This window comes from Peromyscus maniculatus, chromosome 2, assembly GCF_049852395.1.
Source record: "Peromyscus maniculatus bairdii isolate BWxNUB_F1_BW_parent chromosome 2, HU_Pman_BW_mat_3.1, whole genome shotgun sequence".
NCBI lineage: Eukaryota > Metazoa > Chordata > Mammalia > Rodentia > Cricetidae > Peromyscus > Peromyscus maniculatus.
The window spans coordinates 164,748,181-164,808,956 of NC_134853.1; the positions used below are offsets into that span (position 1 = coordinate 164,748,181).

Here is a 60,776-nt window from a genome sequence, read left to right on the forward strand (position 1 = left end):
GCTAGCTCTTATCATAATTCTCTGAAGCAGCACTTCTCGGATGCCCCTCAGCAGGCCAAGAGGAGGAAATTTGAATGACATACTTAACGGGGTCTGTCCCCACACTCCCTCCCCCATGACGTCATTTCTGGTCTTCCGGTCTCCTTCCTCTCTGGCTTCCAACACTTAAACCACTGGGCTGGCCAGCAGGGAAGTCCTGGGTCTCTCCCAGCCCTAGTGGACTGACCAAAGAAGCAGGTGGTGGCCTGGAGACTTGGGGTTTGAGCACCAGCCACAGTTCTGTCAAAACCACATGAGAGAGATCGAAAACAGCCCTTCGCAGTCAGAATGAAAAGTGAGACCAAGAGAAACTGAGTTCGAGGCCTCAGCTACGGAGAAGCCCAACGGTGGCTTCTGTGAAAGACACGCAGCCCCGAGGCTGTTAAATGACTCAGTCCTGGGGCCGTGGTGATGAGGGTGGTGCCTCCTCAGCACGTGTGTGTGCGTGCATGCTTGAGTACGTGTGTCGGGGCATGTGTGGATACAGGAACAGGAGGGAGGTGCGTGTAAGTGCAAAGAAAAAAAAAAACCACAGCTCTTCTCCTAATGGGAATTAGAGATAGTTTATTCTGGAGCCATTCATGGCTTTGGGGACATAGATTTAGGTTACCCTAATTCCATGTTCCAGGGTGGAAGCAGTTTCATGAAGTTTATAGTTTACAGAACAAAGCAAGCCATAAATCGAGGCAAGTTTAAAATACATTGGTGAGTACATCGGAGAGGCAGTTTCAGTGAGACGGGGAAGCTTTTCTATATGATAATAGCTGAGCTTTTGGGTTGGTGGAAGCTGATGGTCTACTAAGTTAATAGATTCTAAAGGGCTTTTATCTATTAGTCACAGGATGTTAGGTGGGCAAGGAATGGTTGTTCCAGAGAGCTAGAACTAGTCCAAGATAAAGTAACTAGCCTTCGGACCTGCCTCATTCCAATCTCTCTGCAGAAGTGTAGTTCTCATCAATGGGTTTCTGCAGACACAGCTTCTTTCCAGTTTTCATTCACACAAGGGAGTGTGAGAAGCTGAGATTATAGGCATATGCCACCATTTGTAGCACCTGTCACTCAAAGGGACATTCATGGTTGGAGATGAGCCCTCCCCAACAGGACCATTTGTCTCAAGACACCTGCAAGGGATCCAGGAAGACTCTCCCTCCGCACAGGGTCACATTCTGAGGTCCCAGGTGGCATACATTTTGGAGGCCACTACTGAGCCTCCTTCATGGACTCAGAATGTGGTGAACTGTCCCTGTATCAATGATCATGGAGCCTTTGAGAGGTAGAGGCCGGGGACAGTCTACACCTGGAGACCCCTCTCTGAGGAGTTCCAGTCCAGCAGGGCAGGAAGATCTGGTGAGCCCACCCAATCTGGGTCGGGAGACAGAAGTGAAAAGACCCATGTGGTGACCCAAAGGCTCTCAGGAGTCCATACGGCCAGGGGGGACCTTCGTCTCCACCAGTTGTAACACTCTATCCTCCAAACATCCCATGCAGGGAATGCTGGGACCCACTGGGCAGGCAAGAAACCAGGCTCAGGTCCAGCGTGTCCTGACTGCCCAAGGGTGAGGGTGGACGCTGAGTCCCAGACAGAGCCCCACCACCCACAGCTAGCATTTGGGCTCAGGTTCAGGGAGAGTCCTGACTTGCCCAAGGGTGAGGGTGATGTTGAGGTCCAGACAGAGCCCCACCACCCACAGCTAGCTCCTGGGCTTAGGTTCAGGGAGAGTCCTGACTTACCCAAGGGTGAGGGTGGACACTGAGTCCCAGACAAAACCCCACCACCCACAGCTAGCACTTGGGCTCAGGTTCAGGGAGAGTCCTGACTTGCCCAAGGGTGGGGGTGGATGCTGAGGTCCAGACAGAACCCCACCACCCACAGCTAGCACTGAGCCCCTGAGAACAGGAGGGTTGGCTCTGCTGCCTCTCCTTGTGTGGACCAAAACCTCCCAGGAGGTGGAGGGGTTAGCAAGTGTTGCTGATAATCCTGATGGTGCAGACATGGATAGACACAAGAAATGACTTATCAAAGGAGAGAGACAGATGAGCCGGGAATTGTGCCAGGGCTAGACTGAAGTCTTGCCCCAGAGGTTGAGACGGGGGTCACTGGATCTTTTCATGGGTCATTTGCATGGTATGTATATGTGCAGGCTCCATTTCCCGACACTTAGCAGGAAGGCTTCGGAACCCGCCGGCCAATAGCCCGTCCTTGGGCTTTTCCTCAGCTAGCCTAGTCCCTACCTCAACAGGGAGGGCTCCACAGACACACCAGATTTTAGACCTGGAAAATTCTTCAGGCCTTTCCTTATCTTCCTCCCCAGGCTGAGACTTGAGGGTATATCCCCAACCCTGCCCAGCAGACACAAGCATCCGTAACATGGGAGCAGGCACCTGTCCCAACAGCAGGGGCTGGCAAAATGGGGGCCAGGGCCTCTGTTTTGGGTAGCTGTTGCCTTGCTTGTTGACCTTGACCAGATGTCCTCCCTATGTTTATTCCCTGCCGGTTTCCACACTCCTGAATGTTTAAGGGAAGTTCCTTGTTTGTGTATCCTGCATATTGGGCATAAACAGCTTAGATGCAAGAATATAGAACATCTGTAGCAAACTTCTGCCCTCCAGGGTTCTCTCATTGTGCTATAAGCCTGTATTTAAGGCCTCCTCCCTCCTTCAATAAATGGCATTCGGCATTCTGCTGCCCGCTGTCTCTGGTCTCTGTTTTTTTGTTTTTTTTGTTTGTTTTTGTTTTGTTTATAGCTGAGGACCGAACTCAGGGCCTTGAGCTTGATAGGCAAGTGCTCTACCACTGAGCTAAATCCCCAACCCCAGTCTCTGTTTTTGATCCACAGCCCCTCGCTCAGACATAGTGAACGGGTGGTGGTAGCGTGGGCGTTACCGCTACATTTTGGTTCTGGGAAGAGGAACCTGTCACTGTCAGTACCAGATCAGAAGGGAATACTCGGTGGTCAGGAAGGACTCAGATCTGTGCCATGATGGGAATGTTTTTATCTGACTGCCAACCAGAAGATCTCAGGTTCAATTCTTGGCTGGCTCACCGACATTTTGACAGGAGTTACTGGGGTCAAAGTCTGGACCTAGCAGCCCTAATAAGTCAGATTCGGCCACCTTTTCTCATTAGTCAATTTTAAAACATAGTGAAAAGCAGAAGAAGGCAATGTATTCAACGTGGCCACATTGGGAAGAAGAACAAAGAAATCCAGTGATTTCCCCCCAAGTCCACCTGGGTCCCGCCATGAGGTTTAGGTTAAAGTAGAAGGCAAGAGCTGTGCAGGGCTAAGCAGCCAAGGTCAAGGTGTGCCCCCCCCCACTATGAACGGCCCGCCCAGGAGTGACCTGTCATTTCTTTTTCTTCTTCTTCCTCTCCTTGTTTGTTTGCTTTTTGTTTTTGCTTTTGCTGTTTTGTTTTGTTGTTCGAGACAGGGTTTCTCTGTGTAGCCCTGGCTGTCCTGGAACTCGCTCTGTGGACCAGGCTGGCCTCAAACTTAGTGGTCTGTCTGCCTCTGCCTCCCAGTGCTGCTAAACTGGCTCATCCTTTCAAATCCAGTCTCTCTTGCAAGGTGGTCTGACAAGCCAGAGCTCTGTGATTACACTTTCCCTTCTCCCAGAGTGAGGCTCCTGGGCCAATCCCAGTTTCTCGGGCTCTTTGCTTCAATGGTTTGAAAGTCAAAGAATAGCCTGTTCCTGCCAGGCTGGCTCCGTTTCAACCCAAACCACCGCAGGAACCTTCCTGCTGCTGTGGACCCAACCTTGGGTCACTCTCACTGCCCACATCAGTCTGGATTCCCCCTTTCGGTTTCCTGTGCACCTCAGCCGTGCTAACAGCCACCTCAGCGCTCAGGTGCTGGTCACAGGGAAAGCCCTGGTCACCCACAGCCTCTTCCTCTCTGTGGACAAAGCTCTGAGTCCAAAAATAGTAATGAATGAAAAAAAAAAAGAAATACCAACGGGTGGTGGCGGTGGCGGTGGTGGCGGCAGCGGCGCATGCCTTTAATCCCAGCACTCGGGAGGCAGAGGTAGGCGAATCTTTGTGAGTTCAAGGCCAGCCTGGTCTACAGAGTGAGTTCCAGGACAGCCAGGGCTACATAGAGAAGCCCTGTCTCAAAACAACAATAACAACAACCAAAAAAAAAGGAAGGAAGGAAGGAAGGAAGGAAGGAAGGAAGGAAGGAAGGAAGGAAGGAAGGGAGGAAAGAAGGAAAGAAGGAAAGAAGGAAAGAAGGAAAGAAGGAAAGAAGGAAAGAAAGAAAGAAAGAAAGAAAGAAAGAAAGAAAGAAAGAAAGAAAGAAAGAAAGAAAGAAAGAAAGAAAGAAAGAAAGAAAGGACATGTGTGGATGGGAAGGTTCAGGGTGGGGGGTGGGGGGGCATGTACAGCCATCAAGAGGCCAAAGGTACAAAAGGGGTGGGTAAAATCTGGTTTATAAAAGGAAGAGCCTCTGGGGAAGGGCAGTCCAGTCCCTGGGCTGGAGAGTGCAGGGTAGAGGGCAGGTGTGCCAGCCATACCCTGTAACAGGTAGGGACTGAGGGATGCTGAGAGAACCTGGCAGCCAGATCTGCTCTGATGTGTTAAATAGGCACCTCAGCCATTTTCCCCAGGTTTGAGACCTAACAGGTAAGAAGATGCATCATCCCCTGTGTATTCCCAGACAGGCAAAGGCAAAAAGCCTGGGAAGGCTGAACAAAGTGAATTCAGCACCTTACCCTTTTTGGGATGATCCTGATGTTAGGACAGGCTAGAGCAGAGGACAGGGAAAACTGAGGAGATTCTTAATGACTCCCCGGGTGCAAACATCTCCTACTTACCGTGGTCCAACTTACAACCTCCAGTGCTTTCACAGGAATCCCATAGAAGCCATCCACACCTTGATCGTATCTTGACTTTTCCATGGGCTGGTACAATATGGCCGAATCCTCATTCTTGATGCTGGAGAGACACCCCAGCTCAGATCCCAGCCACGAGACCATGAGGGTAAACCATCAAGACACTACATGAGATAAAATCTGCAGCACCCTGGGTGGCTGTATTGCCCCCTTTACCTCTTATTGGCATTGTCACAGGTTTGGTTTTTTTTTTTGTTTTTTGTTTTTTTTGTTTTTTTGCCATTTGAATGAAGTTCTATTACAGCAGAGGGACCACCTCCCACTTCCTTCCCTTCATTTCTTAAGAAAATTAATGAACAGTTTGCCAGAAAAGTAACAATTACTAATCCAGAAGGTGCTTTTGAAAACAAATACCTACCAAAGAACAGTTATATAGTGAAAATTCCAACATTGGTTTCACTGACAATCAGGCTGGGATCGTGGGTAATGATGTCCATTATCTCATGCTGTTCCATTATAAAATGGAAATAACAACTTCACATGGTGTTAAATGATTCAGTAAAAGATCCATGCAGCACAGTGTCTGGTCAGCTCCCAGCATCAGATCCATCTTCATCACCACTCCCTACCTGTACCACTTCCAACATCATGGTCACCATGTGTTTATTTTGATGACAGTGTAGTACATCGGACACTAGGGAAAACATCAATCGGCATTCAGTAGGACCTGGAAATTAACTTTATAAAGACAATTGTCTCAAAATGACATTTTTATATCAATACAGTATATATTTTCCTAAAAGAGACTCCATGATTTAAAACATGAGAGGAAAAAGCTAATTAGTGAAGGTCCTGACAGATACTTTTCTGTTCAGCATAGAAGAAAAAAGTCTGTCTTTACCATGATGATTTCAATTACTGTATCTCCTCTCCAGGAGACCCTTTCAACCTTATTTTACTTGGTTCTGCATTCAGCATTCCACTACAGGGCACCACTGTGTATAAGAGTGGGCCTCATATTGCTAGACTCCATCAAATGAGCACTTTTGCCTCTAAAGCACTGATTTCTAGTAAATGAAATTGTTTACCCTAATAGCCATTGATACTCCTTTATGAAAAAAAACCCCAAAGCTTCAGGTTTTCACTTTTTTTTTTTTCTAACCAGCGAGTTTTATTCGGGTTACTTACAGGAGCAGAAAGAACTCAGGTAGCCGTATCACCAAAAGCCCACCCCAGGATGGATGACAGACAGCTCATGGCTCACTGCATGACCTTTAGGCAGCTCAGCAGCTTGGAGAGTGTCCTCCTGGCAGTTCCACTGCTCTCTGCTTCTCCCAGGCAGCCCAGCTGGTCTGAGAGTCTCTCCCATCAGCACTTAGTGCTTATATAACCTTGGTGAGGGAGTGTACCAGCGAGTCTGGTTGGTACCAGGGACTTCCTGAATCGTTTGTGTGGCTTACTTCCTTTAACAAGCAGGATAGAGTATTTTAGAACACTCCCCTTCTTAATGATCTCTGCTCCAAGACTACACACAACCATCTGGTCTCCAGATCCACAGACCCAACTGTCCCACCCATGTCATTTGCCACCCTGGTACAAGATCTAGCCTAGCACCACACTCCCTCGCTCAGTGTTCCTTAGTTTCCTGCCACCTGGAGTGTCTCCCCAGCATTTCCCTGTCTTGCATGCTTGGAAAAGCTTAGAGCACTGGCCTTTCATTCTCCAGGCCAACCTGGCTAGATGCTGGCTGCGTATCCTCAGAATTCACAGAAATGACACTGTGCTCACCCTGGGAGGCAGGTGATGCCAACTCCCCCCTTGATTTTCTCTCTGACATTTAGTCTGATTGGTTTCTGCCACATTTCTTCACTGTAGTCAATAGTTTTTCACCGTGATTAATGTTGTGTTGGGAGCTATTCACCAGCCTTTTCAATCATTGGTGACTTCCTTTTTGATGGTGCCTTCCCTCCAGATGGTGGTTTCCCGTTCCCTCATTCCACCTGCGTTTGTTTATTTGCACTCACTGGGAGGAAGAGTTTCCCCTCTCATCTGTGGACTGACCGGTTTCTTCAGTGCCTCATGGATTTTCACTCTATCCAATGGCTTGTAAACCATTACTATCACTGTTTTGTTTAAAGTTTAACATTTCAAAGTTTAGCTAGTGGTACCCCCTTTCAAGCTGGCTTTTGGGTCCTTTTGATAGCTCTCTTTTAATTTGTGGGCACTTTCATACTTCCACACACAGGATATTCTAGACTTACGGTCATTAATTTGTTCATTTCTATAAGACCTCAGTTTTATATTTTACTCAGCAGTGTAACTCATCACTATCAGCACGTGACATAGAGTAATTGATTCTTTCACATCCAGTTATCTTTTCCCTCGAAATCCATCCCATTCAGTTAAGTTTAGAAGACCTTGGCACAACCACTACCATTATCTTTCCAACAGCTTGGAGGACACAGGAATTATCCCAGTCTTCTGGTCCAGCATCAGGGACCTCTCCATCCTTTTAGGCCATCTACTTGCATGACTCTTGATTTCCTGGAGGATGTTCTGAGCTCTTTGCTTCCTCCCACTCCCCTTCCTTCCATGTTCCTTTCCTTCTGGGCGTTGTCACAGTTTTATAGGTGATGAAAGCCAGCTCAAGAGGTCACACAGTAGACCAAAGGTCACAAAACACAATACTGGGAGGAGTGTTTCTGAAGCCATGCTCTGTTTTCTCCATTTGGGCTGAAATGCTCAGAGCAAGCCAAGAACAAGGCCGAGGAGAACCTGGGGTTGGACCAAAATGTGAATTCCCCGAACATCAGAGCATCATAGAATATTTGTCTTAGAAGAAGTAAATAATCGTGTATTTTGTGTTACATATGCACTCAGGAGGGACAGGAGTAAAAACGGAAGAGATCTGGTGAAGCACACACCTGTATCCTGGCACTGGAGAGGGAGAAGAAGGAGGATCAGGACTTCAAGGCCAATGCTGGGGGCTGAGGAGATGGCATAAAGGTTAAAAGCATCGGGTGCTCTTTCCGAGGACACTGGTTCAATTCCCAGCACCCACATAGCAGCTCACAACTGTCTGTAACTCTAGTTCCAGGGGATCTGATATTCCTCACACAGACATACATGCAGGCAGAACACCAATGCACATAAAAATAAAGAGGAATCAAGGTCAGTGCTGGGTTCATACAAAAATATGAATGGTTAAACAAAATGTGGAATGGACACATAATGGAATATTATTCAGTCTTCAAAAATGAAAATTCTGAAGGAAAAAAGAAAAGCACGCTGTAGTCTTACTATTACCTAGCCTTCCACTCCTGGCAGTATACTTACTAAACTTACTTTCTTCCAAAAAATAAAATTACTAAGGAAATCCTGACACATTACAACATGGATGAAGCTTACATTATATACAGTGAAGTGAGCCAGTCAACAAAGAACAGCTGTGGGTTGATTCCAGTTATATGAAGTTCCCAGACTAGTCAAATACAAAGCTACAGCAAGAACGATGGCTGCCAGCAGCAAGAGGAGACAGACATCACGAGGTCCGATTTAAAGGGGACAGAGTTTCCCGGATGGAGTGAGGGAAGCTGAGCAAGAATTCTTGTGCTGACAAGATGGCGCAAGCAAGCCTGACGACCTGAGCTTGATCCCCAGGACTGACGTCCAGAAGAGACCTGACTCCACAGGGCTGTCTCCTGACTTCCACTCACACACGTTATCATGTGCTACCCCTCACCATCACAGACAGATCCTTTAAGGGACAAACTGTCCTTTCAGATTCCAAACAGACCATCACCTGATGGTTTTACCTGTCCTAAATCATCTGTTCACAAATGTAAGCCATTATTAATTGATTTTTCTACTGTGGAAATTAATAATGAGAAGACATATGGAAAAAAACATTTTAATATTCATTTATCTTTCTTTCATGGGTTTGAGTGTTTTGCCTCCGCGTACGTATGTTCACTGGGCGAATAAGCCAGAAGAGGGCGCTGGATTCCCCAGAACCAGAATTATGAATGGTTAGGAGTCACAGGTCGGTTCTGGGACTGAACTCTGGTCCTCTGTAAGAGCAGCAAGCACTCTTCACCACTCCAGCCTCAAAAGAGGGAAAATTGTTTCTTAAGTAAAAGGTATGATGTTGTATACAAATAAATGAATAAATAAATAAATAAATAAATAGAAAATTTTAAAAAATAAGTGAAATAAACGCTCACATTAAACCACTTTGGGGCATTAACTCCTTATTGCAGCATGACCTGAGTCACCCTGACACATGGGGGATGAAAGAAAAGCATTTTCACAGCTGCATGAACATGAGTCACAGGACAGGACAACCCTCTAAGCTAAGAAACTTTAAATAAAAAACAAAAAGACACATGCTTAGAAGGGCAAGGTGGTAGACACCTGCATCTCAGCAGCCAGAGGCTAAGGCCTGAGGATTGCCATGGCTTTGAAGCCAACCGGGCCATCTTGATCTCAACACACACACACACACACACACACACACGCACGCACGCACGCACGCACGCACGCACGCACGCACGCACGCACGCACAGTAAGTGCCTCTGAATGGTTCAAGTTCCCATTTGCTCTTTTTTGTTCTATGAATCTGGCATTTTTTATATGTATGGGCATTTGGCCTACATGTATGTCTGTGTACCATATGCATGCCTGGTGCCTGCAAAGGCCAGAAGAGGCCGTCGGAGTTCCTAGAACTGAAGTTACAGAAAGTTATAAAACACCATGTGGGTGCTGGGAATTGAACCTGGGACCTCAGGAAGAACAGCCTGTACCAACTGCTGAGCCATTTCTTCAGCCTGAAAGAAGAACTTAAAAAAATAAAAAAGGTTCCGTGTATGTCCTTATATGTGCAAAAGTGTCTCCAGAGGCTAGAGACAGCTGTCGGATCCCCTGCAGCTGGAGTCACGGGCATCGGTGTGCCACCCGATAGGAGTGCTCCAATGCCAGTCCTCTGATGGAGCAGTGTCTTCGTTACTGTTCCACAGCTATGGTAAAACACCACGACCAAGGCAACTTCGAGAGGGAAGGGTTTGTTTGGGGCTCATGGTTCCAGGTTGGCGTCCATAATGATGGGGACAGCCTGGCGGCAGGGCGGCTGGAGCTGGAAGCTGAAGACTCACTTCTAAAACCACCAACAGGACAGACGGAACACACTCCCCCAGCCCACCTCCAGTGACATACTTCCTCCAACGAGGCCACACCTCCTAAGCCTATCCAAACGCCACGGACACTAGAGTAAACCTTCACGTGCCCGAGAATATTCCCACTCAAACACAGGTACTACGTACTCTTAGCCGGGAGCCATCTCTCGAATTTTTTTTTGAAAAAGCTGAAAAAAATTTTTTTAGAGATTATTTATTTATTATGTATACAGTGCTCTGCCTGCACATATGCCTGTGTGCCAGAAGAGGGCACCAGATTTCACTATAAATGGTTGTGAGCCACCATGTGGTTGCTGTGAATTGAACTCAGGACTTCTGGGAGAGCAGCCAGTGCTCTTGATCTCTGAGCCATCTCTCCACCTTGCAAAGCTGAAATTTAATATTATTATTATTATTATTATATTATTAATAATAATATACCTAAAGCATACAAGGGATAGGAGAAACAAGACCCTACTCCCAAATCCCAAATCTGTTTCTGACATCAGAAACAGATTTCTCGAATGTCAGTTTACCAATTTACCCTACCTAGGGCCATGGTCACCTAGTCTCTAGAACCGAGCCCAGAAATGGGCATGTAGATGCCAGGGACCTCAAGAGAACCCTTCCAATGATATCAAAGAGAGTGATCGCTCACTCAATATGAGACATATTTTTCAATGAATGGTGTGTGTGTGTGTGTGTGTGTGTGTGTGTGTGTGTGTGTGTGTGTGTGTGAATGCAGGTGCACACATACCATGGTGTGCATAAAAATGTCAGAAGGCCACATTGAGTGTTGACTCAGACCTTCCACCGTGAAGTAGGGGGGTTCTTTGTTGTTTTCCCAATGTGCACACCAGGCTAACTAGCCCATGAGCCAGAGACATTCCTCTCCCCATCTCTCATCTCCCCACAGGAATACAGACACTCAGTATTTGGCTTTTACATGGATCCTGGGGATTTGAACTCAGGTCCTCAAACTTATATAGCAAGGATTCTTATCCATTGAGCCATCTCCCCCTGCCTGAGATACTGTAACATTGACCTTGGCTCTAGCCTGCCTTGGAGAACCACTCCATTTGTCTGGTAGACAGCCATCTATCTAGACCTGAAAGTTACAGAAAAATCTAGAAGCCAGAGCAGGGCCCAGAGGCACACGCCTGTAATCCTAATGCTCAGGAGGATCAGAGAAGTTCAAGGTCATCCTTGGATACATTGTGAGTTGCAGGCCAACCTGGGCCATGTGAGACCCTACCACAAAAAATACACAAAAAAGAAGCCACACTCCAAGTGATGGGTGCTGGTGTCTCCCTTAGGCAAAGTGAAACCAGTTGAGGACAGGACACCTAGACATCAAGGGGACCAGCAGGAAAGACAAGTTACTAGGGACAAAAGCTTTATTTACATACCACTCATCTCCTCCCCCTCCACCCTGGAGTTCCTACCCCAGGAGGCAGAAGGGCCAGGGCCACGCCTGGCATCTGCCCAGCCCATGAAACACAGCACAGCCACTTCCATCTTGTCAGGATCCAGCCTCATCTTGAGGGCTTCCATATTGTCCCTTCTGAGTGGTCAGTCCACAGTGCTTCTGGTGGGGGGGGCGGAGCTGGGCAACCTGAGGCTCTGACCAGATGGGTGGTGGGACCCGTGCTGGCAAGGCCTGGAAGGTGAATAGGGAGGTGTTGGGGAGCTACTAGGGGATAGATGAATGGAAAAATGTTAGGGGGTCACTCGGGGATAGGTGGGGTCCAGTATTAGCCTCAATTCCTCCTGCACCTTGGAGTGAGGGCCACCTTCCTGAGTAGACTGGAGCAGGTGGCAAGGAGTGCCGAAGTTGGAGGGACACCTTGTCAGGGCCTGAGTTCCCATCTCGAAAGGATCTGTCTCACCCGGACACCTCCCACCCCAGGTTGGGACAGACCCTGGACCCTACCCCATGGGATGAGCTGGTGGCTGACAGATGTCGGCGCTGTGCTCCACAGGAAACAGAGGACCACAGGTCAAGACTCTTGGGGACAGAGCTTTTCTCAGGCTTTGGAGGGAGGATGTCCCAGCCTAGCAGACAGTGCTGTGGAGAGCAAAGGTTAAAGGTACCTGCCATCCCCAACTATGGAAAAGTCCCTTCTCTGGGGCAGCAGGTGTATCTAACCACTGGTTACCCTAGGTCACCCCAATCCCAGTTCCTATTGACCCTCCCCAAGATGGATGAGATGATGTGGATATTAATGGAGCCCTTTCCACAATGGACTTGACCTGGAACACCTAAGTTGCATGACCTCACTAAACCATCCTCGTGACCCCAATACTGAGGATGTTCCCTTTCTACCCACTTTATAGGGGAGCCAAAGGGTCTTTTCCCTCTTCTCCTCCCCCAATTGCAGCTACTCTGTCCTTCACCAGGTATGCGCAGGATACCCTTTGACTTCCATTCTGACTAGGAAATGGGATGCATGATGGAAACATAAAGGTCTGGGTTCAAATCCATCTCTCCTAGCAGCTCTCCTCAGCCTCTGTGGCCTGTGTGGGGTGGGGTACGGCAGTGGCTCTGGGAAACAGTGCTCCTAAGAGCCACACACGTGGCACCCAAGAGCTCAGTGAATAGGGCCCATGTAGACACCCAACTTAGACACCACGTGGGGGACGGGTTCCACACCAGCCCGGTGAAACCAGAGGCCTGCTAGCAAAGAGCCTCGGAGCAAGTTCTCTTCAAGGCTAGCTCAGGATCCCGCCCACATATGCCTGCCTCAAGCCCCTTTGGGCAGGCAGCTTACCCGAGGCAGAGCCAGAGTGTCAGACGCATCAAAGCTTTTCCGTCTGTGAATTCGATACCGGTGTGGGGGGTCCAGGATGGATAGGGGGATGCTGACCCTGTGTGAGAGGCACAGCATCAAAATCAGCAGGGGCCACATTCTGCACCCTACCCTCGTTGTAACTGTCCACTGGGACCTGCTAGGAATTCCAATGCTCTTGACACTCACCTGACTTGTGCAGGCTCCATCAGAGTCTCAGGACCCTGTTGGTCTCGGGGTACCCCACACAGGCGGCAGGGGGCACCTGGGTCCACTGGCACAGGAAACAGGCGCCGGTTGATACGGTAACAGTACACACCTGTGAGGCCCATGAGACACCACATTTCCCCCGAAGCCAGGGAATTTGTTGCCAGGGGCTCTGGCTGTTCCTAGTCACATAAGCCATACCACCCATTGAGGAGTCACTCTGTGCCACTTTTTTTCCAGCCCCTCTCCTCCCAAAGTCTTGGGTCCACACCTAAGTTCCGGGAGAAATGTCCTCTCTGGGGCACTGAGAGCTACACCCCGCTATCTCTGAAAGCCGCTGGAGGGAGATGGTTACAAAGGGCAGGCCCTAAGCCAGCCAAAGCCCCAGGCCAGAATGGATCCCACACTGCTCAGACAGCAGGCTGCCCTCCCTGGCTGGCCAGCTCAGAGTGACCTGGTGGAAGTGAACACTCACACTCGTGGTCCTCTTCTACACCACTGCTCTCTTGCAGGTCTGGGAACACAGCTCTGGGGGCGGGAGGGGGGTGATAAGCAGGATGAGTGACAGGGTCCCCTCCCCACCCTGGACACTCCTCATGTGCCCTTGTTTACTCAGGGGAGTTGCAAACACAGTCCTCTTCGTTGGTTTCTCGAAACTTCTGAAGCGTGGAGAAGAAGGCCTCGGGTTCGCTGGTGACTGTAGAGCTACTGTCCAGGGTCCCTGGGGAGCAAAGCACCACTGGGTGAGTTAAGGCTGGATGGGCTGGGGCCCACCTCGCCTCTAGGACTCGTCACCCACCGTGAATACCAGCTCTGAGCACCAGCCTGCCCTGATATAGTCGATCACCCACGACAACTCCCTCACAGAGCCCTTACAGGGGCCACACACTCATTTTATTAGAGAGACAGTAACTATGTAGCCCTGGCTGGCCTGGAACTCCATATATAGATCAGGCTGGCCTTGAACTAACAGAGACTGGACTGCCTCTGCCTCTTGAGTACTGGGATTAAAGGCATACGCCTCTATATGTCTTACCTACTTTTTTTTCCGGGGGGGGGGGGGGGGGAAGGTCTCATGTAGCCCAGGCTGGCCTCCAATTCAACCCTTCTGCCTCCACCTCCCAGTGCAGAGATTATAGGCAGACACCTGGCTTACATTCTTACTAGCTGAGGAAGACTGGGAAGCTAGACAAGGTTCCCACTCTGAGGAGGCTATATTCTAAAGGGTCAAAAGACTAACTAGTCACCAAAGAACTCTGTGACGGGATACTGAATGCTGACACCTGCCGGGAAGCTGGAGGCCAGAGCCAGGTGGCTGAGTGCCACAGGGCAGAAGTTCCGAGGGAGGCCTGAGAAGGCGACCAGAGCAGAGACCAGGGAAGTCAGGTGGATAGATCAAAAGGATACCCCAGCAGGTGAAGAAAGCGGGTGTCTGGCATGTGTGAGGAACTCAGGAAGGAAAGGCGACCAGAGGACAATAGAGGGCGGGGGTGGAGGGATGGAGTCCGAGAGGATTCAGGGACAGGAGTGTCAAAATCTGGTCGGCCATGTTTTTAGAGGACACATCCTTGAGGCTGAGAGGTGAGGGAAAGCGGGGCAGTTAAAGGGAGATCGTGGATTCTAGAAATGCACTAAGGAAGGTCTAGAGAATGTATTCATGGTCAGGACATGAGACACGTAGAAGGGAGGCAGAGTCGAGCTGGGCCCAAGGTCATTGCCTGACTTCCTAAGTTCACAGAGATAGGAGGAAGAGGGAGGGGGGATGCACACAGGAGGAGGTGGAAACCAGGATCCCGGTTACGGGTGTGGGATTAGATATTTTTAAATTACACTTTATTTTTATTTATGTGTGTCTAAAAAATTTTTAGTGGGGTGTGGTGGCATACACCTTTAATCTTAGCACTTGGAAGGCAGAGACTGAGGGATCTCTGTGAGTTCAAGGACAGCTAGGGCTACGTAGAGAGACCCTGTCTCAATACACACACACACACACACGCACACACACACACACACACACACACACACACACACACACACACACACAAGGTAGGGCTGGAGAGACGGTTCAGCAGTTAAGAGCACTGTGTCAGGTGGCGGTGGCGCACGCCTTTAATCCCAGCACTCGGGAGGCAGAGGCAGGTGGATCTCAGAGTTCTAGGACAGCCTGGTCTACACAGAGAAACCCTGTCTTGGAAAACAAACAAAACAAAATAAACAGAAGAGCACTGGTTGCTCTTGCAGAGATTCAGTTCCCACCTCCCACATGGTGGTTCACAACCTTCTATAACCCCAATTCCAGGCTCTGACGCCCGCTTCGGGCCTCCACAGGTACCAGGCATGCACATGATGCACAGACATACATACAGGCAAACACACACACAAATTAATAGCTAAAATGAAAAACCAAAAGCTAAAATGGCACAATTTCTGCTGCATGGTTTTAACACAGTAATGAGGCTGTCGGGAGGACAGGAGCCCTCAGGTACCAGGAGAAGAGCAGCAGAGTGGAGATGTGCCTGCTAGGGTTGGGCAGGGGCCTGACCTCTATAAATGCTCAAATATAGAGCGGCCCTGATTCATTCACTCATTCAGCTTCATGTGTGTCCAACCCCGCCACTCACCTGCAATCCAATCATAGCCCAGGTATGGCCGGAAGTGCCAGTCACTCTCAGGCACTGTAGACTCTTGGGAGAAGGTCACTTTGGGCTGAGGAAGTAGACGAGGAGGGCATGGGCTAGATCAGCAGGCCTGGCCCAGAGGAGGCCCCATTCCAGGAGAACAACGCACTGTGTCTTGACTTAAGACTCCAGGGTGGCGCTAACCTCAGCTGGGGAGCTCAGAAACCGGAAGGTGAGTCTGGCACCACTTTGGATGTGGCTTTGAACAAGCCTGGGCTCCAACCTCAGTCCTTCCATCTGTACAATAGGCTTTGCCTCCTTCTTCCCAAAGTGCTAAGAACTAATAGCAATAACTGGACACACCTCACTGGACCTTCTGGAAGTCTCACCCCCTCCAAGGGAGGCTTGTCCAGGAACACTTTGTCAGAGAGGGAAACCAAGGCTCAAAAGGCTCTCCCTGATTTCCGGGCACTCCTGAGTTACCTTAGATGGCTTGCTCGGTTGTGACAGGATGGATTTGGGGACCTGTGTCTTGTGAGGTCCCAGACCTTTTGGTCCTACCAAAGGCACTGGCCCCTTCAGGCCTTCAGTGGCTAGCCAGGGTGCTGAGGGAGGCCACAGTCCATCCTGGAGCTCCGGGTGTTGGCATGGGGCAGGTGGGGGAGAGTCCACTCTGCAGCTGTCCTTGCCACACCGGGTCACGTCAAACGTGTCTCCTCGATGACAGTCTAGTGGTGGGTCCTGTGAGCTTGGGGCCACTGAGGCGGCGGAAGAACTCTCTTGGGACAGTGGCATTTCTAAGTTGCTGCTGCTGCTATAGTCCAGGTTTGACTGCAAGAAACAGGTCCGGTTACCCAAGCAGCAGCCTGACCAGTGCCAGCCACTCTGGCTCGCTCTGGACACATAGGTCTTCATCCTGCTGTGGCCTCTGCGTGTCCCAGCCCAGTCTCTTCCTCCCAAGGCCCCAGTTTTGCAACATAAGGCTGACCCTGGAAGCTTGGACATAGTCTCAGGGGGTAGGCAGTCTTTTCCTCGCCACCTGGGCATTCCCAAGGGGACCACCTACCTTTGACACTACTCTGGCCACTGACCGACACATGGCATCATGCCCAGCCCACAGCTGCTTCATCAGCTCCAGGCTGAGCAGCCGAAGCCGCACGGGGTCTTTCGTCTCTGCCATCTGGGGCATGGGTCACAGCTTTTCACAGCAATGTCACTGGCTCTGGGCTGCAGGATACTCACAGGAGGTGCTCAGGCTAGGTTCTACCTGAAGTCAGAGGATCAATGACAAAGCATGAGGGAGGGAGGGAACCTGTCACACGGGCCTGAATTAAAACCATCACCAGGATTCTCCTTTACTGTGCAGTCTCACCCTGGTTAGTTGACCTCTCTGTGCCTCTTGTCCTAACCTGATTACCTACCATGCTGTCACGAGGGTAACACAGGACAGTGCATGTTCAACTCCTAGTCCGGCACTCGATAAATGTCCATTACTACTAAGCCAGCCCGGAGGATGTCTGGAAAGTCTCCAGCATTCTTAATCCCAACTGCTTTACGTGCCAATTGTGCTGTTTCTTTCCCCAAAAGAGCACACCTCAGAAGGCTGGGCAGGGCTGTTTTTGAATGAATATGGACAACAGGAAATGCTTGCCTGCTGAGAGACTAAGGCTTCCACTGGGCCTTCTCATGTGATTCCTGGGGCCGGTGAGATGGCTCAGTGGGTAGAGGTGCTTGTGGCCAAGCCTGACGATCTGAGTCCAATTTACATGGTGGAAGGGGAGAGCTGACCCCCACAAACTGCCTTCTCACCTCCACACGTGTCATGGCGTGTGCTTGCCCATACCCACACACAAATAAAAAATTGTTTTTAAAATTATCATATAGGAAGAGACTAGTACAGAGTGCTAATTCAAAGATTAATAACGTGCTATCTGGTGCTGGCATTGAACCCCAGACCTGCAGCATTAAGCTTGTTCTCTGACACAAAGATACCCCCGGCCAATCTTTCCTTCTTTTTTTTTTTTTTTGCACCTGTACCCCAAGGTCACATAACTACTAAGTGTCAAAATAAGGGTCTGAACTAAAATGTGGGTTCCTGGTTGTTGTGCAGAGGCTACATTCAAGCATCTCCCTCCTGGTGAGAGGAGGGAGTCTCCTCAGAAAGTCGCAAGAGTTTTAAGGTTGCTTTAAACAACTTTGGACCAGGGCTGCCTGCAAGCTATTCAGGGGTGAATCCGAACCCATGCTAGGTGGGTTTGTCAGTGACGCAGCTGCCTGCCTTTGGGTCATATAAGTGCTCGAAGTGACCCCAATGCACTCATGGGTGAACCAGCTACACTTGTGTGCAATCTTTGCTCTGCTCTGTTGGCTGTTCTCTGGGCAAACAGACCTTTGTTGACATATGACTCCCGACAAAGGGTCTGCACTTAGGAAAGCCTGGCCCTGACAGGGTTGTTAGGTTCCTGGGAAACCTCCCCCTACTCCTGCCAGCTTTGCTCCTTCAGAGGTCCAGCTCAGAGACACCTCCTTTCTGCAGGGGATGTCTGCAGTGGAGGGAAGCGCTTCCCACTTCCTTTACAACCACAGTTCCGGACTCCTCCACCAGCACCAGAGCTTTAACTCCGGGTTGGGTCAGAACCCCTGCCTGTTCGGTCCCAGTCCTGCCACCCCACACGCCCCTGGGACTCGGGTCTCCATGCAGTCTGCAGGGGGCGAGCAGAGAAGCAGTCTGCAGGGGGCGAGCAGAGAAGCAGTCTGCAGGGGGCGAGCAGAGAAGCAGACCGCAGACTCTCACTCACGAGCACCCACGCAGGGTGCACATCGGGCCTGGGCGCTAGCCCTTTCTCTACCTGGTCTAGCTGGACGTAGGCACACCTCTCTGGTCCCAAGATCAGGGGCCGCTTTGGATAGAAGGACTTGGACGCTCTCCACCCGGAAGCCCAGGTCCCCAGCAGCCCCGGGCTCCGCCCCCTCTGGGTGGGGCCTCCGACAGTTGTCCTAATTGGGTAATGCTGGGGCGGGATCTCCACCAGCTGTCCTGATTGGCCAATTGGCCGGGCCGGACCCTAGACAAACGTTATTTCGCATCCGGAAGCGGCAGTTTCAATTTGGGGGTGGGGCTAATGGCCCCTCGTTGCTGATTTGCTGATAATGTCAAGTCTACCAACTCGAATTTTACTGAATGGAAAGTACCAGAACTACAGGTTCCGATTGGTCAGTATGGCCCAGCTACGTAAATTCCGGATGTTTGTGAAGCCTTGAGTGACTGCGGATGGGCGGGACAAGCGACGAAGGCAATGCATTCCATCTTTCGAGCTTTTTTTTTTTTTTTAAGAGAAAATCATATGAAGCCTACACTTGCTTCAGACTAAGGGCTCCTCTCAGTTAGTGGGGGAGTGTTGATTTACAGGCGTTCCATATTGCCTGCTTTCTTTAACACTTCAAGTCTTCGTGAAGTGCCTACTTTGTGCCAGAGACATTGGAAGGCAAAGTTGTTTTTTTTTTCTGAGATGTTTGTGCATTTATTTATTTATTATTTTTTTAATGCCGAATGCTGTTTATTGAAGGAGGGAAGAGGTCTTAAATACAGGCTTACAGCACAATGGGAGAACCCCGGAGGATGGTTTACAATCTTGCATCTAAGCTGTTAATGCCTATTATGCAGGCAGGATACACAGACAAGGAACTTCCCTTAAGCATTCAGGAGGGTGGAACCTGGCAGGGAATTAATAGGGAGGATATCAAGGTCAAGGTCAGCAAACAAGACAACAGTTACCCAAAACAGGGGCCAGGGACCCCTTTTGCTAAAAAATGAGCTTCTGACTTAGGTTGTGTGGGACATCAGCAGGTCACCTTACCCGTCATGGAGACGCCTACCCAGGCCACACAGGCTCTCTGTCTTAGGTTGGTGAGCACCCCCCAGGCATTACCCATCTCTGAATACTCATTATCATACAGGCTTAATCGTGTGTGAGTTGCAGAATTAACTGCTGCCAAAGATCTCAAAGTGGCACTGGGCTTGCAATCTGTGTGTACAACACAGAAAAGACCAATAGAGGTCCTAACCCATCCATAGCCAGTAGGCTAAAGGCAGCTGAGCCATTCGGAAGGCAAAGATTTAAGAGTGGAGACAGAGAAAAGTCGCTGGCAAAATTACAATATAGACAACAAAAACCTGGTCCTGTAAAATATAAACCGAAATTAGCTGGACATGGTGGCACACTCCTTTAATCACAGCTTTTGGGAGGCAGAGGTAGGGGGATCTCTGTGAGTTTAATGCAAGTTCCAAGACAGCCAGGGCTACACAGAGAAACCCTATCTAAAATTAAAAAAAAAAAAAATTAAGCCAAAATGTACTGTAGCTCAGACTGGCCTCAAACCACTATGTCATGAGGATGATCTTAGATTGACTCCTTCCTAATCCTGCAGCCTTTACCTCCCCTAATACTGGGATTATAGGTGTATTCCAGCATACAGTTTGTGCGGTACTGGGGAATGAACCCAGAGCTCTATGCATGGAAGTGTGTTACCATAGTGTTTTGAAGGGCACCGTGTTTTTAATACTCCTAGCTGTTAGCCGGTCTCCTTTCTTCCTGTCAGAGTCAGAAGGACAGCCTGCCCCAGGAAAAGGCCGTGGAAGACACTTGAACTAAGCTTCCTGGAATTTGGTGTAAGGCGCCTGTTCTGCTCCCACTGTCTGCATTCAACAAGCACAATTTACTGATATTGCAAGCGCCTATTCTGTGCCAGGTATCGGGGTGGGGGCGGGGGAGCAGCAGAAATGAGGTGCCCTGTGAGAGCATCACAATCAATACAATGCCATGATGTGCTCATGCACACCTTCTACCCCAACACCCAGTAGGCAAGGGGCAGGCAAGAGTTCAAGGCTCGCAGCATGGTCTACACAATGAGCTCCAGGACAGCCAGGACTGTTACACAGAGAAACCCTGTCTCAAAAAACCAAAAAATAAATAAATAACTTTAAAAAAAATAGCACTAGGAAAAAATGTTCTGAGTGCCTCAATTGTCACTGCTGCTGCCACTTGTCACTGTGATCGATACTCTGCTGATATCATCCTCCAGCTTTGTTGGCCTTTCAACATGGATCTAATACCAGCCACTCTACAAGGAGCTCCTGGGCTATCAGGACTGGTTTGGACTGCTGAGCTTCCTTCCTTGATTAGACAGCTACCAGATTCTCAGCCTCTCCAGCGTACAGATGGCCACTTTGGACCATCCAGCTCCATTGTGGAAGCCAGGCTAATAAATCCTCTTTTATAACACATGCATACCTTGTTGGTTCTGCTCCTCTAGAGAACCCTGCTAATACAAATGCTCAATATAACACTACCACTGAGGCTGGACCTTCCATACGGCACCCTTGTTTACCACAGGCACCTCTAGCGCAAGCTCCCATCCTGTGGCTTCTTCCAGAGTTTTTTCTTGCCCTAAAATTCACTCACTAGACACATATAGACTAAAGCCACAAAGCCACACACACACACACACACACACACACACACACACACACACACACACACACACACAGCTGGGCAGTGGTGGTGCATGCCTTTAACCCTAGTACTTGGGAGGCAGAGGCAGGTGGCTCTCTGTGAGTTCGAGGTCAGCCTGGTCTACAGAGCTAGTTCCAGGACAGCCAGGACTATACAGAGAAACCCTGTCTACAAAAACAAAAAGTATATATATTTATAATGTCTTGAATTATCTGTTGGGTCAAGGCTGTAGCTCAGATGTAGAAAGCATGCTTAGCATGTGCAAAGCCCATGGTTCCACTCCTATTGTAACAAGAAAAAATCAAAGGGCATACAAAGTGATTCACTGTACCAACTGTTGCTGATGATGGGAAAAACTGGAACTCATCCACTGCTGGCAGGGATATAAAATGCTGTAGCTACTTCAGAAAAAGGTTGGTAGTCCTTAATAGTATGTAGCCCAGAAATTCCAGTCTGTGGTATCTACCAAGGAGAATTTATGTCCATACAAAGACCTGCACTGAATATTCCTATCAGCCTTGCACACTGGTACCACAAAAAAAGCCAAACCATCTGACTGTGTATCAGTTGCACTCACTAGTGTCACAGAAAACAAAGGCCACATATTGTATAATTCCACTTACATGGAATGTTCAAAAAGGGCAAACTATAGAGACAGATCAGTGGATCCAATGTCCAAGTCTGGGGTGGGAATGGGGTGGGGGTGTCACCACAGATGGAAATTCAAATTTGGGTTGTGTTTGGTTGCTGCACACTTTTTAACATACTGAATTTTTTTTTTCAAGTATTTCCCTGTGTAGCCCTGGCTGTCCTGGAACTTGCTCTGTAGCTCAGGCTGGCCTATAACTCAGAGATCCACCTGCCTCTACTTCTCAAGCTCTGAGATTAAAAGTGTGCACCACCATGCTCTGCTGATTGAATACACTCTTAAACATGGACTTGCCGGACTGCAGCTTGAGCTGATAGTCCTAGCCAAGGGTAGCTGAGGCAGAATTTTAAGGTTGAGGACAGCTAGGGCTACACAGAGAGACCTTGTCTCAAAACTATGGTGGGGCCCAGGAGATGGCTCAGCAGGTAAATCTCTTTAGCTGTGAAACATGAGGACTCTTGGGTCCAATCAATAGAAGACATACAAAAGCCAGATGCGGCACACCTCGGAAACCCTAGCACCCTTATGCTAAGATTGAGGAGAGGTAGGTGGAGACAGAATGGCCTGTAAGCTCTCCGGCCAGTCTGGAGCATGTTTGGAAGCAAACAAGAGACACCCTGCCTCAACAAGATGGGGAGTGGTGCAGTAAGCACAGACTCCAAAGTTGTCCTGTGGCCTCCATGTGCATGAGATGGCACATCAATGCGTGGGCATGCACAAAGTTTCAAAGAGAGGTGTGTGTGCTGGGGACATAGCTCAGATGGCAGAGTGCTGGTCTAGAGTGCACAGAGCCCTGGGTTTGATCCCCAGCATGCACAAATTGAGCATGGCAATGCACACCTTTTAATCCCAGCACTCAGAAGGCAGGTGGATCTCTGTGAGTTCTAGGGTAGCCTGGTCTACAGAGTGAGCTCCAGGCTAACAAGGCTCCATAGTAAGGGTAGAGAGAGGGCTCAGTGTTGACAGCCTTTGCTGCATAATCATGACAACTGGTTTTTTGGATCCCAGAAACTGCATAGCAACACCCTCCCCCATACACACACACACACACACACACACACACACACACACACACACACACACACACACCAGTTTTGAAAGAAAAATTTTAAAAATGCATGTACACATTGTGGTGTTTCAAATGGTGTACAGAATCTGACCCTTTTTGCCGCTCCTGTTGCAGGCAGCCCAGGCCAGGGCACCTTCACGGCCCTCCTGGAGTGTTACTGTCCTGGCCTGGCTGGTCTCTTTGCTTCCATCGTGTCTGCCTCCAGCGGCATCGCAGGCCCCTACTAAGATGTGGTTAGCTCTCACGAGCCCTCTCTCCTCAGGCACACCTCAGGAACACAAAACACCCCATTCTGCCCCGGGTCCTATCTGCTTTCTCCCTCACACAACTTTGGCCACATTCCTTCTGTTCTTGGAAGGCAATGAGCACACTCTCACCTCAGGGCCTTTGCACATAACACCCATCTTCTGACCTTGTCTTTTACCTAAGTGATCTTGGTTCTTATCCAGACAAGCTCCATAAAGGCAGGAGCACTGGGAATCAAACCTAGAGCCTCCTGCATGCTGGGCAAGACAATGGCAGGGACTCCCACCACCACCACCACCACCACCACCACCACCACACACACACACACACACACACACACACACACACACACACACACACACACACACACACACACACGATTTCTCTGTGTAGCCCTGGCTGGTCTCTGCCTCCCGAGTGCTGGGATTAAAGATGTGTGCCACCACGCTCCGCTTTTTTTTTTTTTTTAAGACCATCTCTGTGCAGGGTTGCTAGCCTGAAACTTGCTGCCTTGGAGAGGGGTTAGTCTCCCCAGCACCCTGTCACTGGAGGGTTAAAACCTGCATGCCCTTGGTTCCCCTCACTTTCCAGTGGGCAGATGAAGCAGGGATGAGTCTGGCTTTCCCTGAGAATAATTAACTCAGTGTGTGGTATGAGGCAAGGTCTAGAACACCTTTCCCTGTGAGCCACCACCCATTGGGGCAGCAGCAGCAACAGCAGTTTGCTAATGACAGAAGCCACCCCTACCTCCTGCATGTGCGCACTTGGTAAACTTTGTTTCACATACACGTGTACTGGATCGTGGTGCATTTTTGGTAGAGGGTAAAGAGCACATCTGAAAGCTGACAGGCTTGAGGAAAATAAGTGTTGGGCTCAAAAGGAGGCTTCCCCCTCTCTTCCTTCCCCTCCCCAATCAGCCCAAGACACTAGGACATCATCAGCACATCTTATTTCTCTGAACTTCAGTTTCCACAAAGGGGCTGAACAAGCTGAATTCTTAACACACATTAGAACGTCCTAGAAGTGTGTCCGCCCACAGGCTTCCAGGAGCATCTGAGCCCCCCCCAAGTCCTGGACTGCTAACGTGTGAAGAGCACCGCTCTCCTCAAACACTGGAGCAGCCCTTACAGAGCCCGCTCTAGCAGGGGAGCCAAACACAGCACCTCCTGAGATGACTATTCTGGAACACATGCATATCCTGTGTGCTGCCCTGGGTAAGCTGTCAGTTCAGGGTGACGGCGGCGGCGGCGGCACTTGAACACAAGCAGAGGGGGCAGGGAGGGAGGGCTTGATCTGAAGAAGCAGGGAAGAACTTGGGCCTCCATCCTGGAGGGGCTCTAGATGCCTGGAGTGTGGCACAGGTTAACTCCAAGTGAAAGGCCATAAAGGTAAGGGTGGGAGAGGGAATAGTAGGAGGCAATCATCTGTCTCAGCCCAGAGTACTTTGATGGAGAAGAGGTTAGGGTCTCGGAGATTCATACAGAAAGTGACAGATCAGGTACAGTATGTGTGACGGTCGACTTCATGACCCCTCAGGTTTGTGGCCTGGAAATCTGGAACGATGTAGTTACCATCAGCTGAGCTCAAGAGTTTCTGAGACAGATAAGTGGGTGGGGAGACAAGAAGTAGCCACCAATGGCCTTTTCCCCTCTAAAGGGCCCTTCAAACCAGAAAGGTCATAGCTAAGTTCTCAGAAGGACAAGTAGGGTGGCCCGCTGAGTCACTGATGGTTTACATGAAAACTGAGTGTGTGGAATTACAGAGAACTCTGTACCAGAGTCACCCTGGACCTCCCGGCCCTCAGAGGCTGCCTGTGTCTTTTCTTCTCAGACCAGCCCACAGATTTTGCAGGGCCACTGCCAGGCAGAGAGCTCACACAGGATCACAACTGGGGCTTTATTTTAGTTTCCAATACAACAGCAGAGATACAGGTAACTCAGACAGCTGCATCACCTTAAATATACCAGAAGCAAAGTCACTGTGTCAGGAGCCTTTCGCGCCCCAGCCAAGATCACACAACAGTTAGCAGCAAGAAACTAAAGTGCTCCGCTAAACGTCTCAGGTACAGGCTCTCCCTGGTGGTACAAATGGAATTTTTACTTATACAAGCTCAAAATTTCATTCATTACTCAGGGGCTATACTGAAAAAGAGTTTATTCTATTTTTTCCCCAAAGAGAATACAACATTCGTTGGGATGTGACACTGATTTGTCCTGACCCACTGTGAGGTGATTCCCATCTGTCCAGGCTGGCAATACACTCACAACTTCTTCCCGTTCCATGCTGACCTTGACCAACACCATACCGTCCCAGCAGACAGGGTAGACTGAGGGGCAAGTGAGCACACAGACATGGGCAGGAGAGGAAGGACATGGCCACGGGCACCCAACCAGCAGGACCTTGTCCCCAGGGGAGCTCCTGGCTATGGGTTTCTGGGATGGGCTGGGGCCCCGTGGTTTGTCTCTAAGACTCTCTATCTGGTCTACAAAGGCTTCATCACCCCGAAACTGCTTTTCTAAGACAGCCAACCTTGGCAACTGGACTCTCCCCCACTGTGACCAGTAACAATGTCAACATTCAGCAGTGGGAAGTTCAGAGCCGACAGGAGGCTAAGCAAGCAGCAGCAGGTTTCAGGAGCAGAAGAGGAGGTTTGGGGGTCGGGGCAGTAGGAAAATGGCGGCCAGGCTTCTCATGCTGTCGTGTGGTCAGCTGCAATCATTGGCACAGGGTACAGTCTAGAGGACGGCGGCCAGGGAGCTTGCAGCAAGGCGGGATGAGCTGAAGTTAGGGAGCTGAGCTCCCAGGCTTGCGTGGCCCTCAGCGCTAGGTCAGACAGAGGGCTCTCTTCTGTGCCTACCTCCTCCAGACACCCCAGGCAGCCCCATCGTCCACCATTCCTCCTGCTACGTCCTTTAACCACCTGACCAACTAGCTCCCACCAGTAAACCAGGACTAACAGGCCCCACCTGGACCAACTAGCTCCCACCAGTAAACCAGGACTAACAGGCCCCACCTGACCAACTAGCTCCCACCAGTAAACCAGGACTAACAGGCCCCACCTGACCAACTAGCTCCCACCAGTAAACCAGGACTAACAAACAGGCCCTACCTGACCAACTAGCTCCCACCAGTAAACCAGGACTAACAGGCCAAGAGCTGAGATAGGAGCAAGGGCCGCAATGGCAAGAAGGGAGGCAAGTCCCACCTCATCGTGATGGCTGACACCAACAGCACTAGCACACCTGATACCCTAATCCACACTCCTCCTCCTGAGCTCTCCCTCGGCTCTGGCTGGCAGAGGTCCCAGCTTCCCAGACGAGCTGCCTGAGTCTAAAGCCCAGGGCGTGTTGAGCCTGGCCGCCAAGCAAGTGGGGAGAAGCGCTGAAGCTGGGGGCCACACAAGATACAAGTCCTGGGACAAACCCGGCCCTTCCAGAACTACCCTGAAATCTTCCGGGGAGTCCAGTCATCCCAACATTGTCTTTCTCTGTAGGTGTGCTCGGGCTGGAGAAGGTGGGAGTGTCTGCCTGATGCCTGTGAGGGTTCCCCTCAGTCATTCTGCAGGGTGCTACCCTTAGGAAGACCTTATCAAATGAGCAGTGAATTTCAACCAAGTGAACATGATGAGCAGACACGGACATGCATGACTCCTTGGTGCCGAGCCGTCCAATCCTTGTCAGTCTCCTCTAGGGTAGGAGTCAGGGTCTTCCTGCAGGGTCGGGAGTAACTGGTGCTGAGGGCTCAAAACAGTACAGGACGGTGGGTGCTTTCCTTCTCTCTGCAGTGGCCAAGGACTGGAGCTGACGGGAGGCGCGGCCCTGCCTCTTCTCAGTGCAGGCCTGCCCCAGCTGCCCACTATCTGCTGGGCTGCAGGTACTGGTGTGTGAACATGTTGAGTTCACTGTCCAACCAGCCAGCTTTATTCCTGTGAAGACAAGACTGCTGTACAAACGGCTGACAGGGACAGGTCACACTAGCCTGTCTGAACCTTCATTTAATCCTTCCATAGCATTTTCCCACTTTGCAGATGAGGAGAAGGAGGTCACAAGCTGATGGGACAGAGCCAGGCTTTTTTAAAAAGAGGTGGGCTAAGACAGAATCTCAGTAGCCCAGGCTGGCCTAGAACTCACAGCCATCCTCCTGCCTCAGCCTCCCATGTACTCTGATTATAGGAGTGAACCACCATGGCTGGTTTCAGGTTTTTCTAGTTGCAGGTTTTGCTGCAGCCCCAGATCCCCAGATCTCTGGAGAACAGCTTTCCTGACTGACAAGTGAAGGTCTGGGTGCTGGCTCAGCCTGTCTGCGGCCACCAGCAGCAGGCACTGTCCCGAGAGCCCCAGCAGGTGACAGTGTGTCCCGGTGGTGGGCAGGCGGGGCATCAAGCTGAAACCCTGAGTGCCTCTTCTCTAGCTCTGTCCTCTTTGGAACTCTGACATTCAGAGGTGGGGGCAGGCTATGCAGGTCCCCATGTGCTGATGTCACCACGGCCTGAGCAGGCTGAGGACTTCGAATACTTCTACCTCCACCTGTGGCTGTCATGAAATTATAGCCTCATCTCACAGATGAGAGCCACAGGACACAAGAAAGCTGAGGGGATGCAGGGCCAGCACCCAGAACCTGGCTCCTCCAACTGATCCTCCTCCCAGCAAACTTCCCAGCTCTATGAGACCACCAGTCCTGTTCCTGGGGAGACCTGGTGCTAGGCACTCCTGCCCCTGGGCTCAGAGAGGAACTGAATATGACTCACATGGGTGCAGATCTCACACAGGGCAAGGAGAAGCAAAGTGCAGCCCACCTGCAACCCAAGTTCAATCTGGCTATTTCCTGTGGAGCTCTAGACAAGGGACTCAGCTTCCACAGCCACCAATTTTCCTACTAGAAAACAGAGCTGAGGTGGTCATAGTGACACACACCTTTAATCCCAGCACTAGGGAGGTGGATCTTGGTGAATTTGAGACCAGCCTCATTCACATGGCAAGTTCCAGGCCAGCCCAGGCTACAAAAAAGATTCTGTCTCAAACAAAACAAGAAAAGGAGACCCGAGGACCCACTCCTCCAGGGGTGACAAGCTGGGGGGACAGCCTGTGCCAAGCGCCGAGACCCTGCAGTCAGAGGAGGGCAGGCCACGAGCTGCACCATCACAGCATCGTCTCGCTTGTTTCCTGGGTCACTCTGCCCCACCTGCAAACACCTCGAGGACAGTGACACTGTGTGGAGCCTCCAGCACTAGTGCCATCCTGCACTGGAGCCTGGCAAACATCTCACAAGACAGAGAGCGCCTGGTGCCTACACTGGAGACACCAGAGGGCAGACAAGCCCCAACTCCCCCACCCTGGCTACTAAGCCACTCACCTGAGCAATTTGGCTTTGCTCTGAAGTGATTCCAGAGCCTCAACTTTCTTGTTCATGGCAGCAATTTCCTGCTCCAGATTTTCTCGGGTGATGTCAACTTGCTGGCACAGATGAGCAAATGTCCCAGACAGTTCCCTGAGGGGACAGAGATGGGATCAACTGGGCAGATGGTGGTTTAGGCAGGATTCTGCTGCTGGCCAAGTCTACCCAGAACAGAGCAGCAGCTGAGTCCATCCACATCTGCTCTGGCCTGAAGGCCTGATTTTGGTATCCTTCCCACCTCTGCTAAAATCATGAACAGCTTCTAATGCCCACACCAAAGACACTGGGCATCACCGCAGGCGACTCATCAGTCCAGTTGTGAACCTAACCTGGACACAAGAGGCCAGATTCTCACTCTGATGCTCATCAGCTAAGTGGGAGGAAAGGGTCTCATCTCTGAGTCCAAGTCTCAGTATCCTCTCAAGTGTGTGTGTGTGTGTGTGTGTGTGTGTGTGTGTGTGTGTGTGTAGAGGGAGAGAGAGAGAGAGAGAGAGAGTGTGTGTGTGTGTGTGTGTGTGTGTGTGTAATGCTAGGGGTTAAACCCAGGCCTCTGTGTGTGCACGGCAGGTTCTCTACACAGAGCTACAGCCCTGGCAGTGCCCCCACTCGAAAGCACACAGCAGTAAAGCCTCTAGCTCACAGCTACAAGAGTAAGGAAAGCTAGTGTAAACGGGTCTGCCATAGCACAGTTAGGACAGCCAACGAAACTAAGCATGTGGCTCACGTCTGCACTCCCAGGACTCAGGCGGCTGGAGCGGTCTGAGTTTGAGATTAGGCAAGCAGGGCAGGAAAACTGCTTTCTCGATGTTCCAGGATGGAGCAACCATAGGGACCCCTGACCTACTGAGGCACTGTAACCAGGCTTTGGTTTAGGATCCCACAGCTCACGCCCTTCAAGGGCAACCTTTAATATTTATTTACTTACTTAGAGACAGGGTCTTATGTAGCCCAAGATAGCCCCAAACTCCCCACATAGCCAAGGATGATCCTCCTGCCTCCACCTCCTGAGTGCTGGGACTATAGGTGTAAGACATGCCTGGTCTACATCATATTGGGGATCAAGCCCAGGGCTTCATGCATGCTAGGCAAGCACCCTGCCAACTGAGCTACATTTCCAGTCCCAAACCAACCTTTAAAATCTATGAAGCATGTCCCGGTTCCCTCATTTTCTCCTTCCTTCCCCTCTTGGGGCACTGGAGGCCTATCCGACCTCAGCCCTAGACCCCGTCATCATCCCTGGATGCAAAACTGGCACTACACAAAGCACATACATCCCATGATGCGGAGACCCACAGGCTCTCGGGTCAGGTTCAAAGGGAGGTGGGGAGAGCCCACCTATTAGGGTGTCCTTCCTCAGGTCCCCAGGCTACTCACTGCTGGACTTGGTGGCTGCAGTTAGAGCCAGTATAACTGATAATGAGCTGCAACTTCTCGCTGGCATATTCCACAAACTGGCGCTTGAAGGCCCTCTCCTTAGCTTTGGTGGTCCAGGTCAGCCGCTCATAGACGTAGAGGAGGCCATACAGTCCAAAGGAGAGGGCGATGAGTCTCCAGCCCACTGCCTTCCACACCTGTAGAGATGCATGGTCAGTCAATTTGGAGCAAGGTCTCTGTGACCCTGCTCAGGCTAAGAGGGCAGGGTCTCTCTCCAGCTGGAAGAGAGGGAAACTGAGTGTTGGCCACACGAGATAACTTAATGTTAGGACCACTATCCTGATCTAGGTGAGAAGTTGGTTTTGTTTTGAAGTGCTGGGGATGGAATTCAGGGCCTGGCAGGTGTTAGGCAAGCTCTGTAGTGCTGAGCTTTAGTCCCAAACCTGAGAAACAGGCTTCTTAACATCATCCTGGCTGGATGAACTTGGGCTCTTCATTCACAAAGGAGGTATGTGGTGTCAATTTAATCCACAGGTTGTATGGCTAGGTAAACAAGATGCTATAAGATGCTATAAAAGGGTCTGTCAAGGTCAGAGTTGCAGTTCATGACCCTCTTGTAGGCCACTATCTATGGAAAGAGCCGGAGGATGCAACTCTCTGTCTGGGGGGAGGAGCCTCGTGATCCACCTTGTACTACATGTTGGAAAAACAATCCCTGACAGTGTTTGTGACAGTCACCTGCCTGTGGGGTCTGCCTCTCCACATTCTAGAACGGCATGAGAGCTTGCCAACACCACCAGGGGCTCTCAGATGTAAGGGACCGTGGCTGCACAGTGTCTTGAGTCGAGACAGAAGCCAGAGAGGGAGCTCAAGAGCCAGGCGGGCCTCCTTCCTAGCCTTTGGTTGTTCCCCACTCTCTGCTTGTTATGGAGGGAGAGGCCTCAGCGCCAGATGGGGAGGGTTCAAACTAGTGGTGGGTTTTTGCGAGCCATATCCAGGGAATGGGAACATCCTGTTAGCTGTATGTGAAAGGGCTCCAGCCACACAGCCCCCCAGGGTAGAAAACACTCAGAGTCCCCAGATCCCCCCCATCCCCAAGCAGGTGCCACTGACCACTCCTCCGACCACGAGAATGCCCATGGAGGTCCTGGATGTCAGAGAGGCCAGGCCGGTAACCATGGAGACCATAAGCTCCTCCTGCGTGAGGGAGCCCTGTGGCAAGGGGGGCATACTGGGGTTGGCAGGTGTCAGAGGGATAGGACGCTGAACCTGTGAGAGATGACAAAGGGAGAAGAATGTTACAAGCCTGTCATTCAGGCACACCCTCAACGACCCTCAGACTAGGACTGAGCAACTCTTCGATTCCCAAGAGGCAGAAGAGGGAAAAGCTTTGTATGTACCACAGTGGGTTATCTGCTTGCTAAGAGACCCACTAGCCCAAGGTGAGCGCTGTGGCAGGCCACAGGATGTAAGCCCTGGTCACTGGGCTTATGCCAGCACAGGACCTGCCCTAAGAGCAGTCCTACAAGCATTTATGTGAGTGTGTGTGTGTGTGTGTGTGTGTGTGTGTGTGTGTGTGAGTGTGTGTGAGTATAAACCAGGGCAGAATGTCGAATGTCCTCCTCTACCACTTTCTACCTTAAGACTGGTCTCCCAATGACTGGAAGCTTCCTGTTCCAGCCAGGCCGACAAGCCAACTTGGAAGAAGAGTAAAGTAAGTGCTTGCGTCCACTGAGCTGTCTCCTCCTCAGTCCCTAACGCACTTTTTATTCCAAAATTTAAAGTGGTGATATGTATTTATCATATTTATTTAATTTTATATTTATGATTGTTCTGATTACATGTGTTTGTGCATCACACGTGTGCCTGGTGTATGTGGAGATCAAGAGAGCACTGGATGCCTTGGAACTAGAGTTAAAGATGGTTATACACCATCATGTAGGTGCTGGGAAGAGAACCTGTGTCCTCTCCAAGAACAAACCCTCTAAACTGCTGAGCCATCTCTTTTGTAGATAAGAATTTGAAATCCACCCCCCCCCACTCCTCCCCCGACTCCCGCGTAGTGTTAAGGATCAAATCCAAAGGCTCCTGTATACAAGGCAACTTTTCCTTGCTGAGCTCCGACTCCAGCCTCCAAGTGGTCTGTTCTGAAGAGTACACACTCAGACAAGCACTAGAAAATCCTTCTGTATTTGTAATCAGGACAAGACCAGGTTGGCAACGGCAACAGTGCTGACCAGTGACCAAGCGGCACGCCCCACTAGCAGGCTGATCTCCCATGATGCCCTGGGGAAAGGAGCTTCTTGCCTGATCACTGTAGCCCATCAAGGCCCGGCGGCTGTTCTTGGGGCCCAGGAACCTGTTCACCAGCATGGTCCATCCAAGGGAGAAGTGGAACTCGATGTCCTCCTGAAAGTCAGCGCACAGCTTGTCACAGTTCAGGTCGTAGCTGAGGGAGAAGCACTGGCGAGGGACCAGCATGTCTATCTGACTCCGCACAGACACCGGAAGCAGGGGCTTCAAGCCATCTGTCAGGGGCACAAGCAGGGAGAGAGAGTGCATCGGCTCAGGCCTGTGCCACACCAGGGCCCAGCCTCGGGCACAGAGTCCATACCAGCTGCTAGGGATGCTGCAGCTCTGTGCAGAAACCACACCCAGATGGTCACCTCCCCGAACCTGACAGGAGTCATGCCCAAGTCTCAGCTTATATACTGCCCCACATGGCAACCCAAGTTCCTACAGAATGAATTCAGGACACCAGAACCTGAAGGTAGTGAGTCAAATCACTACCAAAGATAACAGATAAGGAAAGGTCATCCTAGTTGACATTATTTTGATTATGTGTATGTGCGTGTATGTGCGTGGCTATGTGCTCATGAGTTCAGGTGCACATGAAGGTCAGGGGCATAGGATCTCCCGGATGGATCTGAGGTTCAGAAAGTTGTGATCCTCCTGACATGAGTTCTGGGAACCCAACTCAGGTCCTCTGCAAGAGCTGTACACACTCTTAACACCCTGAGCTATCTTTCCAGCCCTGTCTTACTTTAGCCTCATCCTGGATATGGCAGCTCCACAGATGCCAAGGTCCCTGTGGTACAAACCTATCATGTCCTGCTGCATGGTCTGCAGGGAACTGGTGATGGCTGTGGAGCAACGGTCAGACATGTTCCGGCCCAGGCCTTCCTCTACATGGCGATGCAGTTCCTGCCTCCAGAAAAGAGAGGGTAAGAAAAGAGGCACCACCATCACAAGTCTCTGGGGGTTCAACCAGACCGCCAGCTGACCAAGGAGGCCTCATGTCTCTGTCACTTCCACTCAGGGACCCTCACACAGACCAGCTACGGCTGTGCTGCTGTGTACAAGGTGATTCTGCCAGCGGTCCCTGCCAAGAACACATGCTGCTTCACTCACGTTCTTATAAACCTTGAGGACGACTGGGGATGGGTGGAAGTCCATCTGGTACTCATCAACCAGCACAGAGAGGCGTCTGATCTCTTCGGCCATGGCTGTGGACACCTGCAGCCAAGGGAGGACACTGTTGGCATCAAGAGGACTGTGCTTTGCTTCGGCGGGAGAGGCTGCAGCGAACCACACACCTGTCCCCACACCCAGCAGCCTCCTCAGCTCCTCTTGATTAGAAGATGCAGAGGTGGAAGAAAATGGGCAACCAAAATGGCCCTGAAGGAGACCCAAGGGAAACTGTATTCTTGCAGCAGGGCCACCGAAAGCTTCCCAGAACGCTGAAGAAGCCCTGGGGCGAGATGTCCTGCTCTCAGCACTTGCTGCCACTGAACCTGACTCTGACTGGGAGTCCAAACCTCCCCACAGAACTTTCTCTCCACTTCTCACCTGCCTTTCCACTTCCTCTGTAATCTGCTTAATTCTCAGCTTATAGTCTTGAGCCAGGAGCTCCAGCTGCTTGTCAATAAATCTCAGCCGGTCTTGCCGCTCTTCCCGCATCTCCAGACAGTAAACCCTGAAAGAAAAAGCACTGCTCAGAAACCCACGTCCCCACAGGACTAAGCACAGGAGCTAAGAAGCAGGGAAGCTCCCCTAGGCCGCAGCTCTCCTGCCTGGACAGGGCGTCTGAGGCGGGCAGAAGAGAGGGGGCCAAGGAGGGGAGGGTTAGAAACAGTTCTGCTAACTACTATGGGGGGAGATGCTTGACAAGCCAGCAAGATGGCTCAGCGTGTCAAACGCTTGCTGTGCAGGCCTGACGACTTGAATCCAGTCCCCAGAGCCCAGATAGAGGCGGAAGGAGAGACCTGATTCCACAAAGTTGTCCTCAGACCTCTACATGTGAGCTGTGCCATGGACACACAATCTATAACAACAGTGTGAAAAAAAGACTTTTTATTTTTATTTATTTTTTTTTTTATTGAGACAGGGTTTCTTTGTGTAGCCCCGGCTGTTCTGGAACTGACTCTGTAAACCAGGCTGGCCTCAAACTCACAGAGATCCACCTGCCTCTGCCTCTCAAGTGCTGGGATTAAAGGCGTGTGCCACCACCGCCCAGCTCAGGGTAAAATTAAAAAAACAAAAAAACCAAGATAACAATAGCATAAGAATGTTCCACTTGTCCAGTAATTGGGAAATAAAATTAAGGAGAGAAACTAGCAGACACCTGGAGGAAGTGGCTGTGTCTCACGATGTGGTGAGAGCTAAGGAAATGGGAAGTGCTCCAGACAGGCACGGCAGATGCTCTGGAGTGCTCCCACGACAGGCTGAGCGACAGTGGGTCAGTTCCCTGCACCCATGCCAAGGTCCCAACAAGAACCAAGGGGGAAACCAGGCGGAGAGGCAAAAAGAGCAGGTGCAGTGCCAACGCAGGAACACTATGCCTGAACACGTGTGGCAAGTGCCCAGCAGCCTGCAGTCTCCACATTCTCCTCAAAGCACTTTCGCTGTTGGGTGGTAGGACCAAACTCACCATCACCCCCTAGGAGCAGGTGGGACCACAGAATCAAGGTTACTTAACTTCTTTTCTGTTCTGTTTTAACTTGGCCAACACTGTCTTCTCCAGCAGAAGTAGAATATTTGTACATGATTTCCTGTGCTTTTCTCTATTTTAAATTCTCAAACTTTTTTTTCTTTTTTCTTTCTTTCTTTCTTTCTTCTTCTTCTTTTTTTTTTTTTTTTTGAGACAGGATTTCATGTATCCTAAATTGGCCTCAAACTTAACTATATACCCAAGAATGACACTAACTTCTGATCCTCCAGCCTCCACCTCTTGAGTGCTGGGATTATAGGTTGTCACGCCCATACCCAGTGTATGTGCATGTGTGTTCCTGCATGCTTGGCAAACACTGCCAACTGAGCACATCTCCTGTGCCCCACCATGTTTTGAAAAGTGGCACACACCTTTAGTCCCTGCATTCATGAGGCAGAGACAGGCAGATCTGAGTTCAAAGCCAGCTGGTCTACATAAGAGAGTTCTGGACTAGCTAAAGATGCATAGTTAAACCCCATCTCAACAACAACAACAAAAAGGTAGGTTCAGGCTGGATGTGGTATGTTGGGGTGGGGACCTGAAGTTCAAGACTAACCTGGATTACATAGCAAGAATCTGTTAAAGCAAGCAAACAAGCAACAACAACAAAACCCCAAAACAAATCAGTAGTCAAAAGTGCTTTTTCTGGCTGGTGCAAGGCCTCAGCTCTGTACCACTGAAAATTAAAAACAAACAAATACCACAGCCAAGAGCCCTGACAAAGAGCCCTCCCTCACTGTCCAGGCCAAGTGGGAGGTCAGACGCCAAGCAGCCCTCCAGGCTAGGTTGTCTACGCAGCTCTTATATGCCCTGGGTGTGACCCACGGACTCAGGCCAGCATCACGGATCTGATCATAGATGTATCTTAGCACCGTAATTCCCAGCACTCCCTCTACTTAGCCCTGGGCTCTCACCGCTGCTCCTGAGCCGCAATGTGCAGGGAATCCATGATGAGACGAACGGCCTCTGCGATCTGCTTGGCCCGGACTGTGTGCTGCTCAAATTTGGTCTTCACTGCAGACTGGGAAATGCACTCCTGGAACAGACAGAGGTACCGAGGGAGGTGGGGGCCAACACCTCTAAGAGCCAGGCTGTGGCTTTCACAGCCAGGGACAGGGCTAGAGAGAGTCACCACATACCAGAATCAAAGACTTACCTCAAATCGCCTCTCAAAATTCTGAAACTCAAACATCCTCACTTGAAATCCTTCTGCAAGGGCGCCCCCTAGGAGAATGGCAGTGTTAGTGAGGAAACAGCTGTACAGAGAGGAAAATGGGGAAATCCCCTCTCTAGGTTACTTTTCTTTTTTTCTTTTCTTTTCTTTATTTTTATTTAACTTTATTTTACATGCATTGGTATGAAGGTGTCAGATCTCCTGGAACTGGAGTTACAGACAGGTGTGAGCTGCGATGTGGGTGCTGGGAATTGAACCTGAGTCCTCTGGAAGAGCAGCCAGTGCACTTGACCATTGAGCCACCTCTCCATCCCCTCTAGGTTACTTTTCTAACCATAACCACCTGACAAGGAACAACTTAAGAGAGGAAAGCAGACTCACTCTGGCCCGGTCTGAGGGCACAGTAGGTCACAGCAGGGAAGGAAGGGCAGCAAGAACTTGAAACCGCTTGCCTGGACCTCCCCGGGCAAAGAAACAGAAGGAAAGCTGATGGTCCAAGCTTTCTCCTCTCAGCCCATGGGATGCTGCAGCTCACACTCAAGGAGCATCATCCCCCCTTAGGATTCCTCTCTGGAAATGCCCTCAAAGACGCACGCGCCCAGAGGCATCTCCTAGGTGATTCTAAGGAGCAGGGCCCTCCCTCCAGGCTCTGCTCACTACCTCACTGCCAGACCAAGTCCACCAACAGACCCAGACTCAACATTTCAAAAACCCATAGAAAGGAGGCTGTCAGCTGTCGTGGTTACCTCCTTCTGGCATGCCCTGGGCTTTCTGGACCCTGGCACTGAGCACTTCCTTGGCAGACACGAAGAAGATCCTGTCCCCGGCCTGAGCTCGATCCACCACGCCCAGCTCGTCCACCAGGAAGCTGGTACAGCGCTCCATGTGCTGCCGCCGCACCTGGGCCAGACAGACGGGCGTGCGTGAGCAGGGCAGGGCTGGGGAAACCCATCCACACGGCTCAACCAGCAAGAGGGATGAAGTGTTTCCATAACGAAAGGTCACCCACCACCTCTGCTCTAGAACCGCCAGCCTCCCTAGTTCCACTCTGGGGGCTCGTGCGGCACAGAACAGGCCCCAGACTGCCTAGAACTGTTCTTTCCCAGAAGGAAAGGAGCCGAAACCTGGCTCTACTACACTGACAAGCCAAGTCTCCCAGGACCTTGATTTATAAGACAAGTAGGCACCCTGGAGTCTCAGCTCCCAGGTAGAACTTAAAAGGGTTAAGAGCCTCCACAGAGCCCCGCCGTGTGTCAGGCATTGTGAGCAGATCCCACTCCCTCAGGTGTGGAGACAGGGTCACAACCATAGCTCCACTGCCGAGCCTCAGCAGCATCCGGACTCACAAATCCCTTTTCTTTTATTTCACACAAATCAGTGTTGGGAGCTGTCCTAAGAAACACCTATCCTTCATTCTCTTTGAGCTTCTTTCCCAAGTGTCTTCCTAAAGTCTGTTTCTGATTGTATTGAGCTTTTGTGAATCAAAGAGTTACTGGCCCAAGGGAAAAGAAAACCAAGGAGAAAAATAGACATGGCAGGGATGCTCTTATGACCTAAGAGAAATCAAGGAAGAGAAAGAACGTGATCGGGAGGGGAAGGGAGTGACTAATGCCACCTCCTACATGGGTAATGGTAATCTTTGGCAGTGACTTTAACTCAGGAAATCCACTAGATCTGAGGCTGCTTGGGGACACAGAGGAGATCTGAGTGGTTAGTGTTCATGGCTCATGGCAGTCTTCAAACTGCCAGAGAGACAGACACCCACCTCCTCCATGTACTCAGGCTCCGAGGCAGACGCGTCCCAGCGGTTGTTCAGGATGAAGATGTTGGGCCGGGAGAGACGCTCGCTCACTTTGTGGAAGAACTGCTTCTCCTAAACAAGGGCAGGACCGTGGTAGAGGAAGGTCCGCCAGTCAAGGCCCCTAGCTGCCCTGCCCAGCAGGCCCGGGGACAAGGCGGAGGAAGAGTTACCGTTTGCATCAGTGTGGACTCTGAGTTGGCCACCAGCACGAAGACATCGGCATCCAGGCAAAACTTATCAATCCAGCTGTCCAGCTCAGTGGTGACATCGATCCCAGGGCTGGTGGTGACAGGTGTAATCAGTATGGTCAGGCACAGGGCATGGGCCCAGTGTGAACAGCCCTGGGACTTGCAAGGTGGCCAGGCAAAGGAGGGGAAGGAAAGAGGCAAGCCTGCCCTCCCTGGGGATCTTTCCTTCCCTTTCCCTGTCCTTCCAGATCACGGAGCAATTCGGAGTTTGTTTTGAGCACCTATCACTTTTGTTTTGTTTTGTTTTTGGAGACAGGGTTTCTCTGTGTAGCTCTGGTTATCCTGGAACTCGATCTGTAGAGTGCTGGGATTAAAAGCATGTGCCACCACCGCCCGGCAGCACCTATCACTTTTATAAAAACCGAATTGTAGTTTTCAGTTAGAGACAGACAACTGAAGTCAAGTTTTGAATTTCTTTTTTTTTTTCAGTTGAGGTAAGGTCTCATATAGCAGAGACTGACCTTGAACTCCTGATCCTCCTGCCTCCATCTCTCTAGAGATGTAATTAAAGGCATGCACCACCATGCCCAACTTTCAAGTTTATATTTGAGTCCAGGTCAAGGCCATAATATTGTAGTTTCGTGTAGGTGGAATGTGTCCAAAAGGCAGGGCAAAGCATTCCTTCAAGAGGAACAAAATGACCATATATGCTATCCAACACACACACACACACACACATAAACACTCTCTCTCTCTCTCTCTCTCTCTCTCTCTCTCTCTCTCTCTCTCTCTCTCTCTCTCTCCCTCTCCCTCTCCCTCTCCCTCTCCCTCTCCCTCTCTCTCTCTCTCTCTCTCTCTCAGTTCTGGAGCCACCAGCCTTCCCAGAGCAAATGTCCTGGGATTGCTAAAGGTCCACTCTGCCAAGGGTGTCCAGACAAAGGCAGACAGAAGGATTAAAGAGGCCCTAAGCTGTCCCAGGCTAGTCTATACACTGTTGTGTTTTGGTGTCCAGAAGAAAGAACTGAGGGAGCAAGGAGCCTAACCGTGCTTGCACAAGTCTTCCAAGGACTGTCTTATAGGACAAGTGCCTCTGAAGCCCCGGACTGGCTTGGACTGGCAGAACCCAAACACAGTGACTGGCCTGGAGAGCCTCCCCCACTTCTCAGTGCCCGTATCTCTCAAACAGCCCACTCCTGGGACATCTGCAGGGCACTGATGCTAATGGGCATGATAACCAACCAGCCTCTGGAAGAAATCCAAGAGGCAGAAGGATTTGGTTGAGCTGTCTGAAAGGCGCCAGTACTTAAACAGAGCAGAGAGAGGACACAGGGACCTTCGACCTGAGTCACCCAGAAATGGAGAGCTGGTACCCTCTAGTCTCTCCCCTCTCACCTGTCCATCAGCACGAGGTCGTCCTTCAGAAGTGGACACTTGGAGTTGGGCCACATCACACTCACCAGGCTGCCTGCATGCAGCTGCTCGTCCTGATGGAGAGCATGGGCCAGCTGGTTCACTGTCTGATGGTGGGGACAGGAAATAAACATCAGGTCAACAAGTGACATGGGAGATCTCCTGTGCCACCTGCTACAACACAGCAGCCTGGGATGGCTGGCCAACTGGCTGCCCCTTTTCCTTTAAAAAAAAAAAAAAAAAAAAAGGATTCAAGGGCTGGAGAGATGGCTCAGAGGTTGTGAGCACTGGCTGTTCTTCCAGAGAACCGGGGTTCATTTCCCAGTACCTACATGGCAGCTCACAACTGTAACTCCAGTTTCAAGGGATCTGACACCCTCCTGGATAGACTCTGTGTGCACCAGGCACCTATGTGGTACATAGACATACAAGTAGGCAGACACTTACACACATAAAGTAAGAAAAGTTTTAAAAGGTTCCTTAATTTTTTATGTATGAGTATTTTGCCTGCATATATATACATGTACCACCTCTGTGTCTGGTACCTCTTTAGGTCAGAAGCTGGCATTGGATCCCCAGGAACTGGAGTTACAGATAGTTGTGAGCCTCCAGGTGGATGCTGGGAATTGGAAGAACAGCCAATGCTCTAAACCACTGTGCCATCTCTCCAGCCCATGTTTTGAATGCTATAATCTTGAACATTTACTTTAAATAAATGAAAGAAAAGTTTAATAAGTTAAAAAAAGACTGATTAATTTTTATCTATGTGCATGTGTGTATGCAGGTGTCCTCAAAGGCTGGAGCTGGAGTTACAGAAGGATGTGAGGCACCTGACAGTGCCGGGAACTGAACTCGTGTCCTCCGGAGAGCAGCCGGCACTCTCAGCAGAGGAGCCTCCCTCCAGCACCCTTCCTTCCACTGACTGCACTCCCCACTTGGAGCCTCTCTCAAGCATCACCCTGAAGTTCAGCTGATTCTGTGTTAATTCTCTAGGAGTCAAAATGCACACCTAGCTGCAAGGAGGGCACAACCGCCTCAGGAGACCAGAGCAGCGGCTGCTGGCTGTACGAGAGACTGCCAGGGCGGGCTCAGGAGACCAGAGCAGCGGCTGCTGGCTGTACGAGAGACTGCCAGGGCGCACTCAGGAGACCAGAGCAGCGGCTGCTGGCTGTACCAGAGACTGCCAGGGCGGGCTCAGGAGACCAGAGCAGCGGCTGCTGGCTGTACGAGAGACTGCCAGGGCGGGCTCAGGAGACCAGAGCAGCGGCCGCTGGCTGTACCAGAGACTGCCAGGGCGGGCTCAGGAGACCAGAGCAGCGGCCGCTGGCTGTACCAGAGACTGCCAGGGCGGGCTCAGGAGACCAGAGCAGTGGCCGCTGGCTGTACCAGAGACTGCCAGGGCGGGCTCAGGAGACCAGAGCAGTGGCCGCTGGCTGTACCAGAGACTGCCAGGGCGCACTCAGGAGCCGCTCCCTGCTGGCTGTACCAGAGACTGCCCGCTGGCAAGCCCAGGAGAACATATGTGCTCTCCTCCCCACTCCCTGCACAGGCCAGCCAGCTCGGCCTCTCACCCTCAACAAGCTGGGCCTTGTTCTTGGTGCCCCACTTTTCTGAACCCCCCCAACACTCTACCATCCTCCACAAAGTTCATGAGCATGGAGGTTGGGTGAGTCCTGTGACACTCATGTGTTAGCAGTCCCAAGTCCAGACTGCACCCACTGGCACCCAGCACCCACCTTGACGCTCTTCTTCTCTTCCGAGCCCTCAGTGAGGAGGAAGGCCTCATGGCCATCTGTGCCCTCCACCCGCAGGAAGCAATTGGTGGTGTGGCCAATTCCAGATGGCAGAACTTTGTCCCAGAGCATGGCGTTGATGACGGTGCTCTTCCCATTGCTCGTCCTAGGAGAAAACAGCACAGTCTGGGCTGTCACACTTGTAGTGCCCAGCCTAGGCTCCGGAGTCTCACCCTCTGCCATGTCAGTGGCATCCAGGCAGCACTGGAAGGAGGACTCCGTTTATTAAAATGGTCAGGCAAGCATCACTCAGCCTGAAGCTGTTATGTGCCCATCACTTCAGCCCAGCAGGGGCTGGTACATGTGCTCTCTTTCATCAGCATCACTCATTAAGCATTGATGGAAACTGCCTGTCTTCAAAGTAAATCGTGCTCTTCCCTAAACCATGGGCCCTGCCCCCAGGGTTGTCTTCCTGGCCAAATGATCTCATGTCCCTGCTTCCCAACACTGGGCCTGCTATGTGCCTATTTTCCCATCATGCTTCTCCTCATACATGAAGCCCTACTTCTCAGGCCCACCAGTGCCAGCCAGGCAAAAGGAAGATTCCGTTAGTGTTCTATTTAGCACACCCCTTTCTACGTCCCACTTCTTGCACACAGCTCTTCTTGCAGACTTGCCCACTCCAGGCTTTAGTGCTGAACACTCACTCATTCTGCACGGCAAGCCCCAGAGGCACACAGCTTCAGAGCCACTGATTTCCATGTGCCCAGTGACATGGGCAGACACTAGCACCCAGGTGAGGCCCAGGCCCCACCTTCCAGGAAAGGATGAAGAAACAACAGGCCAGAGAAGCTGAGGGCACACTTGAGACCACGAGTCATCAGGGACAGGACTTGAGACACAGTGCTCATTCTACACTACCATTGTGTGCCAAGCAACAGTTTATCTAGGAACCTTTAACCTATGTAGAATTTTAATTTTGTTTTTAATATAGGCTGGCTTCAAACCCAATATGGAGGATGACCTTGAACTACACACACACACACACACACACACACACACACACACACACACACACGCTGCCACCTCCAGAATGCTGCTATAGGTGTGAGTGCCATCATACTGGGCCCCAGGGCTTCATGCATACCAGACAAGCACTTACCAACTGAGACACACCCCAACCTCGGGTGTTAATTGTTTTTAGTGCCTGATTCTCCTTATTATACTTGAAACTCTAAAAACAAAGGGGCAAGCTTCACCACACAGCAGTTACCGCTTAGATACGACACCACACAGACAGGGAAAAAGTCCAAGTAGTTGATTAGACTACATCAAATAAAGGACTGGACACCAAAGGCTATGACTGACAGAGGGAAAAGGAACCTACAGAATGGCTGAGATTTACAAGTATACAGAATGTATTAAGAGGGCTGGAGCAGAGGCTCAGTGCAGTGGTTCTCAATCTTCCTAATGCTGATTCTTTTTTGTTGTTGTTGTTTGTTTGTTTTGTTTTGTTTTTTCGAGACAGGGTTTCTCTGTGTAGCCCTGGCTGTCCTGGAACTCGCTCTGTAGATCAGGCTGGCCTCGAACTCACAGAGATCTGCCTGTCTCTGCCTCCCAAGTGCTGGGATTAAAGGCGTGTGCCACCACCGCCACCGCCGCCACCACCACCCAGCATGCTGCAACTCTTTAATACAGTTCCTCATGTTGTGGTGACCCCCAACCATAAAAGTATTTTTGTTGCTACTCTGTAACTGTAATTTTGCTACTGTTATTAACTGTAATATAAATATCTGTGTTTTCTGATGGTTTTAGGCGACCTCTGGGAAAGGGTGACCTAAGGGGGTCACAACCCACAGGTTAAGAACCAGCGGCTCAGTGGTTAAGAGTGTGCACTGCTCTTGCAGAGGAGCCAGGGTCAGTTCTCAACACCCACGTGGGCAACTCACAAGTGCCTGTCACTCCAGCTCTAGTGGGATCTAATGCCCTGGCCTGCACTGAGACCTGCACTCAAGTACACACACCCATAAGCATAACAAAAAATAAATGAACCTTTAAAGAAAACCCACCAATATATTTAACAGCTTCTACAACGAAACAACCCAAAGAATAACCTAATGAAAGAATAGCCATTTCTCCTAGATATATAAAAGCCCAATCAACACATGAAAAGCAGCCCAGCATCACTAACTAACATTAAGGAAATGGCAATCAAACCACACTGGGAGCCCGACATGGGGGTGCCAGCACTGAGGCTGTGGCAGGACCACTTGAGCCCAGGAGTCGAAGAGCAGCTTGAGCATCACAGTAAGGCCCCATCTCCAAACACCAAACAAAAACAAAAATAAACAAAAACAAAGAACCCCACATTGGGCTGTTACTTCTCACCACAGAAGACTGTTGAAAGGATGTGCAGATAGGAACCCATGTGCACTGCTGGGAACTACACAACAGTGCAGCTGCGAAGAAACCAGTCGTGAGCACTAGAAGCTTCACAACAGAAGGGCAGTGTTCTTCAGCAATCCCACTTCTGCATACAAACCCCAAGAACCAGAAGCAGGGACCAGGAAGGACATCTACACACTTGTGCACACAGTGACATTATCTGTTAGTCAAAAAGCCAAAGAACAATGCAAATGTTCATGGAGATGAACAAATAAAAAGTCATATGCGCATGCAAAGGAATATTCAGCCTTCCACAGGAAGGAGCTGGGCTGGGGAGAGCTCCGGAACCCACAGAAGAGCCAGGGAGGGTGTGGCAGCCACCTGCAATCCCAGCTCTCCCTCCCATCCCTGGGGCAACCTGGCTACCTAACCAAGCTTAGAACTGCTCAGTTCTAAACCGTGAGAACCTGCCTCACTAAAGTAGAGAATGACTGAGGAAGACACACAACCACCAGACCACACACACACACACACACACACACACACACACACACACACACACACACACACACAGCAAGCTCTGACACGTCCAACATAGACAACTGTTGAGACAAGCCAGTAACTGACTGAGAAACACTGTTGCACATGGTGGTGGATGTGGCGGATGCCTTTAATTCTAGCACTCCGGAGGCAAAGGCAAGAGTATTTCTGTGAGTTTGAGACCAGCATAGTTTACATAGCAGGGCTACATGGACAGACCCTGTCTCAAACAAACAAACAAACAACCTCTGAAAAATTCTGTATGGTTCCATGTATGTGGTGTCTAGAACAGTAACTTCTTAATTCTAGGCTTCCTGGTAATGATTAAGTATAATCAGATCCCAGCACTGGGAGGCTGAGGCAGGATGACCACAGCAGCAGGTCTGAGACCAGAATAATGGTTGCCAAGGGCTGGGGAGAGTGGGGACCAGGAAGTCATCATTTACTAGAAACAACTTGTGTTCCACAAGATGAAAACCTCTGGGGACTAGCTGCACAGCATTATCAACATCTCACCAGGGACACATACTTTCTAATGGCTCATCCAGGAGATGGGGCACAGCTCGTTGACAGACATAGAGCACATGTGAAGCCCTGGTTCTATTTCCATCCATAAAGATTTATTTTTTTATGTTTTGAGACAGGTTTCTCTGTGTAGTTTTGGTGCCTGTCCTGGAACTCGCTCTGTAGACCAGGCTGGCCTCAAACTCACAGAGATCTGCCTGGCTCTGCCTCCCAAGTGCTGGGACTAAAGGCATGCGCTGCCGCCGCCACCACCACCACCGAATGGCGTAAGATTTTTATGTTAAGTATCACAATTTAAACATTAAAAAGGGCTGCTGAGATGGCTCAGAGGGTAAAGATGCTCACTGCCAATCCAGACAGCTTGAGTTTGCTCCCCAGGATGAAGGAGAGAATTGACTCCCACAAGCTATCTGGACCTTCTTCACACATGCACATCCCCCAACAAATAAATAAAAATGTAATTTAAAAAAGCAGTGTTCCCTTTTTAAAAAATCAATCAAAAGAAGCACGCCACTGCTCCCAGTGGTGAGGACCTCCCTCCTCACCTGCATCCAGCCCCACGCCCTGGCTAGGAAAAGAGAAGCAGGAGGGCTTTGAAGTACTCACCGGCCAAAAAAAGCCACCTTCATGTGCCGCCTGGCCAGTACCTCGCTGATACCCCTGACTTTGGACAGGTACCCTTTGACGTCCAGGACCTGCTCTTCTGTAGTGACTGGGTCCAGTTCCGCATTCCTGTGGGTGTCTGGAGGGGGGATGACAGGGCGTCAGTGTGCGGTTAGAGGAGCTCCAGGGTGACGACCTCCCTCGCTGTTCGTTCGGAGGCCTCCTTCTCCAACACAAGAGCACCTGCTGACTCCCTGCTCTGCCACCAGGTTCAATCCCAGACTCCCTACTGTGGTCCTACTGTGTGACAGCAGCATAAACAGACTGGGAAGCAAGAGTGACAGGATTCCCCCATGCTGCATCTTCTTTCATAAGAACAGCAGTATCCACTTCCCAAAGTGTCTAAAAATGAAATGAATTCAAATGCAAAGTACTGGTGAGGACCTGAACACTGTCTCTTTACTTCAGTATTTTTTCTTTAAAAAAGAAAAATGTGTGTGTGTGTGTGTGTGTGTGTGTGTGTGTGTGTGTGTGTGTGTGTGTGTGTTTTATGTACCTGTGAAGTCAGAGGACAACTTTTTGCAGTCAGTCCTCCCCTCCCACCCCGCCTGGGATCGAGGGTCTGATTCAGGTCACAAGGCTCGCTCAGCAAGTGCCTTAACCTGCTGAGCCATCTGGACAGCTCTCTTTTCTTTCTTTTCAGATTTTATCTATTTTCATGTTTACCAGTGTTTTGCCTTCATGTATCTATGTGCACTATGCCTGTGCCTGATGCCCTGGAGGTTAGACAGACCATCAGATTCCCTAGACCAGTTGCAGATGGCTGGGAACCACCATTCGGTGCTGGGAACAGAACTTGAGTCCAGTGCAAGAACAGCTGGTGCTCTTAACTGCTGAGCCATCTCTCCAGCCCCATTGCTCCCATTATGTATTGACAAATGCTTACAAAGTTCTCGAATGCCAGGCACCGCTATAGTCATTTTGTTTGGTTTTTTCTTTTTTTTTGTTTTTCGAGACAGGTTTTCTCTGTGTAGTGTTGGTGCCTGTCCTGGATCTCACTCTGTAGACCAGACTGGCCTCGAACTCAGAGATCCTCCAGCCTCTGCCTCCGGAGTGCTGGGATTAAAAGTGTGTGCCACCACTGTCTGGCTATAGTCACTTTTTTAAAAATTAATTTGTATTTATTTTTTCAGTGTGTGCAGCATGCATGTGCCACAATGTGCATGTGGAGTCAGAGGCCAACTGAAGGAACCAGTTCTCTTCTACCACGTAGGTCCCAGGGATTGATTTCATATGGTCAGGCATGGAGGAGGCAAGTGCCTTTACCCACTGAGCCATCCTGCCAGCCCTCTAGTCAGTTTTCAAACACGGTCTCATTTCATCTTTGTTACGTACACAATATACAATTTGAACCAGCAGCATGGTTCTAGAGTATAGGCCTCCTCCACTCCATGTCACACTGAGAGGTCCTTCATGACCTGGCCTGGGCCTGGTTGGCCACATAGCTTCCTGTGACAGCCCCCACATTTTTTTTTTTTTTTTTTTTTAGTTTTTCGAGACACGGTTTCTCTGTGTAATAGTCCTGGCATTTCTAGCCCAGGCTGGCCTCGAACTCACAGAGATCTGCCTGCCTCTGCCTCCTGAGTGCTGGGATTAAAGGTGTGAGCCACCATTGCCAGCCCCCACTCTTAACTCTACCATACCCTCTCCCCAAACTCACCAGCCTCCTCGCCCTCTAGGCCCAATTCACTTGATGCTCTAAAGACCGGACACACTGCTGTGAAGTAATGTGGCTCATTCCCACTTGGTCTCAGGTCTAGCATGGCCAGCACAGGCCCAGGAAGGCCTCCCTGGCTGGCCCACGGCCGCCTGAGCAGACCCCTGTCTGTACGCTCACACATGCTGTGCTTCTCCCCGATGTAACTGGTTAGCACGCCTGTCTGCATTATCTACCATGTTACCATGTGATGGTTGGACTGGCAGGTGCCACATCACTGGTTGAGTGGATGGATGGATGCTTAGAGGACTGTGTTGCTTTTCCCCAGTGCCCTTGACAGGCAGATGAGGGGGGGAAATCACTACAGAGGAAGGACTGAGCAAGATCCGTCCTCAGCCTTCCACCACCAAGTGCTTCAGCTATCTGGCAAGCAGATGGGTGTTTGGGCCTGCAGCAAACTTGCAAATTACCAGGCTGGCAGTCCCCGTCCCAAGAACACTCCCAAAGTATCTGGAGTATGACAAGTGGCATGTCAGAGACTACCTAGTGAGTTTTCCCTCTAACTAGTGCCATGAAAGGAAGTGACCCAGCCAACATGCCCCCATCCAGCAGTCACCCCGCCCCAGACGCATCAACATTCCTCCCTTATATGGACACATGGGCATGACCTCTGCAATGCCTCACAGGAGGAAGCTGGCTCTCAGGCACATGGCTCCACCGAACAACAAGCGCCTGCAGGCTGACTAGCTCTCATTATTTGCCTGGGTAGAAAGTCTCCTCTCCTCTGACCGAAGCAATCTCGAACACAGCTCCAACACTCAGCCTCTTTCCTTCCATGTGGTCAATAAACAAGGGCCTCATATTTTTCACAAAAAGACACATCAAAGAACTGTGACAGGACACCTTCCCGGAAACACCTGCCTGTCCACAATATCATGTGAGTGAATGACTCAGGGCACAGAGGTCAGTCGGGCTCTGGGAAGGCAGCAGCCTGCTCACCATCTCTGCATACCTAGGCCCAGCTCAGGGAAGACAGAGCAGAGCTACTGCTAAATAAGCAGGTCGTGATCTGCACTCATTTCAGCCTCAATCAAACTTTCAATTACCCAGGGAGCATCATTCCTTCCTTAAGCCCATGCCCAGGGCAGGGCACAGGTAGGTTAACAATCTGGACATGATCCTTTTCTTTAAGGGGGCCCTTGTGAGACCATGAGCAGGCCGGAGAGATGGTCCACCCAAGCTAGGGCTGGACCCTTGCATCACTGGGCCTGCCAGGTTCTGCAGGTAAACCTCAAGATCCTGAGTCTCACATGAACCCCCTTTCATACAAAGGAAACCAGAGACAGAGAAGACTCAGCACCTGAGTCTCCACAGACAAGCTCCAGACCTATAGCCAGACACCCTTTAGGGGAGCCTGATAGCTAGTGGGTGGAACTGCCCGCAGACAGTTTGGGGTGCTGGGAAGTAGTCCTCCTCCGCCGACAGAGGCTGTGCTCAAATTAGCAACTGGAGAAAAGCCACAGTGACATGAGTTTCCTACGTGCACTTCTATTGCCAATCTAAAAATACCAGCCAGAGCACCCTGTCCGGAATAATCAACACCCAACAAACAGGGTTTGGTGCTATGGCAGCCAGAACTAGGCCAAATAAAACATGTGGCATGAGAGACACCTGGATAAAGCTAGTCACTCTGATACTAAGGCGTCACTAACTCTCAAACTTTAGTCTCCTTGCCTTTTGGTTTTGTTTGGTTAGTTTTAGGAGACAAGGTTTCACAAAGCTCAAGCTGATCTCAAACTCATCAGCAACCACGGCCTTCGACTCTTGTTACTCCACTGCACCTCCAGGGCTGGGGTTGTGGGCACGAAACACACACCTCTGCGTGGGAGGGGACGGCACACTGGCTTCACCAACACAGCAGTCACCACTCCTCCTCCTGCCTGCTTGCCTTTGTGACGGGGACAAGATTCACCTACCCCTGAGAGGGCGTGGTGGCGCACACCTTTAACCCCAGCTCTCGGGAGGCAGAGGCAGGCGGATCTCTGAGTTTGAGGCCAGCCTGGTCTATAGATCAAGTTCCAAAACAGAGGGCTACACAGAAACCCTGTCTTGAAAAAAACAAAAACCAATCTCCTTCACACGTTTCTGTGGAATCCTAACTTAGCAGGTTCACACCTGATCTTCCTGGCTCCTGGTACTCAGGATCCACAGGGATCCAAGCAGAGCACAGGTGAATGAAGGCAATGAGACACTCGGGCTTGAGTTTCCCTAAAGCAGGCCCACTTGGGACCCCCGTATCCTGCTATTCGAATTTCTCACAGGGCTTGGCTGAGAAGGGGCCCAACTCACCTTCAAGGAAGCTGGCACTCTCTTGGATGTAGGCCCCCAGCTGCTCAAAAATGCCATTGATCTTTTTCTTGGCAGTAACGAAGTGCTTGAGTGGGGAAGCATTCACCTCAGCCATGTGTCGCTTATCCTTCTTGACGGTGACGATGGAGTTGCATCGAGAGAAGAGCAGGGACATCTCGCTGCGAGAGAAACAAGACTGTATGAACACAGGCATCCTCGTGTTTGGCCATGCTGCTGGGATACAGAGGTGGGAAGAGAGCTGGGACCACCAAGAACATGGGGTGCTCCGGACTCTCTCAAGGGAAGCAAGGTCCCAACATCGTTAGCAGGAAGGGCGTTCTCGGTTCACTTGGGCCCATCTCTGTGTCACACTGTGTGGGTTCACAATGCCTGGTTGCAGAGCCCCGAGTTCAGGCCTGGTGCCGGCAACCCCTGCCTTGCCTGTTCAACGCTGACTCAGAGAGAGGAGGAATCTTGGGATGACACAATCACACACACAGGAATCCCCAGGTGGAAAAGTGGTAGAAACTGGACCTATCTCCTCAACACCATCACCCTAAAAGATCACAGACAGTGAAAGCAAAGTGCATTCAAGGTCAGGGTTACCCACACCCTTCCAGGGCTACTTTACGGTCCAGGAACACAGTGGTCCTCATTCCTAAAGGGGCTTGATAGTGTGCTTACTTACAGAGTAGAGACAAGGACAAGTAATCTTCAAGTGACAGAGATCTACTTCTAAAACTTGGGAGCAGGAGACAAGATCAGGAGTTCAAGGCCGGCTATGACTGCACGGTGAGTTTAAGGTCAGTCTGGGCTACAGAAACCTTGTCTCAAATAAACAAATAAATGACAACAGCAGACTGTCAGTTTCTCCTATGACAGCATATGACAGAAGCCTACTTGGAAATGAAAGGTAAAACCCTGGGCATTTTGCTCTCCGCTAGTCTATCTTGCTCGTCTTTTTTTCAGTTTCATACATCTCCACAGAAGCCACGACACTTAACTCCAGAGTCCTAAAGATCCTTGGTCAAAGGTCAAGTGTCTCCCAGGTGTTGTTGGCCCCCAAGTGGAGCCCTGGAAGGTCCTACTTAGAGTTCCAACCATGGAGAGAGCTATTTCACCAGCAAAGCCCGCAGATCCTGGGACATGGAAGGAAAAGGCCCTCCCAGGATGAGGGAAACATGCAGCTGTGTGCAGCTGTGTGGATCTGGTCCTGTCATTCTGATGGCCACCCTCCCGATGGTGTCTGCCATCAAGCCTCTACCCCAACAGCCCTTGTTCATGAGTGTGCACACAAGATAACCCAACAGTGTGTCAACAGCTGCAACACAAGGTCCTGAGCAGGAAGAACAGCAGAAAAAGGCACAAGAAGCCTGAGTGCTAAAACCGAGTCTTTGAGAAAGGCCACCTTCACGGTGGGCAAAAAGACAGGTCCAGAGACGGGGACGAACCTGTGTAGCTCAAATCAACAAACCTGTTTGCATGTGACAAATGTAGGGCCCAGGGGAAGGAAGGGAGCACACTGCCATTTCCAACCTCCCCCTTCTTTCTTCAGGGTGTGTGGTGGTGTGTGATGATGGTAGTGGTGGTGATGGTAGTGACGGTGGTGGTACTGGTGGTGGTGAGATAGGTTCTCATGGAGGTCTTGAACTTCTCATTGCTCTCTCTCTCAAGTGCTACAATTATGGGAGTGCACCACCACACCCAGCTTCTGAGACAGACAGGCTTTCTCAACTAGGAAAGACAACAGAGCTCGGAGAATGGGCACTAGAAATAAAACAACTCACACAGCAAAGGAAGAGTGCCTTGAAGTCATGGGGTGGGCGGAACACAAGAACAAGAAAGGGAAAGAGGAGGAAAAGAGTGTAGGATGGGGTAAGGTTGCACAAGACAGAGATTCTGAAATCAACAGCAGAGTCCCTGGGTTCTTCCTGCATAAATCCATGCCAGTCATTTCACGTTGGAACCCTGGTTTCTCATATTCAACAAATAAGATACGGTGTGAATTGTAAGATGACTACAGATAATGACATGGGCAGCATGCTCAACACAGTCAGGGCTCAAAGGTAGACACACACCTCATGGTCTCCGCCAGTAATAAACTACAGCCAGATCACAAGACTCTCCCATGGCCACCCAGCAATCCAGCCTAGGATGCCGGGAGCAATGTTGGTGAGTAACCCTACCAACACATCTGTACTCCCCGACCCGCTGCCATGGAAATGGAGTAAACAGGTCAGCTGGAAAAGATAAGCAGTGCCCAGCCCACAACTGACTTGCTTATAGGAAGAAAGTTCCTTGATAGCCACTGGGCTTTTAGAAGTGGGTGCTTCCAAGGTGCAGGCCATTGTCTTCAAGCCCAAACTATATAAACCAAGAGCTGTTAGTGTTCAGTAAATGCAAGACTCAAGGGCATGCACACTAGTAAAGCCAAGTGGCTGGAGGTTAAGGGCCTGCTGGGTGTTCAGCTGGTCAGGAGCTGCCCTGATCTCACACCTGCAGCTATGCGCGCTAGCCCTGCAGAAACCTACCACAGCTGGCTCCAAGCTTGAATTTCTCTGGCTCTGCTAATTCCCAGGCAGTGTCTGCATTTGACCTTGTTTTCTGTCTAGAAACCATTGTCCTTTTCCATTCATTTTGCATACTCTTACTTTCCTCCTAGAAAGTCACCCACACGCACAGGACACAACCTTACCAGATTTTTCATTTGAACTGCTTTTAAAATCACTTTCTCTACCTAGGTACTGAGCCTCTAGAAAGCCGGGCTTTGACAGCATAGCATAGTCCCCATCCCACCTTCCTCATCCACAACTGTGAGCGGCACAGGCTGTGTCAGTGAATACCACTGAGGGAAACAGCCTAAAACCTTCCACCCCTAAATACCCAAATCCACTTTTTCCTGAAAAGCAGTTTCTAGCTAAGTATTTGGCGCTCAGCCAGTCAAGAGAGATGAACAAAATTTTCACATTCTGAAATCTAATCCAAAGAGCAAACTGCACATATCCCTGTGCACAAAAGGACTAAATTTGTAAATATATACACTAAAGGCCCCAAAGAACCCCTGCTATCTGGGGCTTTTCCTGTCAGTGAGGTAGTGGGACGATGCTGAGTTCCTGTCCCTCTTCTGGAAAGCCCTGATAGGCCTCACCTTACCACAGGGCTCACTGCAGGCATGTGGGGCCTGTCCCCTAAGTACAGCTGGGCCAGAGGTCTGGTTCAACATCAGTTACACTAACTTAGTTACGCTAAATGGCACACCCTGAGTTTCTGTGACATCCTCAAAGTGCTTCGGATTTTGGGGCACTTCACAGCAGTATTTCCCAAAGAGTGATCTCCAGAACTCTAGCACCCAATGGTCCATGCAAAAAAAGTTCCACATGGACATCAATGTGTAAAACACTAGTACAACCAAATCACTTCTGTGCACATGAATGTGGCAGAGGCCTGGGAGGGAAGGCAGACTTAAACACAGTGTCACTGCAACTGATCGGCACTGAGCAATTTAATCAATGATGACACTTTTTTTATGGAGTTTTTTTCAAGATTTATTCATTTATATATTCTATGTATAGAGATGCTTTGTCTTCGTGTACATCTGCACACGAGAAAGGGGGCATTAGATCTCTTGAGACTACAGTTATAGATGGTTGTGAGCCACCATGTGGGTGCTGGGACTCGAACTCAGGACCTCTGGAAGAACAGCCTGTGCTCTTAACCCCTGAGCTATCTCTCCAGCCCTAGTTTTTTGTTTTTCAAGACAGGGCTTCTCTGTGTAGCCCTGGCTGTCCTAGAACTCTCGCTGTAGACCAGGCTGGTCTTGAACTCAGAGATTCACCTGCCTCTGCCTCCAGAGTGCTGGAATTAAAGGCGTGCGCCACCACCTGCCAGCAGGAAGACACTTCTTAACAGCCTGGTGGTGCACAAGTGCATTCCTAGCACTTGGGAGGTGGAGGCAGGAGAATCACCAGTTTGAGGCTGGGAAGGAGAGATGGCTCAGCCATCAATAAAAGTTCTTGCTGCCACACCTAACAACCTAAATCCAATCCTTTGAACCCACACGGTAGAGGAAACAAATTCCCACAAGCTGTCCTCTGACCTCCACGCGTGCACTGGGACCCACATGCACACAAAATAAATAAATCTGGAAGAAAGAACAAGAAAAGAGCTTAAGGGCCTCAGTTAATCACGGCCAGCCTGCTCATGTGACCCTGCCTTTCTCAAAAGAAAGGAGGGGTAAGGTGAGAAGAAACTTCTAACAGGCTTTAAAATTCCTTAGAATTTTAAAATTCCTTAGATCACACTTTAGGGAAAGGTTCATTCATCTGACAGTCTTCTCCCACCCCCAGAAGTTGCAAGAGCACAATAACAGCATATTAACTTAAGATCAGAAACAAGCCCAGTTCGGAACAGAAACCAGTATTAGCACTTGAAGGCCCTCAGAAGCTTTGCCTCGACCCAGGCTGTTAGTGGAGGAGCATTAGGTGTTTGCACAGCAGCACGAAATTCGGTGCAAGGTATTTGGATCCAGGTGTGGCCCTGGATCCACATCACCTCCTTACCCAGTTTTATGTACAGCAACTCCTAGCAGAGAAAATAAAATGGGTCCAGAGATGGTCTGCTGGCACAACTGGAACAGAGGAGAAGCTGAGAAATTGAAACAAAAGAGTATACAGGGTAACAGACAGAGCAGACTCTTAGAGCCATGATAAGGAGCCAACCTCTGCCAAGCAGAGGCGGAGAAGAGCCAGCACAGGGAGGAACAACAAGGGAAAGAGACTAATTCTTCAGGGACCTCAGGAGATAGATCCTGGCCATGTTTTGAACTGTCAATTAGTGAAATCCCATGGAAGCAGAAAGGAGAAACAGCTTCTTCCAACAGAAGCTGGAAGCCACCAGCTCTGTGTTCCAGGATCCCATCCAAGAGAATTGCCACCCCACAGCCCCCGGACAGTCTTTTGCTCTCAATGCAGATCCATGGGGCCCCAAACCACAGCTTCCACTTACTTTTTAGCTGGTAAGAGACCTTCACAGGGTGGGCATTGTGGACATGGTTGGAGTCAAAAAGATGAAAAGAACTTGAGGTCTCTTCTGTGCTGACTCAGGTCCAGGTTGGCTACTGATGGTGTTGACTCCACCTGTCCCAACTTTTGGAAAGCAAGAGAGCAGTCAATAGGCAACTAGGAAGAAGAACCTAAACATGTGCAAAGCATGTCTAATTAGGTGTTAAAGCCAAACTAACTCATCCCTGAGGGAAGTTACTCACTGAGGTACTTCAGGAGCAGGTGAGGAAGTGTGGAGGGGGAGGGGAAGACGATGACAAGGGACACAAACACAGGCATGCACAAACACATTCTTAGCCACGTGCTAGTGCAAGTGTCAATGAGGTTCCCGAAAAGGAGGGAGCTGAACCAGGACAAGGCCTGGCCGTGATGACAGGGAAACTGTCAACTAGCAGGGATGTGGAAAGAAAGAGAAGGAGACCTGACTGAAAGCCAGTATCTCAGCTGCTATAAAGGAACCCCTTCCATTTCAGGTCTATGGAATAAACTTGGGCTTAGAGTACTTAGATGTATGCAGTCACGTGGCCAAGCTAAAACCAAGATACGCTAGCTATGACTCCAAAGCTCTCTTGTGTTTTCCAACATAAGAGACAAAAAGGGACAATTCTGAAAGGAGGGAGAGATGATTGGAAAAGTAAACCAACAGGGTGGGGAGTGTTACAAGAGGCACTTTTGCCTTTCTGCATCCAAACAGCTATCTTTTTCAGTCTTTTGAGGCCTTCAGTGTGCTAGGTGCTAGGGTCAGTGACGGATCAGAATAGCTCCAACCCTCGAGGGTCTTAACGGTGCAATGAGAAGTCATACAGGGAAAAGGACCTCCGCCATAAATGGGGTGGGCAGGGAACTGGGTCCTGAAAACATGCTGGCAAAAAGAAAATAGAAAACTATTGGATGAAAACTGGGAAAGGGTCAGGGGTCAGGAATGTGACCACAGGGCCGGGAAGACCAGGGTGCGGGAGCTTCGAGGAGCCCACCTCCCAGCCCTGGCTCCTGCGGCCCGCCCCCTGCTCAGAGTCGAGGAGGGCACGGCGGCGAGGCCGGAGCAGGGGAACGTCCGTGTGACCCGAGCCTGAGCCCGAGCCCCAGGGGCCCCGGCGTCCCAGCGTCTTAAGCTGGACGGCTCAGGACTCTCCCGGCGGGGGCCTGCCGGTTCCACCACCCCGGCGCGCTCGCCCTCTCACCTTCACCGTCCCGGCCTCGAGGCGGCCATCACACCCACGACGTCACTAGCTGGCGCCACACCGAGAGAAGAGGGAGGGGAGGGGGCTGCGCTCGTCACTCGCCCCGCCGCACCCCAGATGAGCTGATGGCTTAGGAGCGCAGTTACTTCAACCCTACCACTCCTGTGCGACGGCGTCCAGAGGCTCCGCGCTCTAAAGGAAGTCTCCGCGTGCCTGGTAACCGTCCCGCGTCCTATGCAGATGACGTGTCGTTTGGGTGGGGTTCCCAATGCATCATGGGAGTTGTAGTTTAGATCGGTGCCAGGCAGGGCGGGGTAGGGCGGAGCCTCGAGCTGTCAAGATGGGGGCTGGGAGGGGGGGAAGCGGGGACGACGACAAGGGTGCGGATTACAGGTCGGCGTGCGTTTTCATTTGTTGCTCCAGAACTTGACCCTGTAACACCTGCCAAGTTTGAAATCCAGACTTGAATTTCATAATCTGAGAGAAACGTCTTCAAAGGGAACAGACCGTTAGAGTGAAGTAATTGTCTTTCAGCTGCCTTTGAGGCAGTCAAAACAGCAGCCGCAATGCATCAGGCACCTACTAGGTGCCAGTCACTGAGCTGGGTATCTAACATACAATTTTTAAAATTTTCACAGTAGTTCCAGGACACTCAGGGCATGATTATCTGACCTCACATGTCACTCACTGACCCCTAATTTTGCGCCAGGAACTAGAATACAACCCACGAGCCCAAACTGGGAGGGCTCCAAGCCTGGGTTCTGTAACATCACCAACCAGCCACTTGTGGCTACCGAGGCCCTGAAATGCAGCTACTGCAAATTGAGAGATGCCCCAATGCTAAACATGAAGAAAAAAAATGCAAACTACCTCAGTAATATTTTTATATTGATAACATGTTGTTAAGGCTTTGGGTAGACTGGACTAAATGAAATATATTATCTTACTTAAATTCACATCTCTTTTTACTTCTAAAAGTATAGCTAATAGTGGAGGTCATAAAATGGCCCAGTGGGTAAAGATGGCCGCTACCAAGCCTGCCAACTCCAGTTCCATCACCAGGAACCCACATGGTGGAAGGAAAAAATCCACTCCTGAAAAGTTGTCCTCTGACCTCCACACAAGCACCATGGCATGGTGCATCCACCAACACACAATAAGGAAATTTGGCTGGAGCCTAGAGAGATGGCTTTTACAGAGGACCAGACACCCCCATGTCAGCTCACAACCATCTGTAACTACAATGCAGGGGATCTGACGCCCTCTTCTCTCCTCCATGGGCACCAGGCACATGTGTGGTGCACTTTCATACGTGCAAGCAGGAACTCATACACATTAACTAAAAATAACAAACAAAATCCTTAAAAGCATATAATATGGCTCACTGAATATTTTAAATGACCCAAGTGGCCTGCATTTGTGGTGCATACTACATTGCTTTTTTGTTTTTCTTTTTTTGAGGCAGGGCTGCCACTAGGTGGTCCAAACTAGCCTTGAACGTCCTGCCCCACTTCCCTAGGGCTAAGACTGTAGTCAATCACCACCACACCTAGTTCTCATGTTATGTTTTCTACTGATTGACTCTGCCCTACAGCCAGGGTAGAGTCATGCCACAAACAGCTTTAGAGGTAAGTCCGCACTCCAGTTATGAGTCTCCAGGGAGGTGAGTCAGGGGAAGCTGCTCTGTAGTCACTGCTCCCAGGGCAGCCTCCTGTCTGCAATGTCTGACTCTGGACTGGTCAAACCCAGCCCTTGCCTTAGGATCTGGTGCACACTCAAGTCTTAGCTGCACTGAGCGTCTCCTCCTCCATCGTCCCCAGCCTCCCTAGGGAATTCTCCGAGCACAGAATTGTGGACTCCGTTTCCTTTCCCTTTAGGCATTATCTTAACCCAAGACAGAGGCCAGGAAGACCTCACCTAAAATATCTCCTGTCCATTTCTCCTGTCCTGTAACCTCCCTGCAAGCTTTGACCTAGGCCCTAATCCCATCCTAGACAGCAGAAGGAACTTTTTAGTCCATTCCCAGGCTTCTAATTTTACCCTCCATCTGGGCTTCTCTGAACCAGAACTCCAAACCATGAGGCCTGCCTTTAACCTCTCAGTGACTAAGTTCCTCCAGTACTGCTGACTGCCACTGGAAACGGGTCCAGGGAGAGCTGGGCCCACCCGCAGGAGGCCTGCCTTCTGTCATTCTTTCCCATTCTGATTGACTTTATCATGGTGGATGTGAATTACATTTGTAACTAGAAAAATAATCACTATTAGTTAAAAACAACCCTAAACAGGACATGGCGATTCATGTCTGTGGTGATATATTATGTACCCTGAAAAACTTGCCTGAGGATCAGAGGACAGAGCCCAGCCACTAGATTAGACACAGAGGTCAGGCAGTGGTGGCACACACCCTTAATCCTATCACTTGGGAGGCAGATCCGTCTGGATCTCCATGAGTTCAAGGCCACACTGGAAACAGAGACAGGCACACACCTTTAATCCCTGGAAGTGATGTCTGGGCAGAAAAAGGTATATAAGGTATATATGTATATAAGGTATATATGAGGAAACAGGAACTCACTCTCTTTAGGACGAGGATTTCATAGAGGTTAAGAACTAGTAGCTGGGCGGTGGTGGCACATGCCTTTAATCCCAGCACTTGGGAGGCAGAGGCAGGAGGATTTCTGTGAGTTCGAGGCCAGCCTGGTCTACAAAGCGAGTTCCAGGAAAGGCGCAAAGCTACACAGAGAAATCCTGTCTCAAAAAAAAAAGAAGAAGAACTAGTGGCTGGCTCTTCTGCTTCTCTGATCTTTCAGCTTTCACCCTGATATCTGGCTCTGGGTTTCTTATTAAAAGACCATCTAAGATTGAACGACACATGTCTATTATCCCAACACTCAGGGTGCTGAGGTGGGAAGATCACAAGTGAGAGGCCAGCCTGTAATCACATGGGGAGTCTTTGAACAAAACTAAAGAATCTTTTCTTTTTAAATTTTTATTGTGTACGTGAGGGGTGTGTGTGTATGTCTGTGTGTGAAGGTGCGTGTGCACGCATGAGAGCTCCATGTATATAGGGGGTACATGTGTGGAGTTAGTTCTTTCCTCTACCCTTTACATGGTAGGTGCTGGGAATCAAGCCATCGGGTTTGTCCGAGTAACTACAGGATGAGCCAAATCATAGCTCCAATATACACAATTTACAAATGACTGGTTGTTTCCAACCCCCCCCCCCCCCAGAGCTGAGGACTGCACCCAGGGCCTTGTGCTTGCTAGGCAAGCGCTCTACCAGTGAGCTAAATCCCCAACCCCAGCTGGCTGTTTCCAAGTGGAGTTCCAACCCCTTTTAGCTTCCGTATAGTTTGAATGTGTTCTCTGTGCTGGTCAGATTTTTTTGTTTTGTTAACTTGACACAAGCTAGAATCACCTGAGCAGAGGAAATCTCAGTTGAGAAAGTACCTCCCTAAGATTGGTCTGCAGGGCCAGGAAGCAGCTCTCCTCCACAGCCTCTGCCTTAATCCTTGCCTCCAGGTTCCTGCCCTGACATCCCTCAGTGACTGAGTGTGGCTTGAAAATTATAACCTGAAACAAATCCTTTCCTCTCCAAGTTGCTTTTGGTAAGGGTGTTTCATCACAGCAACAGAAACCTAAGACACCATCCATGTTCACTTGTTGCAAACCTAATTCTGAGAAAGTCCCATTAATGGCATTTGGAGAGAGGGCTTCTGGGGAGTAATCAGAATTAGATGAGATCATGAGGGTGGGCCCTCATGGTGGATGGCCTTAGTGGAAGAGAAATCTGAGGTAGCATGTACCCTCTGCCTGCCGTGGTGATGTTCACCACCATGGTGCAGCTCCCAGAGGTGCAGAACTCATAGACTTCTATGCTTTGATTTAGTTTGTTACTGTTTTTTTGAGATGTGGTGGTCTCTATGTAGCCCAGGCTAGCCTGAAACTTCCCATCCTTCCACCTCTGCCTCCCAGTGCTGGGATTATACATGTGTACCACCATACCCAAATATATAAACTTCTAATCCAAGATAGTTATGAATTCAGCTCAACACATTTGTAGATGACAGCGTCATGTCAAAAGTTTGGATACCCCTGCCTGTTTACAAATTACCCAGACTCTGTTACAGTATACCAACAGAAAAGAGACAAAAAGTCAAGCCTGAAACCTTAGCACTTGGGAGGTAAAGGTAGGAGGACAGCCTGGGCTACATAGAGACGCCATCTCAAAACCACAACAACCCGCCCCCACCTTCTCCATGAGAAAATAAGACTAAGACACCCAGGGAAATAGTCCTTTACAGTTTGACCTGCCTACCCCACCTCCTCCAGCCACCCACGTCCTCCAGGCCTCAGGGGACTTGGCTCACCGGGACCCAACCCTGTGTCCCTCCCGCCCCCTCACACTAAGGCCCAGCTTCAGTGGCATCTGCTGACAAGCCTTCTCCAGAACTACTGACATTTTAGGATAAACCTTTTTTGTCCACAGTGGTTAGGGGCTGCCCTGTGCACCCCTAGTCTCTGTCTACCAGACGCCAGTAGCACCCCACTTCCCCAGCTGTGACAACCAAATTGTCTCAGACATGGCTAAAGTCTCCCAGGAGGCAAAAATCATATAAATTAGAGCAACAGCTTATATTAGCTGGCCATTCCCTACTGCTCTACACAGCTTTGTTCTTATGGCCATTGTGATGTTTGACGTTCCTCACAAAGTCCACAGGGAAGCACACGTGGTTCTTTTTCCACCTTCCAAATACTGATGCCAATCCCTCGGGCAAGGTTTTGACTGCTTCAATCTCTGAGACTATTCTCAAAGGCCTGTTCACTTGCTACGTCCAGGAGCCAACGACTCTTTCTCCACCCGTGAAGGAGAAATAGCCCTCACCCAGGAGGGCCTGACTTGCACCAGCTTACTGTAAGAGATGGATAGATGGTAGCTCTTAGCAGGGAATGGTGGTAGCATGCCTGTAATCCCAGATCTTGGGGGTCAAACAGGAGGATCCTGAATTTGAGTCCTGCCTGGGCTACATAGATGTTAGATTTTTTTTTTTTTTTTTTTTTTTTTGGTTTGGTTTGGTTTGGTTTGGTTTTTTCCAAGACAGGCTTTCTCTATGTAACAGTCCTGGCTGTCCTGGAACTCACTCTGGAGACCAGGCTGGCCTCAAACTCACAGAGATCCACCTGCCTCTGCCTCCCATGCTGGGATTAAAGGCGTGCACCACC

General features: G+C 50.2%; 2 protein-coding genes and 1 long non-coding RNA gene across 10 annotated transcripts; 1 reads left to right on the forward strand and 2 right to left on the reverse strand.

The window, feature by feature from the left end:
* Positions 1–11,417: 11,417 nt before the first annotated feature.
* On the reverse strand, positions 11,418–18,718 carry Miip (migration and invasion inhibitory protein). Of its 2 annotated transcripts, none has more exons than XM_006989047.4 (10): positions 18,502–18,718; positions 16,719–16,919; positions 16,136–16,483; positions 15,656–15,740; positions 13,647–13,755; positions 13,510–13,562; positions 13,017–13,146; positions 12,810–12,906; positions 11,972–12,106; positions 11,418–11,698 (listed from the first exon to the last, which is right to left on the reverse strand). In XM_006989047.4, the coding sequence occupies exons 2-10, from the start codon at positions 16,839–16,841 to the stop codon at positions 11,561–11,563; spliced, it is 1,218 nt and encodes a 405-aa protein (XP_006989109.1). In that variant the 5' UTR covers positions 16,842–16,919; positions 18,502–18,718; the 3' UTR covers positions 11,418–11,560. The 2 variants fall into 2 exon arrangements, with proteins under 2 accessions (XP_006989109.1, XP_076421753.1); XM_076565638.1 differs by lacking the exon at positions 18,502–18,718 and adding an exon at positions 17,304–17,441.
* A 29-nt stretch (positions 18,719–18,747) lies between these two features.
* On the forward strand, positions 18,748–20,936 carry LOC121827472 (uncharacterized). The gene is made up of 2 exons (XR_013049454.1): positions 18,748–18,865; positions 20,735–20,936. It is a non-coding gene; the product is annotated as an uncharacterized LOC121827472 (long non-coding RNA).
* A 4,070-nt stretch (positions 20,937–25,006) lies between these two features.
* Mfn2 (mitofusin 2) lies at positions 25,007–55,811 on the reverse strand. Of its 7 annotated transcripts, none has more exons than XR_013049452.1 (20): positions 55,554–55,757; positions 54,317–54,456; positions 49,313–49,491; positions 45,250–45,385; positions 41,197–41,359; positions 39,443–39,567; positions 38,033–38,141; positions 37,827–37,934; positions 36,808–36,961; positions 36,044–36,111; positions 35,802–35,923; positions 33,747–33,873; positions 33,309–33,413; positions 32,999–33,101; positions 32,205–32,425; positions 31,011–31,166; positions 29,898–30,094; positions 28,482–28,616; positions 26,239–27,054; positions 25,007–26,188 (listed from the first exon to the last, which is right to left on the reverse strand). XR_013049452.1 is itself a non-coding variant. In XM_042272531.2 (20 exons), the coding sequence occupies exons 4-20, from the start codon at positions 49,485–49,487 to the stop codon at positions 26,985–26,987; spliced, it is 2,274 nt and encodes a 757-aa protein (XP_042128465.1). In that variant the 5' UTR covers positions 49,488–49,491; positions 53,872–53,939; positions 54,317–54,456; positions 55,554–55,771; the 3' UTR covers positions 25,007–26,984. The 7 variants fall into 7 exon arrangements, 6 of the variants coding, with proteins under 6 accessions (XP_042128465.1, XP_042128464.1, XP_076421751.1 ...); XM_042272531.2 differs by adding an exon at positions 53,872–53,939 and having other exon boundaries at positions 25,007–27,054; positions 55,554–55,771; XM_042272530.2 differs by adding an exon at positions 53,872–53,956 and having other exon boundaries at positions 25,007–27,054; positions 55,554–55,721.
* Positions 55,812–60,776: the final 4,965 nt, after the last annotated feature.

Excerpts from the sequence above, each read along its gene's own strand:
- Miip (XM_006989047.4), bottom strand. The coding sequence starts at position 16,841 with ATGCCCCAGATGGCAGAGACGAAAGACCCCGTGCGGCTTCGGCTGCTC. Across the intron at positions 13,756-15,655 it reads GGGCTATGATTGGATTGCAG|GGACCCTGGACAGTAGCTCT; the intron begins GTGAGTGGCGGG and ends TTTGCTCCCCAG. Across the intron at positions 13,563-13,646 it reads TGTGTTTGCAACTCCCCTGA|AGCTGTGTTCCCAGACCTGC; the intron begins GTAAACAAGGGC and ends TCCCGCCCCCAG.
- Mfn2 (XM_042272529.2), bottom strand. The coding sequence starts at position 49,487 with ATGTCCCTGCTCTTCTCTCGATGCAACTCCATCGTCACCGTCAAGAAG. Across the intron at positions 33,102-33,308 it reads TCCTCAAGGTTTATAAGAAC|GAACTGCATCGCCATGTAGA; the intron begins GTGAGTGAAGCA and ends TTCTGGAGGCAG. Across the intron at positions 27,055-28,481 it reads AGCAAAGCCAAATTGCTCAG|GAATAAAGCTGGCTGGTTGG; the intron begins GTGAGTGGCTTA and ends TTGTCTTCACAG.